This window comes from Triticum aestivum, chromosome 1B, assembly GCF_018294505.1.
Source record: "Triticum aestivum cultivar Chinese Spring chromosome 1B, IWGSC CS RefSeq v2.1, whole genome shotgun sequence".
NCBI lineage: Eukaryota > Viridiplantae > Streptophyta > Magnoliopsida > Poales > Poaceae > Triticum > Triticum aestivum.
In genome coordinates this window covers 426,218,305-426,280,778 of record NC_057795.1, presented here as the reverse complement: position 1 = coordinate 426,280,778, position 62,474 = coordinate 426,218,305, and the positions used below count along the sequence as shown (strand labels likewise).

The following is a 62,474-nucleotide window of genomic DNA, read 5'->3' as shown; positions in this document are numbered from 1 at the left end:
CGCGGCCTGCCCTAGCCGCCCCTCTCTCTCTCCACTAAGGCCCAATGTGGCCCAGTAGTTCCCCCGGGGGGTCCGGTAACCCTCCGGCACCTCGGTTTTATCCAAAACTTTCCAAAACACTTCCAGTGTCCGAATATAGCCATCCAATATATCAATCTTTATGTCTCGACCATTTAGAGACTCCTCGTCATGTCCATGATCTCATCCGGGACTCCGAACAAACTTCGGTCATCAAAAACACATAACTCATAATACATATCGTCATCGAACGTTAAGCGTGCAGACCCTACGGGTTTGAGAACTATGTAGACATGACCGAGACACATCTCCGGTCAATAACCAATAGCGAAACCTGGATGCTCATATTGGCTCCTACATATTCTACGAAGATCTTTATCGGTCGCATAACAACATGCGTTGTTCCCTTTGTCATCGGTATGTTACTTGCCCGAGATTCGATCGTCTGTATCATCATACCTACTTCAATCTCGTTACCGGCAAGTCTCTTTACTCATTCCGTAATACTTCATCCTGCAACTAACTCATTAGTTACAATGCTTGCAAGGCTTATAGTGATGAGTATTACCGAGAGGGCCCAAAGATACCTCTCCGAAACACAGAGTGACAAATCCTAATCTCGATCTATGCCAACCCAACAAACACCTTCAGAGACACCTGTAGAGCACCTTTTATAATCACCCATTTACGTTGTGATGTTTGGTAGCACACAAAGTGTTCCTTCGGTATTCGGGAGTTGCATAATCTCCTAGTCCGAAGAACATGTATAAATCATGATGAAAGCAATAGCAATGAAACTATAACGATCATAATGCTAAGCTAAGGGATGGTTCATGTCCATCACATCATTCTCCTAATGATGTGATCCCGTTCATCAAATGACAACACATGTTTATGGTTAGGAAACATGACCATCTTTGATTATCGAGCTAGTCAAGTAGAGGCATACTAGGGACAATATGTTTTATCTATGTATTCACACATGTATTAAGTTTCCAGTTAATACAATTCTAGCATGAATCATAAACATTTATCATGAAATAAGGAAATAAATAATAACTCTATTATTGCTTCTAGGACATATTTCCTTCACCACTCACAACACGATTCGAGACTAGAGGGTGGGACCTACTTGTACTGCTAATTCTAGAGTCCTGATCTATATGTAGACAAGCTTCCAAGTTGAAACTAACTTGTTTCCAAATAGAGTCCAGAAGCGATTAACAACCACAATATAATCCACTTTAATTGAACACTATTTTGTTACGTCCCAGGACACACACATGTGAGTTAGATTAATTATGTAGATCATAGTCAAGGTTGTATTTGACCATCGATCTAGTTCCCTTCCAATTAATATTGTTCCCGGGCACTATTTTCAGTATATAATAAACATGTATAATGTGTTCCAATATTAATTGACCAGCTTCCTCAAGCAAACGCCTAAGTGTATAATCTAGCAAGAATTAATTTCAACCCTTATTTTAACAATGTCGACTAGCTTATAGACATTAATTCCATGAATAAGCAATTCCATCTATCAAAGATGACAATTCCATGCTTACACAAAGCATGTTTCCACTATGAGATTCATGAATAATTAACAAGCAATATTTGGAAATAGTTGAAGGACACAAATTCCTACACCTCCCACTCGTTCATCCAGATCACCCTGCCAATCAACATCAGTAAAATCCTGCAGTTGTAGATTGTCTCTGTTAAAATATAGACATAAATCCAAAGTAGCCTTAACACATCTCAAAACATGCTTCATTTGATTCCAATGTGCAACACTAGGGTTCTTTTGATATCTGCTTAAAATTCCTACTGCATAGCATATATCTGGACATGTAAACAATAGTGCATACATCACGGACCCCAAAGTAGAAGCGTAAGGAACAGTTTCCATTTTCTTCTTTTCCCCAGGAGTTGTAGGACACGTTTCCTCGCTGAGTTTAGTCCCTACTACTAAAGGTACAAGTACAGGTTTGCATGTTTCCATAGAGAATTGTTTATGTACAGTTTTCTAATATGACTTTTGAGATAAACCCAAAATTCTTTTTTTCCGATCTCTAAGTATTTCCACTCCTAGAACATAAGAAGCATTACGCATGTCTTTAATATCAAAGGTAGAAGATAACCAAGACTTAACTGTTGTTAGCATTTCCTTATTGTTAGAAGCAATAAGTATATCATCAACATATAGTGATAAGAGTGTGAAATTTCCTCCCACTATCTTAAAATAAATGCAATGGTCTCCTTCCATCATAGAAAAACCATATGATGCGATAGCATCATCAGATAATATATTCCATCGGAGTGAGGCTTGCCTTAAACCATAATTTGACCTTTTCAGCCTACATACCTTTCCCTGATTTCCTTCTTCAATAAAACCACCAGGTTGAGACATATAAATATCTTCCTCCAAATTTACATTCAAGAATGAAATTTTGACATCCATTTGGTGGAGTTTTAGATCAAAGTTAGCAGTTAAAGAACTAATAATTCAAAGAGAAGTAAACTTTGCAACAGGAGAAAATGTTTCCGCAAAGTCCATTCCCTCCCTTTGTGTGTAACCTTTGGCAACAAGTCTGGCTTTGTACTTTTCCACGCAACCAAATGCATTTAACATCCTTTTAAATATCCACTTTGATCCTATAGGCTTTCTATCATTTGGTAGGTCCACTAATACCAAACCTTATTATGTTCCACGGATTTCAATTCCTCTTGCATGTCAGCCATCCAAAGATTGGATTCTGTACTAGACATAGCTTCCCTAAAAGATTTAGGTTCGTTCTCTGAGTGATGTTTTGGAATAATCTTCCCCCAATAATACATAATAATCATCAAGATATGCAGGGGTATTTATATTCCTCCCACTTCTCCTAGGTTCACTAGTAGCAGGAGTTCCAGCAAAGGGATCATTAACAGTATGATTTCCTTATTAGAAGCATCAGTTTCAGCATTATCCATGTTAACATCTTGATCAGGAATTAATAATTCCACCCTATGACGTTTTGCCCTACGAGGTGTGTCCTGATCTAGAAAAACAACGCCCCCTACTTTCTAGTAATTTCCTTTTCTCAATATCATAAAACCTATAGTCATTAGACCCAGTAGAATAACCATAAAATTTCCAGGTTGGCTCTTAGGTTGCAGTTTAATTCTATGTTGAGAAGGCACTCTTATCTGTACATTGCAGACCCAAACAACTAAATGTCTTATAGTGGGTTTCCTCCCCTTACATAATTCATGGGGAATTACAGGAACCGATTTTGATGGAGAGTGATTCAATAAATAAACAGTTGTGTGCAATGCTTCCCCCCACCCCCAAAAAAACTCAATGGTAAATCAGAATAAGCCATCATTGATCTAACCATGTCTAAAAAAGCTCTATTCCTCCTCTCGGCAATGCCGTTTTGTTCATCCACCGTATGATATGTTTAAGAGAAGCTTCTAGTGAAAACTATGGCCCCCGGGTCTATCTTTATCGTATATTAAAATCCAAAATACCTTGCTGCAATTTATGTACCATTATTTTATTTTGTGTTTTTGTTTATCTATCCATCACTACGAGATTTGATCCTTTAATTAACCGCCAAGGGATTGACAACCCCTTGTTTGCATTGGGCGCAAGTATTTGTTATTTTGTGTGTAGGTGTTGTTCACGAGGTCTTGTATGGTCCTCCTACTGGATTGAGAGCCTTGGTTCTTAACTGAGGGGAATAATTATATCTACTATACTGCATCATCCTCTCCTCTTCGGAGAAATCCCAACGTAGCTCATAAGTAGCAACCGACATATTAATCCAATGCCAAGTGTGAGTTGATGTGTGTTTTGTGCAATAAAATATATCTAAAATATCACTTTACCGAAAGATAAACTAATTCATTTTAACTTCAAATCTTACAAACTTTATATCCAAATCGACTAGAAAACTGCAAAGAATCCAACTAGAGCATTCTCATGCATGTTTAAACACTATAAACCTAATGTCTTGTAGTAAATCCATTTTAACTTAAATTATGCATGTGAAGTTCTTTAAAAAACAACTGTTTTATGTTTTCCGACTTCACATAAATTGGAGGGTAGTTGTAGCTTTATTTCCATGACATTAAAATGGCATGCATCATTTGCTTGCGCATTGCGCTATTACCTATGTTTGTTCTGTTTCTTGCCGGATTTGCTCCTGGGTTTCGAAAACGACGCTTCTTACGTGCACGCTTGTGATCCATCTCACAACAATGTTCCAAGGATACGTTGCAATACCAGGCTGTTGCAACCGAAGGCAAGCAACCCCCCTTAATCATGCCTTACCCATGCTTTATCTCCCTTTCTTGCACTAGGGTCTTACGGCGCTTTAGTGTTGATCGATACCTCAAAAGAAACTTTATACAGATTTATGCTCTTGACAACCTCCCAGACCGAGGCTATGATCCAAGCAGCTATGGGACAAGCGCTCACTTCCTGCGCGTGTGAGGAACGTTTTCTTCTGAAAAGAGCAAAGTTCACAGTACAACCCTAAACTAGCCAAACGGTTTAAAACTCAACCCTAAACTGCAACAACGGTAAACATACACCCCCAAACTAACCACACGGTCCAAAATTAACCCTCATCTCTATTTTGACACCGACAAGTGGTTTTGACCACATTACCGCTGACTAGGCAGTGCCAACTCGGCAGCCCCAGCCAGCTAATTTTGTGTTTTTTCCAGAAAACCAAAATAAAAAAACAAAACAAAAAACAAGAGGAAAGGAGAAAACCCTGAAAAAGAAATGGAAACGTTATTCCATAGCCGGGACAACTGCCGTCCACCACGACTGCCTTGTACTCCCTCGATTACTTTTTACTCCATGTATAAGATGTGTGTCAGGTCAAACTTTCAAAAAATTAAGATTCATGGGCAGTTCATACCAGAGAAGAATTGCCGCCACTAGTTTTTTTAGCTATGAGCACCTCTGAGACACTGAGCCGGCATATTATTTTGAAATTGACGAAGTCATCACAAGTGTCTCATAATCGAATACAGGCGGGACTGTCTCCTTCCACTGGACGCACATCACCGAAAACATCAGGACTTAAACCCTAATGGACAGGGATACCCTTATCTTGCTAACCATACAACCACATGCTAGATCACGGGTAAGTATTCACTAGTCATACTTTTCCGCATTCCCGCAAGAAAATACTCTCTTTTTTTAGAAAAATAGTTATACTTTTCCGTAGTTTTATATTGGGCCACTCTAATCCAGCCGATAGAACTCCTGCGCCTGCTCCACGCCGGACGCACTTTCCTTGTGGACGGACGTGGCGACCGTTTCCTTCCGAAAACAAGAACCGGCGGCCGCCGCCCGGGCTCGAACTCAACAGCCATGGCCTCCCAACTAGGGACGCCGACGGCGAGATATGCCCCACCTGCTCCCAGCACCATCACTTCTATAGGCGACGACCTTCTCCGCGAGATCTTCCTCCATCTCCCCTCCCTCCCGAGCCTCGTCCGCGCCGCCCTCGCCTGCCGCACCTTCCTCCAAGCTGTCCGTTCGTCCCCCGTCTTCCGCCGCGGATTCCGGTCGCTCCATCCATCCCCATTCCTTGGCCTCTTTATCGAGTCCTACAGCTGTTCCCTCCCTTCTTTCGTCCCCCTCCGCCGCCGGTCCGACCCAGACCTTGCCGCCGCAATACGCGGCGCTGATCTCTTCCTCACCCGACTCCCAGAAGACAACGACGACCCCTCTCCCGGGTGGGAGATCCAGGGCTGCCAAGACGGCTACGTCGTCCTGCTCAACCGGAGCACCGAGCAGATTGCCGCCTACAACCCCCTCACACTGGCTCTGGATTTCCTCCCTCCACTGCCCCAAGAGATGTCCCGCTCCCGCTCCCTCGAGATCCACATCGTCTTCTCCCAAGAGGGCCAGGGGTCGTTCCGTGCGGTCTGTGTCCGCCACGGCAGGTCCCTGCGGCGGGCGCGGGCGCGCATCGCCGTCTTCTCATCGGACGACAGGGGCAAGGGGTGGCTGGTTATGCCGGCGGTGGATACCGCGACCCCACAGCCTGGGGATGGTGGAGTTGACAAGCCCATGTTTCACACTGGTACCCTGGTGAATGGATTCATCTATTGGAAGCGCAAGACCCAAGCCTGCATGCTTGTGCTCAACACTGCGACATTGCAGTTCTCTCAAATGGATTTGCCGCAGCCCCTAAAAGAGAAGCACTTCACAAACTTCAGGCTTGGTCAGACCAAGGACGGCGAGCTCTGTATCGTTTGCGCGGATGATTCCCGTGCAAAGGAGTGGACGCTTGCTGTTTGGTTCTGGAGAGCCAACGGTGATGGTGTCAAGAGATGGATGGAGAAGAGGTTTCCGTTGCACAAGTTTGTTGAGTTCACCGAGTGTTCATTAGAAGATCATATCGTGGTCAACAGTGTGGCAGTTGTCGACGGCTTTGTGTACCTGTCTAGTTACTGTCACGCAAGTACTGAATCTCCTGAGTGGTTTCTATCCTTCTGCCTTGAAACAGCGGAGCTCATCAAACTCTTCCGGGGTACATTTGACAGTCCTCTCCATCCCTACATCATGGCCTGGCCACCTTCTTTGGTATGCAACAAGGTGAGCCTGAACTTGAATCTTCCTACATCTGGTCCCTGGATTATAGTAGTATACAATTAAGTTACTTAAGAGCATTTGAGTGCCTATTGTTGTGAAAATCTGATATCCTCTCTTCACATTTCGCTGTTTTGGTCAGTTTTTGTTGATGTTTTTGCTACCGAGGGATGAATTGATTCTCAGTCTAGATATAGTAACATGTCTGGTTTGCGTATCTCATTGTACATGAGTTCAATTGCAGACTATATATATGTTAGTACGAGGAGGCAATATTTAAACTTTTTAGCACAAGAATTTCGGTAGGATATATGATAGCACACAGATAGAGTGCCACATTGACAATATTTGAGGCTTGAAGTTTCTTTTCAGTAAAGTGCAGAAAATGCTGTCTAGACAATATTTTGTAATGTTAACCACTATAAGATGGTAATGGTGCAACTGTGTGAAATATCATGCTACATTCGTTGCCTTTGTGCATGCTAAATAAATCCATCATGTATTATTGGAATCTATAACCTCGCACAATTTGTATTATATATACATACATGTCAATCTTTACTTACAGTGAAACCCTTTTTTCTGTCTCAGATGGATTCAGAGACCAAAGTAACTGGGGCCAATGTTGTAGAAGATGGTTTGTAAGCACAGAGAAATTTCCCTCTGTTCTCGTCAGTGTTGCAGTCATGCAAAGAATCTTTGGTTAGTGATGATGGGGCAAAAGTCGCGGAGATAGAGGCCTTTTTACTTTTGAGGGTGAGAAGAAGTCTGAGCAAAATGGCTGCTCTACATACAGAATTGACAACTGCGAGGAGTCGCATCTTGAGGATAGGTGTTCTTCGATAGCTACAGGGAATAGACAGAAACAGAGAGCTGATGATCAATGTACAAGGAGAGGCCGTGGAGAGCCTGTGACCACTTATTTGCCAGTTGAACTTGCCTCTTTGGAATGGTCACCGCGTATTTCTTCTGTTGAGATGAGCGGCGTATTTCTTCTGTTGAGATGAGCTTTTATTCAGCGTGGCTAGCTCCCAAGAGACCGAGTGAGCTTTTATCTTGATCTTCATTGATGTTTCTGTATTGCTGTCTATGATTGAGTTTGGTGTTGCACTTGATCCATCTTACAGCACTTTATGTCCATCCTAATATTTTAGTTTAAACAGTTCTTCTCAATTGCTGATTGTGTATTCTTCTGCACTTAGCCTATCATACTGTGGATCTCTATTGTTTCCAAAAGAAAATCACAACCTACATACTCCCAACGTCTGGAAATACATCCATTTCTCCGACAAGTATTTCCGGACCGAGGGAGTAGATCACAACAGAAGGTGGATACTGGCTTCTCCTAGTCCTAGGTCGATGGAACATATATACCTTAGGGGGGAAATTAAAAAGACTGTTCACAAATTGTTGCTTATCCACAGGCAGTATTTACACCTAATAATACATTAAGTTCACAAAAGTATTATGTTCTTCAAAAAAATGTCCACAAAACATTCTGTTTTTGAAAGAAAAAGTTCAAAAAACCATTCTATGAGAAGACTGCACATAGCATCCATGCTGAAAGCAACACATATGGGACATAGGGAAACAATAGGAGTAGTATTAAACCAAGTGAATTAGTCACAACACTCACCACACTGACCAGTGACCATCAATATGCCTATAGCTTCAAGCTCTCCAGGTACCTCCTGCCTTCCAGCTTCGCCGCAAAGTATCCCTTGGTGAAGTCAAGGCCATCGACCGTCTTGTAGCGTGCGTCGCCCAGCTCCTGAAACGGGCCGATCGTGCAGGGAAGGTGCACGCTGTGGAACGCTGCAATGGTGATCCTTTCCTTGTCAGGGTTAACCACCGCCCGGTGCTCGATGCTCCTGTACTTGCCGTTGGTGAGGATCTGTTTGAAACCAATGGCAATTTCTCAGTGTTTTATTTCAACAAGCTTAAATAGACAGGCAGCTGATGACTTGAAGCGATCATACTATTTGCAGGTCAAACAGAGCAGATACTAATTTGAACTAAAACCATGACAAGAATTACGGAACGGAGGGTGTACTAGCTAGGAACACACCTCAAGGACGTCGCCGATGTTGACGACGAGAGCTCCGGGCAGCGCATGCACGGAGAACCATTCCCCATCCTTCCTGATCTGCAGCCCTTGCACGTCGTTGGCGTGGAGGAGCAGCGTCATGCCAACGCCGTCGGTGTGCGGCGAGAGGCCCAGCACCTTGCCGGCCTGACGGCAGGGAGGGTAGTAGTTGATCCTCACGCACTGGGGCAGGCCCTTGAAGGTGCCAAGGAGCGCCTCCTGGTCAACTCCCAGGTCCTTGGCCATGAACCTGAACAGTTGCTCGGCCACACTTGCTAGCTCCGTCGTGTACTTGTCAAGCGTGTCCCTGGGGATCAGGATGAGCACAGCAGCAGGGATCAAAAAATGTTTGAAACATTCTGGTTCATGTCACCTGAAGCTGGAGGGAGGGATCTAGTTGACGAAAGAGAAAACCATTTCACTTTCACCTGAAGGTGGAGGGCTTGGTAGGCCAGAGGTCCAAGCTCCGCTCCTGGGCGGGCCTGGTGGCGAGGAACAGCAGGTCGACCCAGTCCAGCTTCTGCTCCTTTGGAGAAGACGAAGTGGTGGCCGAAGCCCTGCATGCCGTTGGGCGGTATCGCCACGGCCGACTTCTCCTCCAGGGGAAGGCCGAAGAACTCGGCGACGTCGGCCTTCGTCTGCCCCAGCAGGCCCCCGTCCACGGCATGGTTCACGAGCTGCAGGGGAAGAAAACATCAAACGCCTCCAACGATTTCTCCGCCGCCTGATGACATGACATGAATCGTGGAATGGAATGATGTTGTTACAGACCTGGAAGAAGCCCCAGTGCTCGCAGGCGGATCCGAGCTTAGCCGACTCCTCCACCGAGAACTCGGGGTCGAGCAGCCTGGACATGTCGATCGTCGGCAGAGCATGGCCCCCCGCATCGGCGGCGGGGGGATCGGCCTCGATCTCCGGCCTGATGTACCTCTCGGGGACCTCGCCGGAGTCGTGGACGGTCGCTGCGAGGGCCTGCACGCTCTCTTCATGGCCCGTGAACTCCACCTTCATCTTGTCGAAGGACTGCCATCCTTCCGTTGGTCCAACCAGCTTTGCTGGTGATCAATAGCTATGAGCGGCTGATAGCTGAGATGTGGAGTATGTATCTAGGCAGGCGAAGGCGATTCAGGCAAGCCATTCTTCATCACGAAAGTCAACGTTCCCCTCCAATTGCATACTCAAGAAATTGTGTTTTTTGTTTTCGAAGAGCGCAACTTGATATAACATACTTATGCAACACGAAAGCTCATTATTATGTAACAGAAAGTCAAGCCCCGGAAAACAGATTTTACCAGCCGCCATTAGCATATATTATTAGCATATACAGAGCTGTCCATGTCTACAACATACAGATGCAATATACTGCCGAAGGAATCGTTGAGAGTGAAGTCTGTTTTAAACCTTCAATTCATATGGCTCGTCAGAATCAAACCTCAACCTTCAAATCCCTGAAATTGACACCCTCTACTCACTAATCCTGGTCTATCTCAACCCTAAGTCTTTCTGGACTAGTTTGTCACACTAGGAAAATGACGATCCCGGCCGGGATCATTCATTACTCACTGACTTCACGGGTCCGCATGTCATGTCCATCTTCTTCCCGTAATTTCTCTCTCTCGCCAAGAACTGTGGTGTTCGTTCAGAACGGTTGAGGTTTAGGCAGAGGAGCGATGGGAAGGGCAAGAGAATGGGCGCATGGGAGCTTGTCTTGTCGCCGTTCGCGCAGTCCATGGGGCACGGTGAGAGGCATGCTTGCGTTCGGCTTGACGTGCACTGGCGTAGAGCAGTGGCCTAGAGCGAGAAGTGGAGGGGAAAATAGGGGGAGAGCGAGTGATTGGAGCTCATCCAATGACGCGGTAAGGCGAATGAGAGTCCGGGAATCCACAGGGGCGGTAGGAGCAAGCCCGGAGGCGAGGTGAACTGCAGGGGAGTGCGTGCATACTAACTGTTCGACAGAATGTTACTGGCTACTGGAGGAGCAAATGGCCAAGCTGGGGAGGAGGGAGGCAAGCGTGCGCTATAACTCTTAGAAAATAAGGAAAAGTGAAGAGGAAAGCTGATTTTTTTTGGAGGACCTGAACCGCCGGGACGAACTGCTACGTGCGTCCGCGGAGATGCTCGGTAATGGCAGCCAAAGCACGGCATACAAAGTGATGTCTCTCGTGTGCGAGTCTTCACACGCAATCATGCACTGCGGACGCATCCACTGTCCATCCAGCTGATGGTGGGTCAACGATGCAATGCAAGAGCTTGCTGCCACATGTTGTTATGTATTCGTGCCTAAAACAGCTCAATTGATCGATTCTGCTACTCAAGGCATGCACTTGCAACCGCCAACCAGTACATAGTCGTCGAAAGGATGCTCGACGGGCCTGGTGAGGCGCAACTCGAAAACTACGGGCTGGCGTAGCCGGACATGTCGTTCGTACTCCTCGCCGGTGGCGATCTCGGCGGGTACCACACGTCCGAGGCCATCGTCCTCTATGTCCAAACAGCGCGTGAGGACCATGAGTTTTTATGGGCGCACCAAGGCTACGAGCTCGAGGACCTGCACACAGCCATGGCTCGTTGTCATGGTTGGTCAGTGGATGAAGATAATGGACATAGATGTGAGAATAGCCTCTGATCCTGGTCGGAATCAATTTTTCCTGGTGCACCAAACAGGTTAGTGGTCGATCTTGACCGGGATTGATGAGTATAGGGTGCAGATTTCGGGGATTGAAAGGTTAGGGTTCAATTCCGCCGATGAGTTTAAGGTTTTTTTTCAGACTTCACCCAATGGTTGATCTAGTGCTGTCAACGATGAGTAGGTTCCCTAAAAAATAGAAAAACGATGAGCAGCTAGTTTTTTTTTCCTGAAAAAATCAACGGGCAGTTTGTTGCCTCAAGCTTCACTGATTTCCTATACGATTCTTGGCAATAAAGGTCAACAATCATCATATGACATACTCCCTCCGTTCCTAAATATAAGTCTTTTTAAAGATTTTATTATGAACCACATACGGATGTATAGTATGTAGTCCATAGTGCAATCGCTACAAAGACTTATATTTAGGAACGGAGGGAGTATATGGTAAGCAATCCAAACAATTCAAAAAAAAATCAAAAATCACAGAAAACTTGCACCTTCATGATTCACTGATTTCATTGTATGTTTGGTGTACGTTCCTTGGCATATAAGTTTGACTGATCGAAGTGAAACCCTGTGCCATATGTTAAAACCAACAAAGCGTAAGCATGAAAAACGCATGTCTGTCTACAGATAACGGCCGCGAAAACGCACCAGTGCACACATAAGACAGACAGAACAAAAAAAACACAGGTGCCACATCAAGATCAAAGCATTCACTGGAACCAAGAAGCACCAGTCGATCATTCCAACATGGGGCTGGTACTCGAGAGAAGGTAAAGTACAACCGTTGATGAGTAAGTTTAAGCCAGACCCCGTCGTTCTTCTCCTTGGCACTGTATCCATACAGATTAAACGGAGGGTTTGGGGGTGATTAATGGCTAATCCTACGACACAATAATACTGTCCAGTGCAATAAAGAGAGAAAAGACACTAACTTAAGCTAGTTTTATAGTACATCACACACACCAGCTCCAAAAGCCTTCACTCAAATCCTATCCCCTTTTGCTTCCATACTCGGCAAGCTACCGATATGTACAAACACGCCATGGTTGTCTCGCCAAAACAGCGATTGCCTTGAATTAGCCATGGGCTTTTCCTGTTTCCACAAGGTTCCCGAAACGGATTGACAAGCACAGGATCAGAAATGACACCAATAAATGAAGCTCCGGAAACAACGAAAAGAGAAGAGAGTTACCTCTTGAGGCAGAAGTAGCACTCCTGAAATTAGTCCTAGGGACTTTTTCGCCAGTAATTTTGGAGGCTATAAGAGAACTCTGCAGGCCCTCGAGCAACTGAATTACAGAAAACAGCAAGACTAAGTTAGCAGATGTATCAAGCTCCATAAAACAAGTGTATGTAGAGGTTCCGCAGCAAGCTCAGACATGAAACAAGCACACAATGGGGAAAAACAATCAAATCGCTCAGATTTATTCTAAAGGGAGCAACACTAGTATAGAAACTCATCGCAGTAATGAGACCTCTGACAAAAGCCTAGAATGACTACAACAATACAGAAAGGCTCAAAAGTACTCCCTCCGTAAAGAAATATAAGAGCGTTTAGATCACTGCCTTAGTGATCTAAACGCTCTTATATTTCTTTACTAAGCTATAGCTATATTATGCACCGCCAAGGAGGTATTACCAATATTCAGCGACGGAAAATAGTACAACTACAGTATAAATTTAGTGCCAACTTAAGGACAGTTCCAGTAGTTACCCGTGAAGTTGGTTGAATCCGGCGGTTTGACCTTCGGGGTTCAGCAGAATCTGAGCTAGTCTTGGCTGAAACGTCAGGAGTTTTCAGCACCCTCCTGTTCACATTACTATCAGCAGAAGGAACGAATTTCCTTTTAGCTCGATTAGCAGCGGTTGAATTCTTCTTGATAGCAGGAATGGTTGGTGTGGCTTGTAAACGTGATTCCGGAATAGAAGCATCTTCAGTTCTAAGATCAGTGGCATGAGCCAAATTATTCTGTTCAACAGTAGGGTTAACAGGGTTGGAAGAGCTTGTCGTACTTGCCACAAAAGCAAAAGTACTTTCAAGAGCACTAGAGCTTGGGATAGGAGTGGATAAAGGATCCTCGCCAGGAACACTGTTAGTTGATGTTGTCTGAGGCTTGGCAGATTTAAGTCCTCTGGATCGCATGTCACTTGCCCTCTTGGCTCTCTGGTCAAGTTTTAGGGTGCTTTCCCGTGGTCTTGGCACCTGTGGCACTGGATGTTTTGCATATCTTGTGGATGCACTACCCTCAGAAATCCTATCGGCTTGATCGCCAACATAATGTTTGCTTACATCCATAAACTTCTTCTTCTTTCCAGGTTTTGGAACACCAAAGACCTTTGTTCCTTCCTTTTGCAGTCCAGGTCGCCTGGTGGTTTTAATCTCAGTTGCACCTTTTCCAATGTTAAAAAGCACGTCCCTATCAGATAAAGCCAGTGACCTTGGCTCATCTGGTTTTACTACAGTGTTAGTGCTCTTCTTGTCTTTGGTAGGGAGACGTGCTTCTCCAACAGTAGGCACAGGATCACTCACTATAGTGTTGGTGCTCTTCTTGTCTTTGGTAGGGGGACGTGCTTCTCCAGCAGTAGGCACAGGACCGCTCACTACAGTGTTGGTGCTCTTCTTGTCTTTGGTAGGGGGACGTGCTTCTCCAGCAGTAGGCACAGGGTCATTCACTACAGTGTTAGTGCTCTTCTTGTCTTTAGAAGGGGGGCGTGCTTCTCCAGCAGTAGGCACAGGATCGCTCACTGCTGTCCGCTGGCGTTTCTCATATGGAGAATCACCCTGTACCCAAAAGTATTGTTATTCAAATATAATTGTGCATAAGTAAGCGCATTCCATACAAATAAAAATGTACTCCATCCAATGCAGAACGAGGTGTGGCGTATTTGACTGTCCAAATATAAGTTCTAACCTTAAATTATGTATTTCTTTAGTAGTTAAAAGATGAGATCATAAGAACTTTTGGAGACAAATCCAGTAGTATCAAATTTGAGTAAAAATGTCAGTATTAAAAAAATTGGATTAATTCTTGGACAAAGCTTAAATTTTCCAAGCAAGTGTAGAATATAGAAGGAACCTTATTTGATTTATCTTTCCTCTCTCGTGCACGGGACCACTCTGTCCATTTCCCATCCTGCCAAACAAGTGATGGACGAAGATTCCAAGCATCAAGGACTAAGGAATCACCAGCTGAAAATACATGATCAAGACAATAAGGGTGGTTAAAGAATCATCTATTGAAGAACTTTTCCCACTAATAAATGAAAATCCACAGGTCAAACTGGAAACCTAAAGCCAAAGATCAATGGTAGGTTAGCAACAATCAAATTATGATGACATCAATTTCAGTTCAGATATGTTGTGGCAGCTCCACTTAGTTGATTGCAAGCATTCATTATGTACAAACTATGGTAGTAGTAAATTATTACTAACTTGAAACATGCACTTGGCAGCAAAACTCAGAATAAGAACAATGCCATAAAGGATGAGAGATGGACAGTCATGCTAATGTTACCTGAAAATTGCACAACGAACTTTGTGTCACCAAATTCACCATTTTGAGAAATGATTCCCTCCCGCCAACTGTGGAAAGAAACAGGCTCCAGATCAATAAGTGATATAAAAAAGAGAATACTAGTATCTCCGTCAACCTACTATCAGAACACTGCTGGCACCAGAATGAACCTATAAAAGAAAATAAGACAGTCTAGAATTGCTCTAAAATCCACTTTTAGATGTATATACTTATGAAATACTGCTTCTGCGCACAGCCTTCAAGTCCAAAATACTGAATAGGGCTACCCACCACAGCATTGAGCAGAAACACCATCAGTGGATATGCAAATCTACAGCCTATATGCTGCTATCTTCCGGCTTCCGGCATTTACCCATGAAAGAGCAGCATGTAAGAACACTGAATGGCATACCTGTTTTTTATCCATGCATCCACGTGATCACCAATAGCCCAAGAATAATTTCCTGCTGTGTCCCTACGCCTCTTTCTAGTACCTTTCAAATTAGATATAGTAGCAGGATGGGCAAGACGTATGTGAGGTGCCTTCTCCCCATCCTGCTTCAGTGACACCCATTCTTTTGAAAGACCAGTCCCTAAAAAAGATAAGCCAATCCCACAGCCTGATTAGCATAACAACCAACACTTACTTTGGTGTAGCTTGAGGATAATCAAAGAGTGGGAAGAATGGATGCATAATGGAAAATGGAGGTGCAGATATGAATAGAACAATCGGTACTAACCTTCACCGTGGGCTTCATAGCTGATGCATGCACTATCTTCATTTATATCAAGGACCTTCGCAGAAAACCAAGCTGCTCTAGAACCACCCTCAGCAGCGAAAACCTGACACAAAAATAAAATAAGACAATATAAGGTTTTAAAAGCAAAGCTGACAAACAAATATATATTTAATACCAAACATGAAAAAAAGAACTAGAGAACATCGCACTCGTTAGCCGCTTAATCCCATGAAAAATATTAATAGATTAGTCACAAGTACTCACTCTGTTCCAAATTAAGTTATAACTTTGTCCTAGGATTAACATCTTAAGTTTGACCAAGTCTACAGAAAGATATACCACCATCTACAACACCAAATTTTGAGTACTATAGATATTAGCACATTTTTCTATAGACTTGGTCAAATAGAAAAAAAATACTTGGATGAAGCTAGACCTTCAAATAATTTGGAATAGAGGGGGTACTTATTATTATTATTATTAACAAATGTCATTAGGAAAAAAGGGTCAAAGGTGTATATTGAAATTCATAAATAGATGGAGTCATGGAGAATAGATGCATCGCAAGGAATAATGGAAGGTACTCGCTTCGTTCCAAAATATAAGGTGCATAAATTTTCATACAAGTCAATCATTTCTACATTTGACCAAAATTTTAAAATAAAATATCAACATCTACAATGACAAATAAATCAAATATGAAAATAGTTTTCATGATGGAACTAATTATGCAAATAATTTTCTGTAAAAACTTGGTCAAACATGCATAAGTTTGAGAAAACTAATACACCTTATATTTTGGAATGGAGGGAGTATTTTTTAGCTTCAAAAATGTCCACAGAGCAGACTATCATCTTAGTCATGTCAGAAGGGGGAAATATATCCAGACAAAAAGAAGCAACTGACCTCAACAAGAGATCCTTTTCCAATGCCATTCCAAATTATGCTTGGTGCTGTATCATTTGTGTTGCCATTGAGTGGGGCAGCAGTGGGATTATCTTCAATCCCATTCCCTACATGAGCCAAACAAACAAAAATCAGCTGGAGGTGAACATCGATCACGAGATACCAAAAGGTAATTGTAGCTTTACCTGAGGGCGTCTTATCTGGCTGCGAATTTTTGACACTGGAAGATGGCTCCAAGTTCTGTATTGCTTGATCATATTTAGCTTTGCTATCATGCTTCTTGCCAGATTTATTAGTAGGTATCTCCAATTCTTCTGTTACCGCATTCTCACTGGTGTTACCAGCCTTCGTATTCTTCACTCTATCAGACTTCCAGTAGCCATCGGGACCAGCCTCCAACAGCTCACTTAGAGTAAAAGGCAGAGGCTCACCCATCCCTATGATTGTTCCTGCTTTGAACACAGCCTCTGCAGCAAGCTCTGCAGCTTTAAGTATAGCATCTAAGTTTTCTGCACGTTTTGCAGCTGCAGATGCCTCTTCAACCCTTTTTCTAGCAACCTCCCGTGCCACCGAAATGGTGGAACCTGGGGCATTAGTGCTGTCCTTTATTTTCCATGATGATTTGGGCGTCAAACTTGACACACTTGCCATATTATTTACATCAACTTCGCCAGTGTCACGCCTCTGCAAGGAATTAGCAGATTTCGTAGAGCCAAGGGCTTCTTCTGCCATCATTTTTGCCTGCAATGCAGCCAGCGACGCCATTTTAGCAGCTTCTGCAGCAGCCTTCGCAACAGAAACTGCTGCAGAAGCAGCAGCAGCTGCTGAAGTAAGCTTTTGTTCTACTTCTGCAGGTAATTTGCTCCTTGAGTTTGTGGATAAGTGGTTCCACACACCTTCACTGTGCCTAAGTGCCTCCTCGGAGTACATGCTTGCACCTTTGGCTTGGTCCATAGATTGGTCCACTGCACCACTGATCTGTTCTGAAAAGATTATTCTTTGCTCAGCACCCTTACCACCCAGGTAGTTAGGCACAGATGTGATCAAACTTGCGTTAGGAACAAGCCGGCTACCCAGAACACTACTTGGAGAACGAGTAGATAAGGTGAAGCCTGGTGTCTGCTCACTGGCAGGAATAACAGATGCAATGTCTGTTCTGAGCTGGGATGATGCAATGTCCGTTTTGAGCTGGGAGGAAGCAATGTCAGGTTGCTGTTCTTGACTTGCTGAAGCTTTCTTTCTTTTTCTTGGCTTTGGTGATGCAGCTCCAGCTCTATTACGCTTAGAAGCCGGTGTCTTCTGTTTCTCCTCCTGTACAACTGCTAATGGAGAAGCAACAGTAGAAGACTGACTGGGAAGAAATAGACCAGGCGTAATAGCTTGTGAAATGGATATAGTTTTACTAGATCCTTTTGCAGATTCACTTGAAGGCACAGTTGGTTGCATTGATGAATCAAATATTAAATTTTGTGGTGGAGCCAGCCAAGGTGCAGCACGTGGACCAGGGCTCTGAGGAAACCAGGATGCAACAGCAGAAGTAGGCTGCCTTGTCTGTGAATTATATGTGAATACTGGTGATACAGCCTGACTAAAATCCAGATGGGAACCTCGTTGCAGGTTCAATGTAGAACTACCAAGAGGTGACATGCTGAAAGTTGGTGAGTGCAGAGTTACAGCAGTATGTGCTGGCAACACAGTTTTGCCACCTTTTTTGCTAGCTGGTGAAGTTTTACCTGCTGTACCCTTACTGGCTTTTTCAGCCACATGGCTGCCTGCAGATTCATGTGCTCAGGAATTAAAAATATATGTATGTATAATATATAGTGTAATCATCGTATCGCATAGTTACCTATACGTGAGCTTGTAGGAGTTTCCAAGCCAGCTACAGGTGACTTCTGATTCTGAAATATCTTAACAGCAACTCGCCAGACTGCCTCCCAGGCAGGCTTGCCGCCACCTACTGTATGTTAATGCGAAAATTTATGAGACAAGGCAAACAAGGAAAAATCCGCAAAAAAGAAGGAAAAACAGAGGACTTCCATCTATGAAACAACACACACCAGGTTCTCCAAAAGCTGACACCATGTAGGCCTCTGCTGGTGGTATTCCTTGACTGCAGAAAGAAAATTAAGTTCCATAATCCATACATTTCCAATTACACAAGTAAACAACACATATGTAAGAGAGTTCTAACTTACATAAGAGCACCATAAACAAATATCTGTGCACGCAGCTGCACATGTTGTAAATCTGTGAAAGGTTGGGGCGCTAGAGCTGCACAAGAAATTGATGTATTCAAGACAGGTAATAGAGATATCTGAACTGTCTGAATATAGGAGATTTGCCTACCACTGCTCTCAGGAGTTGGATGCTGTTGTGGCTGCTCTAGCGGTGCACTTTTAGTTTCAGTACTATGACCAATATGCGAGCTGCTAGAGAGCACCCCAACACTTTCAACCACTTTGTTCCCTGATTGTTGTTCTTTGCCGGTCTCCAGAACAGACGTTTTCTTACTCACTTCACTGGTGTGCTTCAACACATTTCCAGGAGTCCCAGATTTGGGGATTTCTGAGTTTACCTAAAAATTAGGAAATAGTAAACAAATTACGATAATAAATCATGCCAATATCACAGCTAAGGTGTGATGTTTAAGCTTCAAACAGTTTGTCCTAGCACATGTAAGTCCAATTTGTGGTATGTAAGCATCAAGCTCATGCACAAAGAGCAAGAGAGAGAGAGAGAGAGAGAGAGAGAGAGAGACCTCGGTACTTATAGCAGCTTTAGATCTAGGGAAAGGGCTCCAAGCAGGACGATGAACTTTCTCAGACACTTTTGGTGGATCTCCGACCTCAAATGAGAAACTTCGATCATCTGCTGTTGTATTTGCCTCCTCAGAAGTAAGAGTATGTTTTATATTTCTGGCAGAGCAATCTTCTGAACTAGGGGAAGCGCCAGCTGAGGCTGTAGGGTCTTTTTTATCCTCGGATTGTTCAGTTAGGTTGCTATGAAGCACAGCGATACCCTCCTGCCCACCTTCTTGGAGACAGGGTTCTGTGCAACTAATCACTGTAGGGGAACCGCATGTAGCATCATTATAGCTTCCTTCGTTATCTGTAGCAAATAGAATGTCACTTTGCATCCATTTGAATTTTTCAGCTGCTTATGTTAGAACGTGCATACTATTCATAACAGAATGAAGACAGCCGAGTGCACTTAATCACCTATAGTGGAGCTTAAATTTGTAAAACGTATCGAAGTCCAAGTGCAAGGATTAAATTTAAAGAATGCTCCAAAGTTCCATGCATGTCTTTCAGAAATACATTATGGATCTGGAACGTAACGGAGCAAGAATTAAATGTGCAAACTTGAGGGGGGGAAACGATTTGCACTTCAACTTTAAGGGAAAAGTATAAAGGATGCTTAGAAATATTTGCTTTGTAGAAAGAATGTTTATTCTAAAAGAAGCACTGACACACTGCTCTTCTTGAGGAAAACTGCATCGCTAGTATTATGCTAGCACAAACAACTAACCTTTTATATGCACATTTAAATCATCATTTGCATTTAGAGGAGTTTCTATGATGATTTGTGTACCCTTGCCAGATGAGACATCCAAGGAGGAAGCAGTAGCTAAATTTCCTTGATGCCCAGATTGTACAGAAGATCCACCAATCTGACATTTCTGTGGATGAGAAATTTCTTGGTCTTCAGATTGTAACGAAGGTCTGTCAACCTGGCAATTCTCTGTATGAGCATCTGGATGATCACCTGAATGAATCCCAACCTTGTCAGTTTCAAAAGAAAACCTGCTTAAGTGGAATACATATTGCTAATAGATACATGGCTGGTAGAAGGAAAGAAAAATATGAGTCACCTGATTTATCCTGACTTTGATTCGTGGTCAAACTACCCAAAGAAGTAGGCAGCCCTTCGCACTGCGGATTTTTTGCGACAGGATCGGTACCACTGCTACAAATAGAATTGATGTCAGAGTTCACCGACATTGCTGACTTCTTCACTAATGACTCAGAAACAGATGCTACAACTTCTGAAGAAGAATTAGCAACTCTATCAACTGAATCCACATGATTTATTGAGGAAATCGTCGAATCATTTCCTTCAAGCACACCAACAGGAGAACCATCGGATGGAACACCTCCTGAACAGTCAAGTTTATCCATTGATTTATTGGATGTATCAGCAACCGTAGTAGAAATTATATCGCTGCTTAAATTGTTTAGAGGTGCTATCTCTTTTTCTTGAGGCCCAGAATTAGTTCCAGGCTCGTCTTCTAAAACAGGCGTATCATCTTCCTTGACTGGCCACTCGTGATTTACTGAGGAAACGTTTGGACCATTTTCATCAAATAAACCAGCTGAAGAATTGTCAGGTGCAACATGCCCTGATGATTCAAACTCATCTTTTGATGTACCAGTAAGACCTCTATCGTTTCCATCATGACCAGCTTCTACCAAGCATTCAAGGTCCCCTGAAACCGCTGAGATTTCCTCCCTACCTGATTGTTCTTCTGAAACAACACTTTGTAGATTATCAACAGAATCTTGATGCTGCTCTAGCACTCCAAGCTTTGAGTCGACGTCATTGTTGATGTTTGTATCATCCATAACAACATTTTTTAGATTATCAACAGATTCTTGATGCTGCTCCGGCACTCCATGTTTTGAGACATCAACTGTATCTTCCACTCCATCACTTTCCGTTTCTTCTGGAGCTCCAGTGACATGGGCAGGCTGCTTTCCATCTGGAGACTGAATCAACTCACTACTTTCGGTTGACAAGGGAGTGATCGGATGAGGATTAGAATTATTCAGATCTGACTGGTTTTGACAAGATTTAGCAGAACTGGGTTCTTCGCCAACGCCAAACTTCTCAATGACAATTTTTTTGTGCGCGTCCACTGAAATTTTATGGCCTTCTGCCCCACGCTCTACTTGCGAAAGGGATGGCTGAAGTGAATCACTGGCACTCTTGCAAGTGTCATCATTCATTTGCAGCATCTTAACCGGATTTGTGATGGCCTCCAATAATCCATCAGAGCTTTCTGTCAATTTCTGCAATTCATGCATTCCTCCTTCAAGTTTATTTGAATGCATATGATTGCCTTGCTCAAAGTGATATGAGCCAGTGGAGTATATGTTCTGAATTCGAGCTAACTCCGAGAAGGCTTCGTTGCTCAACTTATCGGAATCAACTCCAGCTGAGTGTATGTTGAGATTGTCCAAAGAATCACCATCATGAACCACCTTAAAATAGTTGTCAACAGCTGGACAGGCTTCTGGTGTGTTTTGAGAAGCGGAAGACAGCTTCTCACTCACAATGCACTTCTCAGAAACAGAATCCAACATATAGTTTGACTTCCTGCCTGACAAAGTTGAAGACACGGCATGTTCAGCTTTCTCAACCATTGAGAAAGGTGCAATATCTTCAAATTGAGGTTGACTTGTCAAAGGATCTTCTGGCATTCTAGAATGAGTGCCCTGGGACTGGTCATTCTCAGTCGGCACCACAATGCTGTCTGACGGAGAGTCACTAGGGTTAGGTTGCATGTTGGATGGACCAATTTGACTGTCCATGCCACTTAACTGCTGATGCACATTATCATTCATGTTACCAGTCATCTCATTTTCTCCCACTGACTTCAACAACATTTCCACACACTCAGTGGATGTTGCTTCTGACCAGACATAGTTACTCCTAGATATGGAGCAAGGTTCAGCTGCGCTAGAACTAAAACCAACAACACTACTTCCAGTGGACAGCACCTCAATCCAACTATTATCGTGCCCTCCTACACTGAAAAATCCTTCAGAGTCTGTTAAATTGCCAAATCTGAGATGGCCCTGTAGTTGGTCGTCAGTATCAAGTTTCGGCAGTGCAAATGGCCGCAAACTTGATGGGGATTTACTGTTGTCTTCACCAGCTAGTTGAAAATTTCGGCTCTGGAAATCAGTATCATCATAATCCATGGGTGTTTATCTGCAAGATAAACAAACTTAAGATTTATATAGAAATGGAAGTTCCAACATGTCAATGACGAAAGTAAAGTGTGAGCAAGCTAGGCATTTGGTAGATGGTTTACACATGTCTCCAGTTCATACATAAGCATAACTACATAAATCATCAGTCTTCAGATGGGTGATCAAACATTACAGGCCTAATAACCTGCTTAATAGGAGCGAAAGGCCAGAATCTTAGCCAATTATAGGAGGTCACAACCCCTTGCCTCCCCATGAGTCTCGCATACAACTGCAGTGGACAGCTAATCGTGTTTTTCATCCCACTCCCTCTATCGACATAAGTAAATGTGCATAAAAGAAATGAACTTATGGGCATCAGCCCGTTCCTAAGCTCCACATAATAAAGCATGCGAAATGGACCAAATACTAATTCTGCATGACATATGCCGTACCAGCAAATCATCCTCTGCTGGCTAAAAGCCTAAAATCGAATCGCTAGTGCAGGAACTCAAAGCCGCAGTTGGCCACAGCTGGACATAGTAAACCCGACACTCACGGACTGCCACTTGGTGCTGCTCCAAAACCCTAATTTCCAAGACCTGGAAACGAACTTGAAATCAGCCCGCCAAAAGCATCCAAAACAGGAAGCGTCCCAGTTCAAGCGCCACCCAAAACCCTAGCTCGCCGGGGCAGGCGCTACCCCGGAGCAATTCCCGACGCGAGCACACTGCACCCATCAGCCACACGCGGTAAATGGAAGGGGGGGAGGGGGAGATACCGAGGTGATGTCGCTGGAGCTTCTAGCACCCGCCATACGTGAGTGGGGTGGTCGGAACCCTAGATCCTGCGGGGCGGCGGCTGCTGCTCATACCCCGGCGGCCGGCGCCGGAAGAACCGTACCTCCTGCTTCGGCGGCGTCACCTCACCGGGGGGAAGGCGGCTGCGGGGGCGGTCGGCGGCGGGGGGAGGGCGGCGGAGGAGGCGATGAGGCGGGGGTGGAGTGGGGTTTGTAGCTTTGTGGTTTGGCTGCGCGGAGCACCACGCCAGTCGCGAACCAGGCACAAGCCAGTCAGTCGGCCACCGCAGACTGAGGGGAGGAGGGAAGAGGGGTGCGGGCTGGGGTTGGATCGGGTTAGGGGTCTTGTTGCGGCGTTTGGGTTTGGTTTGTGACGAGACTTTCGCCTGTCGCGACGTCTGGTTCGGTTGGATAGTGGGGAGTGCGAGAGTAGGAGCGGGGGCGCCACCATGGACTTGGCCCGTGCACCACCTGTGACTCTGTTGGTGGTAGACTAAGTGGTAGAGGTGTCGATGCGTAGTGGGTCATGTGTGAAAGCCTTCTCTTGTGGTGGGTAGGTTTTCATCACATCTAAATTTTGTGATTTTTACGATGGAAGTGTAAAATGTTGAAATAAAATAGAATAATCTATTCACACGGTGATCGTAGTCTGAATTACACCAATGTGATGGATCGATGGGTCCATGGCATATAATCAGTATCATAAGAGCATCTACAACTGCGGACACCAAATCTGGCCCCTCGATCGCCCGCAGACACAGTCGGGCACGTCCGTGGGCAGTGATCGATCACATATCATACTTTCTCCAATGCATCCGAATACCTCATATTCCATCCATCCCTTAATTCAATAAAGAACATGCAAACGAAATCCTACGTACTACCAAATCACACTATCCTAACTACGCTTCATCGTCGGATATGTCCACGATCTCCGTGTCGGACGCCGGGTAGATTGACACATAGGAGGGCTCCGGCTCCTCATCATCATCCATATAGGCAAGATCTCTTCGACGTCCGCTTCCTGCTCCGCCTGGAGGATACGGCGGTTGGCCTCCGCATCCGCCTCCGACTAAAATGAATCGAGGATTGTCTCCTGCTCCGCCTGTAGATCTGTGTCGACCCGCGCCTCGTCCTCCTCATGCTCCTTGTCCTGCTCCGCATCCTCCTCGTCTTCCTCCTGCTCCGCGTCCTTCTCCTCCTCCTCCTCCGAGTCCTCATCCGGATCCACCGCGTCGGGAGGTAGCTCTGCGGCGATCCGGGCTTCGCGCCTTGCCCGGATCTGCTCAAGGCACTGCAGTCGGTGCTCTGGCATTAGATAAGGGTAGCTCCTGGCCTGTCGGCGTATTGGCATGGCTACTTGATTGTGGTGGCGGCCGGTGAGCAGCCGGTGAGTGAAACATGGAGGTGGAAGGGGATTGGAAAGTGGCGGCGGCGGACGGGATGGAATGAAATATGGATGGGTAGGATTTCGGTGCCGGTGTCACCTTAAATAGCCGAGCTAGGGGCCTTGCACGGCGCACCAGAGCGCCGCCACGTGACACCATCAGTCTGTTGGAGGACGAGTTTCGGACCGCTGGGTTTCAGAGTGTTTTCATTGGGGACTCGTACGTCAGTCCGACGTGCGGATGCGCCCGGGCCTCCCCATATCCGTCTCAAATTTGGGCTGGATATGAGGGCTGCCAGTCGGCCCGGACGTTTGAGGTCGGTTTGAGGTGTCCGTCTGGATCGCCTTTTTTGACCGATCAGTGTCAGGGCCGTCCGCCCGGTCGTTTGAGGCGCTCGGCTGTAGATGCTCTAAGATCATGCAAATTTGTGATTTCATTGATAGACATTATTGTTATTTGCAATAGTAGTTTAGCTGGGTCTATAGAAAATGAGTTTGGGAAAGGATGTGTCGTGCATGTTCCCACATGTTATTCACTGCGACAACTCATTTACACGTTTTTCTTTGTCATCGTTTTTATCGCCAACTAAATGTGCGGTGCACCCTTGTCTTTGCCACATCCCAACACTCGTCAACCTATTGCACCATACTCCCCCTATCCCCTAAATGCATGTGAGCAATATGAGTTGTGTCATAAGTTCATAACCAACGAATCATATGGGGAGGGCTCATCATGTTCCCTTTTATAAAAGTGTGTCAATTTATCATTACTTGTTTTCGTCTGACTCTATTATAATTTATATGATCAAATTTTAAAGTCTACTCTAATCATCAGTGATAAATTTGTTGTGACAACAACTCATGGTTTACATTATTTATAAGTTGAATGTGCATACTTGTATGCTCCCATCACCACCTAGCTGATCTTCTTGTAATGTGACATAGCCATCGGGACTAATCACCGTGTGAGTACAATTTGATCTATTTCAAAGCTGAGTCTGGGAGAGGGTGCATTGATATTCACCGTGACAGCTCAGTTACGAGATAGTATTATTTGTCGTTGTTCTAGCTACCTACACCATTGCCTTTGCCGCACCCCGGCGTCCGCCAGCTTGTTGCACGATAGTGCCCCCCCCCCCCCCCCTCCCCCTTCTAAATGTGCATGAGCAGTGTGAACCATGACGTAGTCACCCAGCCATATCATTTTGAAGTGTTCCCTTCCATAAAAAAGTTGTGCAAATTGGACCCTTAGCATGCGTCGTCGGCTATCTCTTACAAGATCAAATTTAAACACTATTTGTCAGATGTGAAATGTCTTTTGACAAATGCTCAGGATTTTACATCGCTTATAATTCAAAAAATGCATTGCCCCGTTATGGCTGTGACAATTCACATCCAAAACGGATCTTGGCATTTGATGTCACATGACTATATTTTTTATTTTTGTTGAGGCTAAAGACTGCGGTGTTTTAGGGAATGCGCAACTTGAATGTTCACGCCAGAAATTCACTCTTTAATAGTATCTATAAAAATGTTATTTTATGCTTGTTTTTGTAGAGAGGCCATATTTTATGCTAGTACTCTCTTCAATCCATAACAATTGTGTTGATTTAGTACATCCATATTAATTGTCATTGATTTAGTACAATTAATGTACGAATAAGAGGTGAAAACTGGAAAACAGCGATGCTACACACACGATGATATTGGACGATCACCGAACGATGCTACACATCGAACCGTCCATGCGTTAGAGCAAACGTAGCTAGCACCGTTCATTCTCGCATCGTGCGGAGTTCGGCCGGGCAGTGTCGTCCGTGCAGTAGTTTCGGCTGGAAAATAGCGGGCCTCCTGGTAGGTTGCCCGGTGCATGGACCGGGTCCTGGTGTGTGCTGAGCGGGAGCGGGCTTTGTAAAGTGCGAAGGCGCGGGGTCAGCGTGCCTGCCATCCCCCGAGTGATTTTCAAAAAAATAAAATTGCCATCCTGCGAGTGACGCCTCCGTTCAAAATGAATTGTGTCGGTCTCGGTAATGACCCACCCGCGCGTGCCGCGTGGTATGGCGGGGGGAGCGGAAGAGACGAACGGCACCCGCTTTGCCTCGTTATCCACACATCCACAGAATCAACCCATCTCGATTGGGACCTGAGAAGAAAAGGAGTCCACGGATTTCGGAACCTAAACCGAGAACAACTCATTTTAAAAAAATCGAAAACAGCTCAATTTTTGCAGGAGTTTCGAAGAAATTTCCAAAGGGCTTGTGCAACGTTCCACACCCCTGGAATCTGGGACGACATTTTTCTATACCTTTTTTTTGACAATGCTATACCTTTTTTTTGACATCAAACACTTTTCTATACCATTAAGGCTATTCATAGTGGGACTATCATATACTAGTATCATGCATATGATACTAGTCTAGATACCACATGTGCATAGTATCATAGAGTAATATCATAGATGATCTTATTTTATTATCATGCATGTCCCGAATACTACCTATGTTACTCTAACCCTCTCTCTTCTTTAATTATCCACGCGTATTTGCTAGTCCTGAGTGCATGATACCAACTAAGGTACCACCACTATAGCCAGCTTAAGGGCATCTCCAACGACGACCCGCAAATTTCCTCCTGCATTCGTGTCCGCGGACTGCCACGGACGGGGAGACCAGTCCGCGGACATGGATGCGGAGGCCGCCATCCAATGTTATCATGTATATGTTCGCGAGTAAATTCAAATTCAAATGTACCCCGATCCACACAGCACGTCGATCACATACCCGATCAGAACCAAATAGTGGCAAATATGCTTAGCTTTTTGCATGCCCGAATCTAAAAGAACATCAGTCTGTGCATTCCTGCCCTACCGGACCGACAATCCCAGCCGTCAGCTCCCCGATCAAGGTGGTGTCGTCGCCGCCGCGTAGGCAGCCTATGCCTCTGCTTCCGCGTAAGCCTCCGTTGCGTCCTCATTCTCCACCGTCGCCAACTGATCTTTCCGACGCCGCAACATCTGGTACCGGACAGTTTGCACGATGATTATTGCATCAGCATCCAAAGAGTCCACATTCAAGGTCAGCATCTTGGCGTCCTTCGCATTGGCGGCGATCTTCAACTTCTCTTCCTCAAGCACGTCCCTCCTCTCTTCGATCATGGTCCTCCTCTCTTCGAGCTTGAGCTTCTTCTCCACCGTCGCCAACTGATCTTTCCGACGCCGCAACATTTGGTACCGGACAGTTTGCACGATGATTATTGCATCGGCATCCAAAGAGTCCACATTCAAGGTCAGCATCTTGGCGTCCTCCGCATTGGCGGCGATCTTCAACTTCTCTTCCTCAAGCACGTCCCTCCTCTCTTCGATCATGGTCCTCCTCTCTTCGAGCTTGAGCTTCTTGTCCATCGCCTCAATCAATAGTTTGAACCTCTCCGCCTTCACGCATGCCTCCTCCTTGATGTCCGAGCACTTCACGCATGCCTCCTCCTTCTTTGCCAAAATGTCCTCGAACCTCTCCGTGAGCTTGGCCACCACACCTTCTCGCTTCGCCCTCTCCTCCTCCAACTTCTTGCCCCGTGAATTTCTTATAACCTTCTTCGACGGTTCTTGGGTTGGGTCGATAGGGTCATCGGTTTCTTCCCCGATGGCTTGGGCGGCAGTCTTGGCTATGAAAAGGTTCCACTTCGGTTGCCCATTTAACTTCAACCAACAATGCATGACAGTGAAGGACTTCTTCTCCAACTTCTTGTACACCATGCAAGCACGAGTATGCTACAAAAGTGAAACATTGTCGACAATGCATAGCCGTCTAGTGAGCAACAAAACAATACATGTCCGGCTAGTGATCAACAAAATTAAGCACATCTGGCTAGTGATCAACTTACTTGCTTGGTGATTTGTGCACCGCTAGGCCACCATGCAATGAGATGCTTCAAGTGCCTGCAATACTTGGACACGGTCTCTTGGATGGTGTACCATCAATGGTTGAGGGACTTCCATTCACGGTTCCCTGCTCACCTGTCACGTGGCTCAAAAGCTCTGTGAGCGCTGAACAACCGCGCCACATGTGGGTGAGGCGGTAGCTTGCTGTCGAAGGCTTGTTGTGTGCGGACCAGCTGGGTGTGGTTGTTGAGGGGTGAGGTCGTTCTCGGGTGCTGGCCGACGGGGGTCGTTGCCGTAGGTTCTATTCCCGGGTCTTGTAGTCTTGATACTTCTGATCAGGAGGAGGGAAACCCGTGGTCCATGCGTAGTCGATCTTGTGAATCAACTATTCATGGTACCGACAGGAGCCATGATGGACATGGTCCATTCTTCGATTGTTTGGAGGTCGTCGGCCCGGCCCACAACTGGCAGGCTGATATAGCTAGCACCCCCTAGTCTAGAAAACCGTCAATATCCCCTGAACTAGTCTTCAAGACGATGACATTGATCAACTGCTCGGAGTTGCGGCTTCATCTCGAGTCTTCGGTTTTGTAGGCGAGTTCAACAAACTTGATGCTTCTATGCCGATTATTGTCTGAGGACACCTCTGGATCCAAAGTCCTTGCCAATCCTTTTTTGGCTTCTTCTTCTACTGTAAACATGATTCAATCCAAGAAGTGACATTCTTTGGATATCTGAGGAGTTTTAGCAGCACCCTCTTCAAAATGTTCGCATCAGTTCCGAAGACCAATCCAGACCTTGGTAGATTAACAACAAAGTTTGTAGTGTTGGAATAGTGGGTTGATTGGGTCGTGTCCTATTAACTTTGTCCGAAAACTGAACTGCCACCATGTAATGTAGTACTGAAAGGTTCCATCAGTGGTCATTATGTTGTGTTTATCATGGCTCGAGGCCGTTACCATTGGCACATCCTGAAGAAAATATGCCCTAGAGGCAATAATAAAGTTGTTATTTTATATTTCCTTATTCATGATAAAGGTTTATTATTCATGCTACAATTGTATTGATCAGAAACCTTAATACATGTGTGAATACATAAACAAACACCGTGTCCCTAGTGAGCCTCTACTAGACTAGCTCATTGATCAAAGATGGTTAAGGTTTCCTAACCATGGACATGGGTTGTCATTTGATAACGGGATCACATCATTAGGAGAATGATGTGATGGACAAGACCCATCCGTTAGCTTAGCATAATGATCGTTCAGTTTAATTGCTATTGCTTTCTTCATGTCAAATACATATTCCTTCGACTATGAGATTATGCAACTCCCGTATACCGGAGGAATGCCTTGTGTATTATCAAACATCACAGCATAACTTGGTGATTATAAAGATGATATACAGGTATCTCCGGAGGTGTCTGTTGAGTTGGCATGGATCAAGATTAGGATTTGTCATTCTGAGTGTCGGAGAGGTATCTCTGGGCCCTCTTGGTAATACACATCATAAGCTTGCAAGCAAATGACTAAGGAGATAGTCATGAGATGAGGTATTACGGAACGAGTAAAGAGACTTGCCGGTAATGAGATTGAACTAGGTATGAAGATACCGATGATCGAATCTCGGGTAAGTAACATATCGATGGACAAAGCGAATTACGTATGTTGTCATAACGGTTCGACCGATAAAGATCTTTATAGAATATGTAGGAGCCAATATGAGCATACAGGTTCAGCTATTGTTTATTGACCGAAGAGGTGTCTTGGTCATGTCTACATAGTTCTCGAACCCGTAGGGTCCGCACGCTTAAAGTTCGACGATGATATTGTATTATATGAGTTATGTGATTTGGTGACTGAATGTTGTTCGGAGTCCCGGATGAGATCACGGACATGACTAGGAGTCTTGAAATGGTTGAGAGGTAAATATTTATATATAGGACGATGGTATTCGGACATCGGAAGTGTTCCGGAGGGTACCGGGTACATATCGGATCATCGGAAGGGGTTCTGGGCACCCCCGACAAAAGATATGGGCCTTATAGGCCAAGAGGGGAAACGCGCCAGCCGCCCCCCATTTGGTCCGACCAAAGGTGTAGAAGGAAAGGGGAAGGAGGAATGGCAAGTGTGGAATAGGATTCCTACTTCCTTCTCTCTCCCCCCTCTTTCCTTCCCCCGCTCGCATATATGGTAGGGGGGCGCATGGCTTGGGAGGAGCCCAAGTAGGATTCGGTCCTAATTGAGGCGCCTCCTGGCCTATCCCCTCCCCCTCCCACCGATATATATATATGTGTGGGGGCGCCCCTAGCACACACGAGACAGTTGCCTAGTCGTGTGCGGCGCCCCCCTCCACAGTTTACACCCCGGGCATATTCTTACGGTGCTTAGGCGAAGCCCTGCGAGGATCACTTCACCATCACCGTCACCACGCCGTCATGCTGACGGAACTCATCTACTACCTCGACGTCTTGCTAGATCAAGAAGACGAGGGACGTCACTGAGCTGAACGTGTGCAGAACTCGGAGGTGCCGTACGTTCGGTACTCGATCGGTGGAGCACGTAGAAAGTTCGACTACATCAACTGCGTTGTGAAATGCTTCCGCTTACGTTCTACGATGGTATGTACACACACTACCCCCCCCCCCTCATTGCTATGCATCTCCATGGATAGATCATTGCGTGTGCGTAGATTTTTTTTTGTTTTCCATGCAACGTTTCCCAAAAGTGGCATCATGAGCCAGGTCTATGCGTAGATTGTTGGAAATATGCCCTAGAGGCAATAATAAAAGGTTATTATTATATTTCCTTGTTCATGATAATTGTCTATTATTCATACTATAATTGTATTAACCGGAAACCATAATACATGTGTGAATACATAGACCACAACATGTCCCTAGTGAGCCTCTAGTTGACTAGCTCGTTGATCAATAGATGGTTGTGGTTTCCTGACCATGGACATTGGATGTCGTTGATAACGGGATCACATCATTAGGAGAATGATGTGATGGACAAGACCCAATCCTAAGCATAGCACAAGATCGTGTAGTTCATTTTCTAAGAGCTTTTTAATGTCAAGTACCATTTCCTTAGACCATGATATTGTGCAACTCCTGGATACCGTAGGAATGCTTTGGGTGTACCAAACGTCACAACGTAATTGGGTGGCTATAAAGGTGCACTACAGGTATCTCCGAAAGTGTCTGTTGGGTTGGCACGAATCGAGACTGAGATTTGTCACTCCGTATGACGGAGAGGTATCTCTGGGCCCACTCGGTAATGCATCATCATAATGAGCTCAATGTGACTAAGGAGTTAGTCACGGGATCATGCATTACGGAACGAGTAAAGGGACTTGCCGGTAACGAGATTGAACAAGGTATAGGGATACCGACGATCTAATCTCGGGCAAGTAACATACCGATAGACAAAAGGAATTGTATACGGGATTGATTGAATCCCCGACATCATGGTTCATCCGATGAGATCATCATGGAACATGTGGGAGACAATATGGGTATCCAGATCCCGCTATTGGTTATTGGCCAAGAGGTGTCGTTGTCATGTCTACATGGTTCCCGAACCTGTAGGGTCTACACACTTAAGGTTCGGCGACGCTATAGTTGTTAGTATGTGGTTACCGAAGGTTGTTCAGAGTCTCGGATGAGATCCCGTACATGACGAGGAACTCCGGAATGGTCCGGAGGTGAAGATCAATATATTGGATGAAGGGTATTGGAGTCCGTAATTGTTCCGGGGGTACCGGGTGACGACCAGCGTGTCCGAAAGGGGTTTCGGAGGCCCCGACAAGCATTGGGGGGCCTTATGGGCCAAGGGCAGGGGGCACATCAGCCCACTAAGGGGATGTGCGCCCCTCCCACCCCATCTCACGTAACCTGGAGAGGTGGGGGCGCCTCCCCTAGGGCAGCCGCCCCTCCCGGCTTTGGGAGCAAGTTTCCTAGGGGTGGGGGTGCCCAAACCCATCTAGGGTTTCCCCTGTGGCCGCTGCCCCTCCCCTAGGGAAACCCTAGGGCACCTCCTCCTCCCCCTTCCCCCTATATATAGTCAGAGAGAGAGAGGGCAGCCGCACACCCTTCCCTGGCGCAGTCCCTCCCTCCTCCAACACCTCCTCCTCCTCCGTAGTGCTTGGCGAAGCCCTGCAGGAGAACCACAAGCTCCACCACCACGCCGTCGTGCTACTGGAGCTCTCCCTCAACTTCTCCTCTCCCCTTGCTGGATCAAGAAGGAGGAGACGTCCCCGGGCTGTACGTGTGTTGAACGCGGAGGCGCCGTCCGTTCGGCGCTAGATCAGATCTTCCGCGATTTGAATCGCCGCGAGTATGACTCCATCAACCGTGTTCTTGTAACGCTTCCGCTTAGCGATCTTCAAGGGTATGAAGATGCAGTCCATCTCTCTCTCTCTCTCTCTCTCTCTCTCTCTCGTTTCTAGTATCTCCTAGATTGATCTTGGTGATACGTAGGAAAATTTTGAATTATTGCTACATTCCCCAACAGTGGCATCATGAGCCAGGTCTATGCGAAGATTCTATGCACAAGTAGAACACAAGTAGTTGTGGGCGATGATTTGTTCAATTTGCTTACCGGTACTAGTCCTATCTTGATTCGGCGGCATTGTGGGATGAAGCGGCCCGGACCGACCTTACACGTACGCTTACGTGAGACAGGTTCCACCGACTGACATGCACTTGTTGCATAAGGTGGCTAGCGGGTGTCTATCTCTCCCACTTTAGTTGGATCGTATTCGATGAAAAGGGTCCTTATGAAGGGTAAATAGCAATTGGCATATCATTGTTGTGGCTTTTGCGTAGGTAAGGAATGTTCTTGCTAGAAACCCATAGCAGCCACGTAAAACATGCAACAACAATTAGGGGACGTCTAACTTGTTTTTGCAGGGTATGCTATGTGATGTGATATGGCCAAAAGGATGTGATGAATGATATATGTGATGTATGAGATTGATCATGTTCTTGTAATAAGAATCACGACTTGCATGTCGATGAGTATGACAACCGGCAGGAGCCATAGGAGTTGTCTTAATTTATTGTATGACCTGCGTGTCAATGAAAAATGCCATGCAATTACTTTACTTTATTGCTAACCGTTAGCCATAGTAGTAGAAGTAATAGTTGGCGAGACAACTTCATTAAGACACGATGATGGAGATCATGGTGTCATGCCGGTGACGAAGGTGATCATGCCGCGCCTCAAAGATGGAGATCAAAGGCGTGATACGTCTCCAACATATCTATAATTTTTGATTGTTCCATGCTATTATATTATCTGTCTTGGATGTTTAATGGGCTTTATTATGCACTTTTATATCATATTTGGGACTAACCTATTAATCGAAGGCCCAGTGCAAATTGCTGTTTTTTGCCTATTTTAGTGTTTCACAGAAAAGGAATATCAAACGGAGTCCAAACGGAATGAAACCTTCAGGAGAGTTGTTTTTGGAACAAACACAATCCACGAGACTTGGAGTGGACATCAAGGAAGCAACGAGGCGGCCACGAGGCAGGGAGGCGTGCCCAGGGGGGTAGGCATGACCCCCACCCTCGTGGGCCCCTCGTGGCTCCCCTGACCGACTTCTTTCACCTATATATACTCATATATCCTGAAAACATCCGAGAGCATGATGAAACCCTATTTCCACCGCCGCAACCTTCTGTACCCCTGAGATCCCATCTTGGGGCCTTTTCCGGTGCTTCGCCGGAGGGGGAATCGACCACGGAGGGCTTCTACATCAACACCATAGCCTCTCCGATGAAGTGTGAGTAGTTTACCACACACATTTGGGTCCATAGTTATTAGCTTGATGGCTTCTTCTCTCTCTTTGGATCTCAATACAAAGTTCTCCTCGATCTTCTTGGAGATCTATTCGATGTAATTCTTTTCGCGGTCTGTTTGTCGAGATCCGATGAATTGTGGGTTTATGATCAAGATTATCTATGAACAATATTTGAATCTCCTCTGAATTCTTTTATGTATGATTTTTTTATCTTTGCAAGTCTCTTCGAATTATCAGTTTGGTTTGGCCTACTAGATTGATCTTTCTTTCAATGGGAGAAGTGCTTAGCTTTGGGTTCAATCTTGCGGTGTCCTTTCCCAGTGACAGCAGGGGCAGCAAGGCACGTATTGTATTGTTGCCATCGAGGATAAAAAGATGGGGTTTATATCATATTGCTTGAGTTTATCCCTCTACATCATGTCATCTTGCCTAATGCGTTACTCTGTTCTTATGAACATAATACTCTAGATGCATGCTGGATAGCGGTCAATGTGTGGAGTAATAGTAGTAGATGTAGAATCGTTTCGATCTAATTGTCGCAGACGTGATGCCTATATACATGATCATACCTAGATATTCTCATAACTATGCACTTTTCTATCAATTGCTCGACAGTAATTTGTTCATCCATCGTAATACTTATGCTATCTTGAGAGAAGCCACTAGTGAAACCTATGGCCCCGGGGTCTATTTTCCATCATATAAGTTTCCGATCTATTTTATTTTGCAATCTTTGCTTTCCAATCTATATCATAAAAATACCAAAAATATTTATCGTATTATCTCTATCAGATCTCACTTTTGCAAGTGGCCGTGGAGGGATTGACAACCCCTTTATCGCGTTGGTTGCAAGGTTCTTATTTGTTTGTGCAGGTACGAGGGATTTGAGTGTAGCCTCCTACTGGATTGATACCTTGGTTCTCAAAAACTGAGGGAAATACTTACGCTACTGATACGTCTCCGTCGTATCTACTTTTCCAAACACTTTTGCCCTTGTTTTGGACTCTAACTTGCATGATTTGGATGGAACTAACCCGGACTAACATTGTTTTCAGCAGAACTGCCATGGTGTTATTTTTGTGCAGAAATATAAGTTCTCAGAATGACCTGAAAATCCACGGAGCAACTTTTCAGAATTAATAAAAAATACTGGCGAAAGAATTAGCGTCAGGGGGCCCACACCCTATCCACAAGGGTGGGGGCGCGCCCCCTGCCTTATGGGCCCCCTCGACGTCCACCGACCTCAACTCCAACTCCATATATTTGCTTTCGCAGAGAAAAAATCAGAGAAAAAGTTTCATCGCGTTTTACGATACAGAGCCGCCGCCAAGCCCTAATCTCTCTTGGGAGGGCTGATCTGGAGTCCGTTCGGGGCCCCGGAGAGGGGGATTCGTCGTCGTCGTCATCATCAACCATCCTCCATCACCAATTTCATGACGCTCACCGCCGCGCATGAGTAATTCCATCATAGGCTTGCTGGACGGTGATGGGTTGGATGAGATTTACCATGTAATCAAGTTAGTTTTGTTAGGGTTTGATCCCTAGTATCCACTATGTTCTGAGATTGATGTTGCTATGACTTTGCTATGCTTAATGCTTGTCACTAGGGCCCGAGTGCCATGATTTCAGATCTGAACCTATTATGTTTTCATGAATATATGTGAGTTCTTGATCCTATCTTGCAAGTCTATAGTCACCTATTATGTGTTATGATCCGACAACCCGGAAGTGACAATAATCGAGATACTTCTCGGTGATGACCGTAGTTTGAGGAGTTCATGTATTCATTATGTGTTAATTCTTTGGTCCAGTACTTTATTAAAATGAGGCCTTAGTATCCCTTAGTTTCCACTAGGACCCCGCTGCCACAGGAGGGTAGGACAAAAGATGTCATGCAAGTTCTTTTCCATAAGCACGTATGACTATATTCGGAATACATGCCTACATTACATTGATGAATTGGAGCTAGTTCTATGTCACCCTATGTTATAACTATTACATGAGGAATCACATCCGACATAATTATCCATCATTGATCCAATGCCTACGAGCTTTTCATATATTGTGCTTTGCTTATTTCCTTTACCGTTGCTACTGTTACAATTACTACAAAATTGCTATCGTTACTTCTGCTACCGTTACCGTTACTTCCATACTACTTTGCTACTAAATACTTTGTTGTGGATACTAAGTTATCCAGGTGTGGTTGAATTGACAACTCAACTGCTAATACTTGAGAATATTCTTTGTCTCCCCTTGTGTCGAATCAATAAATTTTGGTTGAATACTCTACCCTCGAAAACTGTTGCGATCCCCTATACTTATGGGTTATCAAGACTATTATCTGGCGCCATTGCCGGGGAACATAGCTCTATTCTTTGAGTCACTTGGGATTTATATCTGCTGGTCACTATGAGGAACTTGAAAGACGAAAGAACTAAGTTTTTTTCCCTCAGCTACGAGGGGAGGTAAGGAACTGCCATCTAGCTCTGCACTAGATTCTCCTTCTGTTTTGAGTAAGCTTGCAACACCTAAACCTGCTACTGCTATGAATTCTGATATGTCGCATGTTATTGATGATGCCACTTCTACTATGCATGATACTTATGATGAAACTACTTCTGTGCTTGATACTACTTTGCCATTAGGTGAATTTCTTGATGAACAACTTGCTAGGGTTAGAGAGGATGAAATTATTGAAGATAGTGATGATGAAGGTTCTCCCCCTAAGTATGAATTGCCTGTTGTTCCAGAGGGTTATGTTATGGATGAAGAAACTACTAGAGCTATTCTTGCTTGCAATGATAGATATGATATTAAGAAGTTATTAGCTAAATGGAAATAGAAATCTCTAAATGCTAGAATGAAATATGACCCTGCTTTTGCTACTTCACCTATCTTTGTTACTCATAAGGATTATGAATTCTTTGTCGATCCTGAGATAATTACTTTGGTTGAATCTGATCCTTTTTATGGCAATGAATCTGAAACTGTTGTGGCACATCTTACTAAGTTAAATGATATAGCCACCATGTTCACTAATGATGAGAAGTCTCGCTACTATTATATCCTTAAGATATTTCCATTCTCATTAAAGGGTGATGCTAAAACTTGGTTTAATTCTCTTGATCCTGGTTGTGTGCGTAGTCCCCAGGATATTAGTTATTACTTCTCTGCTAAATATTTCCCTGCTCATAAGAAACAAGCTGCCTTGCAGGAAATATATAATTTTATGCAAATCAAAGAAGAGAGTCTCACACAAGCTTGGGGGAGGCTTCTCCGATTACTTAATGCTTTGCCTGATCATCCTCTTAAGAAAAATGAAATACTTGATATCTTTTATAATGGACTAACCGATGCCTCCAAGGACTACTTGGATAGTTGTGCTGGTTGTGTTTTCAGGGAAAGAACAGTCGACCAAGCTGAATTGCTATTGAATAATATGTTGACTAATGGAAATAATTAGACTCTTCCCGAGCCAATTCCTGATCCAATTGAGCCAACTCCTGAGCCAATTCCTGAACCTATTCCTAAACCAACTCCGAAGAAGAGGGGTGTTCTATTCCTCAGTCCTGGAGATATGCAAGAGGCAAAGAAATCTATGAAAGAAAAAGGTATTAAAGCTGAAGATGTTAAGAATTTACCTCCTGTTGAAGAAATACATGGTCTTAATATACCACCTATTGAAGAAACACATTGTCTTGATAACCCTACATAGGTAGTAAAGGTAAATTCTCTCTATAGATATGATAAAGTTGAAATCCCCTCTACTAAATTTCCTAGCCAATGTTTGGATGAATTTGATGACTTTATGGCTAGACAAGAAAATTTCAATGCTTATGTTGGTAGAGAATTAAAGAGTAATGCTTACATGATAGGACGCTTGAGTGATTATATGGCTAGAGTTAAAGGTGAACTTAAACTCATTAGCAAATGCGCTTCTATGGTTACCACTCAAGCTGAACAAGTACTTAAGGATCAAAATGATTTGCTCGATGAATTAAATAATAAACATGATTTTGTTGTTAGAGTGGCTACTAGAACTGGTAGAATGACTCGGGAACCTTTGTATCCTGAAGGCCACCCTAAGAGAATTGAGCAAGATTCTCAGAGAAATAATTTAGATGCACCTAGTCCTTCTAAAAAGAAGAAAAAATAAAAATGATAGGACTTTGCATGCATCTAGTGAACCTGTTGTTGATACACCTGAGAATCTCAATGATATTTCTATTTCTGATGCTGAAACACAATCTGGTGATGAACATGAACCTAGTGATAATGTTAATGATAATGTTCATGTTGATGCTCAGCCTAGCAATAACAATGATGTAGAGATTAAACCTGTTGTTGATCTTGATAACCCACAATCAAAGAATCAATGTTATGATAAGAGAGACTTTGTTGCTAGGAAGCACGATAAAGAAAGAGAGCCATGGGCTCAGAAACCCATGCCTTTACCTCCCAAGCAGTCTGAGAAAAAGGATGACGAGAATTTTGAGTGCTTTGTTGAAATGATTAGACCTATCTTCTTACATATGCGCTTAACTGATATGCTTAAAGTGAATCCTTATGCTAAGTATATGAAGGATATTATTACAAATAAAAGAAAGATACCGGAAGCTGAAATTTCCACCATGCTTACTAATTTTACTTTTAAGGGTGGAATACCAAAGAAACTTGGAGATCCAGGGGTACCAACTATACCGTGCTCTATTAAAAGAAACTATGTTAAAACTGCTTTATGTGATCTTGGAGCCGGTGTTAGTGTTATGCCTCTCTCTTTATATCGTAGACTTGAATTGAATAAGTTGACACCTACTGAAATATCTTTGCAAATGGCTGATAAATCAACTGCTATACCTGTCGGTATTTGTGAGGATGTGCCTGTTGTGGTTGCAAACGTCACTATCTTAATAGACTTTGTTATTCTTGATATTCCCGAGGACGATAGTATGTCGATTATCCTTGGTAGACCCTTTTTGAATACTGCAGGGGCTGTTATTGATTGCAACAAAGGCAATGTCACTTTTCATGTTAATGGTAATGAGCATACGGTACACTTTCCGAGGAAACAACCTCAATTTCATAGCATCAATTCTATTGGAAAAATTCCAACTATCATTACTGGAGGTTTTGAATTTCCTCTTCCTACTATCAAGAAGGAATATGATATTCTTATTATTGGGGATGTTCATATCCCCGTTTAGGTAACCTAGTGTTATTCGAAATTTCTCTGGTTTCATGTTATTCGGAATGAGTTTGTTAACAAGACTTGATCAACCTTGTTAGTGGATTCCTTTTGATGATCATGAGATGGATGAAACTAGAAGGCACAACCTTTTGTACCCTCGTTTTACTTTCTGTTATTTAGAATAAATAAAGCAAAAATAGTATTTTCTGTCTGTTTTCCGAATTAAAAAATATCCAAAAATAAAAGTTCTCCAAATGCCCTGCCAATTTAGTATGATTTTTTCTGGAATATTTGAGAATATTTGGCACTGAGAACACAACAGGGGGAGCAAGCACCTGGCCACGAGGGTCCAGGGCATGCCCCCTGCCTCATGGGCCCATGGTGGGCCCCCTCCACTTATTCCTGCACCTACACACTTCTTCTTCCTCCCCAAAAAAATCACCATCCAGCTCAAGCACGAGTTCTAGCTCATTTTGCTGCGATTTTCGATCTCCTTGCTCAAGGCTCCATTCACAAAACTGCTTTGGAAGATTGTTCTTTGGTATGTGACTCCTCCAATGGTCCAATTAGTTTTTGTTCTAGTGCTTTATTAATTGCAAATTTTTGCTGCCTAGGTGACCCTGTTCTTGAGCTTGCATGTTAAATTTATGAGGTCCCAAGTAATTCTAGTGCATGATATAGGCTCTAGGCACTTGTGAGAGTAGTTTCTATCAATCTTATTGAGTTTGATTCACTTTTATTTTGAGTTACTAAAAATTTCAGAAATTTTTCAGAGGAAGAATTATGTCTAGGAAAATGTACCAAGGTGGTTCTTCAAGAAAGCAACGACCCAGGCTCGCGATGCGCGAGCAGGATGATGAACCACCAAGGGAAGCTAACGTGCGGCCTTGGGAATGGCCGTCAGAGGAATTTATGGTCAAAGCAGGCATCAAGGATGAATTTGATGCATATGTGCGTAATGCTAACCTTGAGGACTTCATGCAAGATAAGTGTCCTCAGTACTACTATTTGACTGATTCATTCGTGAGAAGGTTTAAATTTTCATCTTCGCGTAATTCTCAAAATGTCATGTTTGGTATTTATGATCAATCATATACCATGGACCTAGAATATTTTACTACTGCTTGCAAACTCCCACAGTGGGGTAGTGTCAATGAACCCCGTAAATCTAAATATAAAGATTTTCTTGCTAGTATCACTATGGGAGAATCTAGAGAAATAGCACAAGCTACCATAGGGACCATTCATTTTCCTGCTATACATTATTTTGCTCTCTTCATTGATATATGCATTAATGGTAAAGATGAAGCATGTCACATGCGTGTTCCTGATCTTTGTGTTCTCAGGAGTGTTGTATTAGGTGATAAAGAATACAACTTGGGGGCAATTGTTGCACGTAGGTTGCATAATAATGGTTTAGTTGGAGATTTATTTGGAGGGATTTATGCGACCCGTGTGGCTAATTATCTTGGTATACCTCCACGTGAGGGTGATAGGGAGTTGCCTCCTACTTATTTAGATTATAATGCTATGGTCAGTCATCATTTTCTTGAGATGAATGAACAATTCCTCCAGTATCGACTAATCTTTGACAGACGTCGCGCTGTCCATGTTACTCTCCTTGCTCATGCCCTTTTTGATTATCAGGCAAAAAGAAGATATGTTATAACCAGGGAGGAGGCAGCCGAGTACGAGAGGGGGGCGGAGGCAGCTCGCTGCCGTGCTGCAGCCCAGGAGGCAATGGCCGCTGCATATTAGTACGAGCCCAGTTACAACTTCGGATATCAGTCAGGCTATCCATGGCCATAGACCAACTTAGGCCAAAAGCCTAAGCTTGGGGGAGTACGTATTTCTCACCGGCATTACATTCATGTTCACACACTCATTCTAGTTGTCGGTGCTCATACTTTTTCATTGTATTATCCATGCTAGTTTAAATTCTTTTTCTAGCTTTCTTCTTGTGTTTGATAAACCTTAAGAAAAACAAAAAATTAGTTAGTTTAATTTCCATGCTTATAGTAGTAATTAAAAGAAAACCCAAAAAGATTTCTCGTTCTTCTTTTGCTTGTTGGGAGCTCTCCAGTGTAAATAGTTTTATTTCTTTTCTTTCCTTTGAGGGTCGAGAGGAGAAGACCATAATGAAAATGTTTAGTGGCTCTCATATGCATAATTGTCGATTTAACCAAGAGCCCATATTACCTTGTCTTCTCCCTTGAGTTGAATGCTTGCAGATTCTAGCTTAGTCCAATGCACGTGCACTATTATTATTATACACACCATTCGGTCGTGCAAGTGAAAGGTAATAATGACGATATATGATGGACTAATTGCGATGAGAGAAGCTGGTATGAAGTCGACCTCTCTTGTTTTTGTAAATATGATTAGTTCATTGTTCCTGATTCAGCCTATTATGAATAAACATGTTTGCAATGACAATTAGAGATTATAGTTGCTTATGCCATGCTTAATTAGCTAGGAGCTTATAATGGTTTACCTTGCGTGCCAACATGCTATTAAAATGGTTGTGATGTGGTATGATAGGGTGGTATCCTCCTTTGAATGATTCAAGTGACTTGACTTGGCACATGTTCACGCATGTAGTTGAAACAGAATCAACATAGCCTTCACGATATTTATGTTCATGGTGGATTATATCCTACTCATGCTTGCACTCAATGTTAATTAATTTTAATGCATGTTTATGACTGTTGTCGCTCTCTCAGTTGGCCGCTTCCCAATCTCTTGCTAGCCTTCACCTGTACTAAGCGGGAATACCGCTTGTGCATCCAAACTCCATGCCCAAAGTTATTCATATGAGTCCACCATACCTTCCTATATGTGGTATTTACCTGCCATTTCAAGTAAATTTGTATGTGCCAAACTCCAAACCTTCAAATGAAATTCTGTTTTGCTTGCTCGCGCAGCTCATGTATCAACTAGGGCTGTCTGTATCTTCCATGCTAGGTGGGCTATTCTCAAGAGGAGTGGACTCCGCTCCTCATTCACGAGAAAATGGCTGGTAACCGGGATGCCCAGTCCCATGATTAAAAGATCAAATCAAATCAAAATAATTAAACAAAACTCCCCCAGGATTGTTGCTAGTTGGAGGCACCCGTTGTTTCGGGCAAGCCATGGATTAATGCTTGTCGGTGGTGGGGGAGTATAAACTTTACCATTCTATTTGGGAACCGCCTATAATGTGTGTAGCATGGAAGATATCGAGATCTCATAGTTGTTACGTTGATAGTGAAAGTATACCGCTCAAAATGTTATTCATCTCTATTTTAAAATCAAGCTCTGGCACCTCTACAAATCCTTGCTTCCCTCTACGAAGGGCCTATCTATTTACTTTTATGTTGAATCATCACCCTCTTATTAAAAAGCACCCGCTGGAGAGCACCGCTGTCATTTGCATGCATTACTATTAGTTTATATCGGGTATGACTTGACTGGATCTCTTTTACCATGAATTACAATGTTTAGTCAGTCCTTAATCTTTAAAGGTGCTCTGCATTTATGTTTTGCGGTCTCAGAAAGGGCTAGCGAGATACCATCTTGTTATATCATATTATGATTGTTTGGAGAAAGTGTTGTCATCCGAGTTTTATTATTATTGCTCGCTGGTTGATTATGCCATTGATATGAGTAAACATGAGACCTAAGTGTTATTGTGAATATGGTTAGTTTGTAATCTTTGCTGAAAACTTGAATGTTGGCTTTACATATTTGCAACAACAAGAGCAAACAAAGTTTGTAAAAGTTTTTCTTTATCACTTTCAGTTTGTCAACTGAATTGCTTGAGGACAAGCAAAGGTTTAAGCTTGGGGGAGTTGATACGTCTCCGTCGTATCTACTTTTCCAAACACTTTTGCCCTTGTTTTGGACTCTAACTTGCATGATTTGAATGGAACTAACCCTGACTGATGTTGTTTTCAGCAGAACTGCCATGGTGTTATTTTTGTGCAGAAATAGAAGTTCTCAGAATGACCTGAAAATCCATGGAGCAACTTTTCAAAATTAATAAAAAATACTGGCGAAAGAATTAGCGTCAGGGGGCCCACACCCTGTCCACGAGGGTGGGGGACGCACCCCCTCCCCCTGGGCGCACCCCCTGCATTGTGGGCCCCCTGGACGTCCACCGACCTCAACTCCAACTCTATATATTTGCTTTCGCGGAGAAAAAAATCAGAGAGAAAGTTTCATTGCGTTTTACGATACGGAGCCACCGCCAAGCCCTAATCTCACTCGGGAGGGCTGATCTGGAGTCTGTTCGGGGCTCTGGAGAGGGGGATTTGTCGCCGTCATCATCATGAACCACCCATCACCAATTTCATGATGCACACCGCCGTGCATGAGTAATTCCACCATAGGCTTGCTGGACGGTGATGGGTTGGATGAGATTTACCATGTAATCAAGTTAGTTTTGTTAGGGTTTGATCCCTAGTATCCACTATGTTCTGAGATTGATGTTGCTATGACTTTGCTATGCTTAATGCTTGTCACTAGGGCCTGAGTGCCATGATTTCAGATCTGAACCTATTATGTTTTCATGAATATATGTGAGTTCTTGATCCTATCTTGCAAGTCTATAGTCACCTATTATGTGTTATGATCCGACAACCCCGAAATGACAATAATCGGGATACTTCTCAGTGATGACCGTAGTTTGAGGAGCTCATGTATTCACTATGTGTTAATGCTTTGGTCTGGTACTCTATTAAAAGGAGGCATTAATATCCCTTAGTTTCCACTAGGATCCCACTGCCACGGGAGGGTAGGACAAAAGATGGCATGCACGTTCTTTTCCATAAGCACGTATGACTATATTCGGAATACATGCCTACATTACATTGATGAATTGGAGCTAGCTATGTGTCACCCTATGTTATAACTATTACATGAGGAACCGCATCCGACATAATTATCCTTCAGTGATCCAATGCCTACGAGCTTTTCATATATTGTGCTTTGCTTATTTCCTTTACCGTTGCTACTGTTACAATTACTACAAAACTGCTATCGTTACTTTTGCTACTGTTACCGTTACTTCCATACTACTTTGTTACTAAATACTTTGCTGCAGATACTAAGCTATCCAGGTGTGGTTGAATTGACAACTCAACTGCTAATACTTGAGAATATTCTTTGGCTCCCCTTGTGTCGAATCAATAAACTTGGGTTGAATACGCTACCCTTGAAAACTGTTGCGATCCCCTATACTTGTGGGTTATCAACTACTTTGTTGCATCACCCTTTCCTCTTCAAGGGAAAACTAATGCATGCTCAAGAGGTAGCAAGAAGGATTTCTGGCGCCGTTGCCGGAGAGAGTCTACGTGCAAGTCAAGACATACCAAGTACTCATCACAAACTCTTATCCCTCGCATTACATTACTTGCCATTTGCCTCTCGTTTTCCTCTCCCCCAGTTCACCTTTGCCTTTGCTTCGTGTATGTATCTTTGTTTGTGTTTCCATGTGTGTCGGTGTCAAAACCGGCGGATCTTGGGTAGGGGGTCCCGAACTGTGCGTCTAGGCGGATGGTAACAAGAGACAAGGGACACGATGTTTTTACCCAGGTTCGGGCCCTCTCGATGGAGGTAAAACCCTACTCCTGCTTGATTAATATTGATGATATGGGTAGTACAAGAGTAGATCTACCACGAGATCAGAGAGGCTAAACCCTAGAAGCTAGCCTATGGTATGATTGTTGTTCGTCCTACGGACTAAAACTCTCCAGTTTATATAGACACCGGAGAGGGCTAGGGTTACATAGAGTCGGTTACAATGGGAGGAGATCTTCATATCATATCGCCAAGCTTGCCTTCCACGCCAAGGAAAGTCCTATTCGGACACGGGACAAAGTCTTCAATCTTGTATCTTCATAGTCCGGGAGTCCGGCCAAAGGTCATAGTCCGGCCATCCGGACACCCCCTAATCCAGGACTCCCTCAGTAGCCCCTGAACCAGGCTTCAATGACGACGTGTCCGGCGCGCAAATTGTCTTTGGCATTGCAAGGCGGGTTCCTCCTCCGAATACTTCATAGAAGATGTTGAACACAAGGATAGTGTCCGGCTCTGCAAAATAAGTTCCACATACCACCATAGAGAGAATAATATCTGAACAAATCTAATCCGCTGACGTATTCCGCAGCGTGACATCACGCCACGGCCAAGCCTTTATTCGAATCGTTTTACTGCTCCACCTCAGCGTGTTCAGCGAGGCGGTTTCCTTGGCACGTCTTGTCAAAGCAGAGATCGTGTCCCCTTATTCCGGAATTCTCATCAATACAAGCGTGGGTAACCCAACCGTGCCTTTGGTATGACTCCCTAATTGAAAGCGAGTCCCAAACGGTTACGGGGAGGGCTCTTGGTATTCAACCTCTTTATAAGGAGACCAAGGCTCGGCTCCTTTCTTTTCAATTCAATGGAATCCGCCCCTCGCCTCGAGTTCCAACACCCAAAGCTCCAGTTTTAGGCGCTTCGGACCTTCAATGATGTTCGGCTCTGACCTTCAAGGCCGGTGGATGCCTTCCTCCGTTACGGAAGAAGACGTGCGAAAGCTGAGAGATGCCAGGTACCTAACCGCGAAATCTCGCATAGGCTGCCTGCTCAAGGGCAGGCCATTCCCACTCCCCAGCCCGGTGAGAGCGTGGTGTTCACATATCACTTCCTTCGGGGGCTAGGCTTCCCGATTGATCCCTTCGTGAGGGGGCTTATGTTTTACTACGGGCTAGAATTTCACGACTTAGCTCCGGAGTCCATCCTCCAAATCTCATCGTTCATTGTCGTGTGTGAGGCCTTCCTCCATATTACTCCTCACTTCGGATTGTGGCTTAGAACCTTCAATGTGGAACCGAAGATGATCGAGGGGCAGCACGCTGAGTGCGGAGGAGCTATCATAAGCAAGATGGCCGGCGCTCCATGGCCCGAGGGATCTTTCCAAGAGGAGTTCGGCTTATGGCAATGGGACTGGTTTTACATCACAGCCCCCAGGGGCACCACATGGGTGGCGCCACCTGCCTTTCGCTCGGGCCCCCCACCACAGCTAGCGTCATGGGTCAATGAAGGGCTTATCTGGGGGACGTCCAAAGACGTGCCCTTGCTGCAGGACCGCATTCGAGATCTCCTAGAAAGAGATATCAACTTGACCGTAGTGGCGCAAGTTATGCTGATTCGCCGCATGCTGCCCTGCAAACGTCGCCCTCTACGCCTGTGGGAATTTAATCCGGAGGGACCACGAGTCCTCCAACACTTTATGGGCACGACGCCCGTGGAGATGTACAAATTGTTCTTCGGATCACAAGCAAGGTGTCCGGATTTGTCCGAGGACGCAGGTCTGAGCTGCAATCGCCCGGATGCCCAAGTAAGTAACCCCGTATTTGGACACGCCATCTGTATTTTCATCATAAAATTGCCCTTAACAAAGCTATCCTTTGAACAGGAGTGGATAGCGAAGGCAAAGCTTATCAGGTGTCCAGCCCCCCTACCTGAGACCGCGCCGGATCCCGTATTAACCAGGATGCTAGAGATTGTGCTTTCGGCAGAAGGCGAAGAGGGGAACCAAGGAGCTACCGCCTTCGCGAAGGAGGCTGTCAGGAAGGGAGGAATCGAGAATTCCCCCAACCAGGGAAAGAAAAGGACTGCCTCTGGAGACCCGGAGGGGATGGCCTCAAAACGGGGGAAGAAATCTTCGCCAGAGGATCCGGCGCCGGAGAATGCCCCGGCCGCATTGCGCTCCCAAGGGGATCAGCTCTCCCCCGAGCCGTAAGTAAAGAGAGGGGTTCCAAAATGAGTTACATCCCTTTTATTTCTGAGGAAGGTAACCGAAATATTACCTTGCAGTTCGGATCTCAACCCTTCTCAGCAGAGCTCATCTTTAGGGGATCTTCGTCCGGAGATGATGGAGAGCGAAACGCCTCCCCTAGCTGCACCGTCTCACGAGGCAGGCGACCCCGAGGTGTCATCTCAGAGGGGTTTTCCAAGTCCGGACCCTGAAAAAGGTCGTCAAGCTAGTCCGACACCCTCTGGTGCGCGGTCGGAGGGGCTGAAGGATCTTCTCGGGCGAGCGTCCATCTCAGAAGAACACCGTATGTTGATGAACACGGTGATTGGAAGGATTTCATCCGCGGAAAGCGGATTGTACGAGGCCGCCAGGAGTTTACTGACAGGCTTTGAGGTACGTGAAAAGGTGTACCTTTTGGTAGAGCCGCATATATAAAATGTGCCCTGTATAAATAGTAGCCCCTGAGACTCTGTGTGTCATCACAAGTGATGGCGCGCAGAGGATCATAACCCCAGGTATAATATGTCACCTTTTTTTATGAAGGTGGCAAGGCGTTCGGTGGCTAGCCGGACTGATGAATCTGCCGAGCTAAAGCGGCAACTTGACGTAGCGGATGTCGATATCGCGCTTGTAAATAAGCGGCTAGACGAGGCACAAGGTATGTTCCAAAGACATCTGATAAGAGGAGTTCAATGCTCGTTTCTTATAAGATATGTGCTTAATGTAGATGGCGCTGCTGCCGTGGAGAACCTTCGGGCGGAACTTGCCTGAGCCAAGGAGCAAGCAAGGAAAATTGATGCGGCTGCCGTTAAGGCGGCTGAAGAGCTAAAAGCCGAACAGGCTACTCATTGCCAGAGCAAGAAAGTAATAGCCGAGATGGCTATAAAATTGAAAGATGCTGCCGACCGCTGTAAATTTCTTGAACAAGAAGATAGGGCGGCTCAGAAGGACCTTGAAAAGATCACTGCCGAGGCCAAGGATACTCGCTCTGCAATGAGAGCTATGAAGGAGGAGCTACGTCAGGCCGGAGATATCACGGCTGGAAAGCCTTATATGCTGCGGATGAAGTTTGGGGATCCTAAGTATGCTCCGTTAGACCGGCAGTGCAGTGTGGAAAACACTTACCTGGATTTGGCAGCGAGTGCGGCGGACGCGACCGAACACTTCCGGGGTCGAGGTGACCATGAATTGGAAGAACTTTTTTGGTCGCAGTTCCACAATCTAGAACGCCCACTTTTGGTATCCGACCGTTTGGCCACCTGGGTGGAGCAGAACAGGTTATCCGGACTCGCCATGAGGTATGTTGCGAGTCGTCTGTGGCCGAAAGAGCCAGAGCCGAAGAGTTATTTTAGCTTGGTGCAGCAGTTTCTTGGTTCGGTGCCACATGTTGATGCAATGAAGAGGTTGTTGGGAAACGTAGTAATTTCAAAAATTTCCTACGCACACGCAAGATCATGGTGATGCATAGAACGAGAGGGGAGAGTGTAATCTACATACCCTTGTAGACCGAAAGCGGAAGTGTTAGCACAACGCGGTTGATGTAGTCGTACGTCTTCACGGCCCGACCGATCAAGCATCGAAACTATGGCACCTCCGAGTTCTAGCACACGTTCAGCTCGATGACGTCCCTCGAACTCCGATCCAGCCGAGTGTCGAGGAAGAGTTCCGTCAACACGACGGCGTGGTGACGATCTTGATGTTCTATCGTCGCAGGGCTTCGCCTAAGCACCGCTACAATATTATCGAGGAGGACTATGGTGGAGGGGGGCACCGCACACGGCTAATAGATCTCAAGGATCAATCGTTGTTGTGTCTTTGGGGTGCCCCCCTGCCCCCATATATACAGGAGCAAGGGGGGAGGTGGCCGGCCTATGGAGGAGGCGCACCAAGGGGGGAGTCCTACTCCCACCGGGAGTAGGACTCCTCCTTTCCTTGTTGGAGAAGGAATGAGGAGGAGTAGGACTCCTCCTTTCCTTGTTGGAGAAGGAAAGAGGAGGAGAGGGAGAAGGAAAAGTGGGCTGCCCCCCTTGTCCAATTCGGACCAGAGGGGGGGCGCAGGCCTCCTTCCTTTTGGCCTCTCTCCTCTATTCCCGTATGGCCCAATAAGGCCCATATACTCCCCGGCGAATTCCCGTAACTCTCCGGTACTCCGAAAAATACCCGAATCACTCGGAACCTTTCCGAAGTCCGAATATAGTCATCCAATATATCGATCTTTACGTCTCGACCATTTCGAGACTCCTCGTCATGTCCCCGATCTCATCCGGGACTCCGAACTCCTTCGGTACATCAAAACTCATAAACTCATAATATAACTGTCATCGAAACCTTAAGCGTGCGGACCCTACGGGTTCGAGAACTATGTAGACATGACCTAGAACTATTCTCGGTCAATAACCAATAGCGGAACCTGGATGCTCATATTGGCTCCTACATATTCTACGAAGATCTTTATCGGTCAAACCACATAACAACATACGTTATTCCCTTTGTCATCGGTATGTTACTTGCCCGAGATTCGATCGTCGGTAACCAATACCTAGTTCAATCTCGTTACTGGCAAGTCTCTTTACTCATTACGTAATGCATCATTCCGTAACTAACTCATTAGCTACATTGCTTGCAAGGCTTATAGTGATGTGCATTACCGAGAGGGCCCAGAGATACCTCTCCGACAATCGGAGTGACAAAACCTAATCTCGAAATACGCCAACCCAACATGTACCTTTGGAGACACCTGTAGTGCTCCTTTATAATCACCCAGTTACGTTGTGACGTTTGGTAGCACCCAAAGTGTTCCTCCGGTAAACGGGAGTTGCATAATCTCATAGTTACAGGAACATGTATACGTCATGAAGAAAGCAATAGCAACATACTAAACGATCAAGTGCTAAGCTAACGGAATGGGTCAAGTCAATCACATCATTCTCCTAATGATGTGATCCCATTAATCAAATGACAACACATGTCTATGGTTAGGAAACATAACCATCTTTGATTAATAAGCTAGTCAAGTAGAGGCATACTAGTGACTATATATTTGTCTATGTATTCACACGTGTATTACGTTTCCGGTTAATACAATTCTAGCATGAATAATAAACAAGTATCATGATATAAGGAAATAAATAATAACTTTATTATTGCCTCTAGGGCATATTTCCTTCAGTCTCCCACTTGCACTAGAGTCAATAATCTAGTTCACATCATTATGTGATTCAACACCAATATTCACATCTGTATGTGATTAATACCCATAGTTCACATCATCATGTGATCAACACCCAAAGGGTTTACTAGAGTCAATAATCTAGTTCACATCGCTATGTGATTAACACCCAAAAGAGTACTAAGGTATGATCATGTTTTGCTCGTGAGAGAAGTTTAGTCAACGAGTCTGTCACATTCAGAGCCGTATGTATTTTGCAAATATTCTATGTCTTCAATGCTATGCATGGAGCTACTCTAGCTAATTGCTCCCACTTTCAATATGTATCCAGATTAAGACTTAGAGTCATCTGGATCAGTGTAAAAGCTTGCATCGATGTAACTCTTTACGATGAACTCTTTTATCACCTCCATAATCGAGAAACATATCCTTATTCTACTAAGGATAATTTTGACCAATGTACAGTGATCTACTCCTAGATCACTATTGTACTCCCTTGCCAAACCAGGGCAGAGTATACAATAGGTCTGGTCCATAGTATGGCATACTTTTATAGAACCTATGACTGATGCATAGGGAATGACTTTCATTCTCTTTCTATTTTCTGCCGTGGTCGGGTCTTGAGTCTTACTCAATTTCACACCTTTGCAACACAGGCAAGAACTCTTTCTTTGACTGTTCCATTTTGAACTATTTCAAAATCTTGACAAGGTATGTACTTATTGAAAAACTTATCAAGCGTCTTGATCTATCTCAATAGATCTTGATGCTCAATATGTAAGCAGCTTCACCGAGGTCTTTCATTGAAAAACCTTTTATTCAAGTATCCTTTTATGCTATCCAGAAATTCTATATCATTTCCAATCAACAATATGTCTTGCACATATAATATCAGAAATGCTACAGAGCTCCCACTCACTTTCTTGTAAATACAGGCCTTTCCAAAAGTCTGTATAAAACCATATGCTTTGATCAACTCATCAAAGCGTATATTCCAACTCCGAGATGCTTGCACCAGTCCATTGATGGATCATTGGAGCTTGCACATGTTGTTAGTACCTTTAGGATTAACAAAACCTTCTGGTTGCATCATATACAACTCTTCTTTAATAAATCCATTAAAGAATGTAGTTTTTGACATCCATTTGCCAGATTTCATAACATGTGACAATTGCTAACATGATTCGGACAGACTTAAGCATCGGTACAGTTGAGAAAATCTCATTGTAGTCAACACCTTGAACTTGTCGAAAACCGTTTTGTGACAAGTCGAGCTTTGTAGATAGTAACACTACTATCAGTGTCCGTCTTCCTCTTGAAGATCCATTTATTTAACATGGCTTGCTGATCATCGAGCAAGTCAATCAAAGTCCATACTTTGTTTTCATACATGGATCATATCTCAGATTTTATGGCCTCAAGCCATTTCGTGGAATCTGGGCTCATCATCGCTTCCTCATAGTTCGTAGGTTCATCATGGTCTAGTACCATGACTTCCAGAACATGATTACCGTACCACTCTGGTGCGGATCTTACTCTGGAAGACCTACGAGGTTTGGTAGCAACTTGATCTGAAGTTTCATGATCATCATCATTAACTTCCTCACTAATTGGTGTAGGAATCACTGGAACTGATTTCTGTGATGAACTACTTTCCAATATGGGAGAAGGTACAATTACCTCATCAAGTTCTACTTTCCTCCCACTCACTTCTTTCGAGAGAAACTTCTTCTCTAGAAAGGATCCATCTTAGCAACGAATAACTTGCCTTCGGATTATAGTTACCTTTGGGTATTCTATGAAGACGCACTTCTCCGATTTGGGTTCGAGCTTATCAGGTTGAAAACCTTTTTCATATAAGCATCGCAACTCCAAGTTTTAAGAAACGACAGCTTAGGTTTACTGCTAAACCATAGTTCATACGGTGTCGTCTCAATGGATTTAGATGTTGCCCTATTAAATGTGAATGCAGCTGTCTCTAATGCATAACCCCAAAACGATAGTGGTAAACCGATAAGAGACATCATAGATCGCACCATATCTAGTAAAGTACGATTACGACGTTCGGACACACCATTACATTGTGGTGTTCCAGATGGCGTGAGTTGCGAAACTATTTCACATTGTTTCAAATGAAGACCAAACTCATAACTCAAATATTCGTCTCCACGATCAGATCGTAGAAACTTTATTTTTCTTGTTACGATGATTTTTCCACTTCACTCTGAAATTCTTTGAACTTTTCAACTATTTCAGACTTATGTTTCATCAAGTAGATATACCCATATCTGCTCAAATCATATGTGAAGGTTAGAAAATAATGATACTTGCCACGAGCCTTAACACTCATCGGATTGCATACATCGGCATGTATTATTTCCAATAAGTCAGTAGCTCGTTCCATTGTTCCGGAGAACGGTGTTTTAGTCATCTTGCCCAAAAGGCACGGTTCGCAAGCATCAAATGATTCATAACCAAGTGATTCCGAAAATCCATCTTTATGGAGTTTCTTGATGCGCTTTACACCAATATGACCCAAATGGCAGTGCCACAAATAAGTTGCACTATTATTATTAACTTTGCATCTTTTGGCATCAATATTATGAATATGTGTATCACTACGATCGAGATCCAACAAACTATTTTCATTGGGTGTATGACCATCGAAGATTTTATTCATGTAAACAGAAAAACAATTATTCTTTGACTTTAAATGAATAACCGTATCACAATAAACATGATCAAATCATATTCATGTTCAACGCAAATGCCAAATAACATTTATTTAGGTTTAACACTAATCCCGAAAGTATAGGGAGTGTGCGATGATGATCATATCAATCTTGGAACTACTTCCAACATACATCGTCACTTCACTCTCAACTAGTCTCTGTTATTCTGTAACTCCTGTTTCGAGTTACTAATTTTTAGCAATCGAACAAGTATCAAATACTCAGGGGCTACTATAAACACTAGTAAGGTACACATCAATAAGCTGTATATCAAATATAACCTTGTTCACTTTGTCATCCTTCTTATTCACCAAATATTCAGGGTATTTCCGTTTCCAGTGACCATTTCCTTTGCAGTGTAAGCACTCAGTTTCAGGCTTTGGTTCAGCTTTGGGCTTCTTCATGGGAGTGACAACTTGCTTGTCATTCTAGTTGAAGTTCCTCTTCTTCCCTTTGCCCTTTTCTTGAAACTAGTGGTCTTGTCAACCATCAACACTTGATGCTTTTCTTGATTTCTACCTTCATCGATTTCAGCATCACGAAGAGCTCGGGAATCGTTTTCGTCATCCGTTGCATACTATAGTTCATCACAAAGTTCTACTAACTTGGTGATGGTGACTAGAGAACTCTGTCAATCACTATCTTATCTGGAAGATTAACTCCCACTTGATTCAAGCGATTGTAGTACCCAGACAATCTGAGCACATGCTCACTAGTTGAGCGATTCTCCTCCATCTTTTAGCCATAGAACTTGTTGGAGACTTCATATCTCTCAACTCGGGTATTTGCTTGAAATATTAACTTTAACTCCTGGAACATCTCATATGGTCCATGACGTTCAAAACGTCTTTGAAGTCCCGATTCTAAGCCGTTAAGCATGGTGCACTAAACTATCAAGTAGTCATCATATTGAGCTAGCCAAACGTTCATAACGTCTGCATCTGCTCCTGCAATAGGTCTGTCACCTAGCGGTGCATTAAGGACATAATTCTTTTGTGCAGCAATGAGGATAAACCTCAGATCACGGATCCAATCCGCATCATTGCTACTAACATCTTTCAACACAATTTTCTCTAGGAACATATCAAAATAAACAGATGAAAGCAACAACGCGAGCTATTGATCTACAACATAATTTGCAAAATACTACCAGGACTAAGTTCATGATAATTTAAAGTTCAATTAATCATATTACTTAAGAACTCCCACTTAGACAGACATCTCTCCAGTCATCTAAGTGATCACGTGATCCAAATCAACTAAACCATGTCCGATCATCACGTGAGATGGAGTAGTTTCAATGGTGAACATCACTATGTTGATCATATCTACTATATGATTCACGCTCGACCTTTCGGTCTCTGTGTTCTGAGGCCATATCTGTTATATGCTAGGCTCGTCAAGTTTAACCTGAGTATTCCGCGTGTACAACTGTTTTGCACATGTTGCATTTGAACGTAGAGCCTATCACACCCGATCATCATGTGGTGTCTCAGCACAAAGAACTTTCGCAACGGTGCATACTCAGGGAGAACACTTCTTGATAATTTAGCGAGAGATCATCTTAAAATTCTACCGTCAAACTAAGCAAAATAAGATGTATAAAGGATAAACATCACATGCAATCAATATAAGTGATATGATATGGCCATCATCATCTTGTGCTTGTGATCTCCATCTCCTAAGTATTGTCATGATCTCTATCATTACCGGCACTACACCATGATCTTCGTCATCTTGATCTATATCAATGTGTCGTCACATGGTCGTCTCGCCAACTATTGCTCTTGCAACTATTGCTATTGTATAGCGATAAAGTAAAGCATTATTTGGCACTTGCATCTTATGCAACAAAGAGACAACCATAGGGGTTCTGCCAGTTGCCGATAACTTCAACAAAACATGATCATCTCATACAACAACTTATATCTCATCACGTCTTGACCATATCACATCACAACATGCCCTGCAAAAACAAGTTAGACGTCCTCTACTTTGTTGTTGCAAATTTTACGTGGCTGCTACGGGCTGAGCAAGAACCGTTCTTACCTACGCATCAAAACCACAATGATAGTTCGTCAAGTTAGTGCTGTTTTAACCTTCTCAAGGACCGGCCGTAGCCACACTCGGTTCAACTAAAGTTGGAGAAACAGACACCCGCTAGTCACCTGTGTGCGAAGCACGGCGGTAAAACCAGTCTCGCGTAAGTGTACGCGTAATGTCGGTTTGGGCCGCTTCATCCAACAATACCGCTGAACCAAAGTATGACATGCTGGTAAGCAGTATGACTTGTATCGCCCACAACTCACTTGTGTTCTACTCGTGCAAATAACATCAACGCATAAAACCTAGGCTCGGATGCCACTGTTGGGGAACGTAGTAATTTCAAAAATTTCCTACGCACACGCAAGATCATGGTGATGCATAGCAACGAGAGGGGAGAGTGTAATCTACATACCCTTGTAGACCGAAAGCGGAAGCGTTAGCACAACGCGGTTGATATAGTCGTACGTCTTCACGGCTCGACCGATCAAGCACCGAAACTACAGCACATCCGAGTTCTAGCACACGTTCAGCTCGATGACGTCCCTCGAACTCCGATCCAGCCGAGTGTCGAGGTAGAGTTCCGTCAGCACGACGGCGTGGTGACGATCTTGATGTTCTATCGTCGCAGGGCTTCGCCTAAGCACCGCTACAATATTATCGAGGAGGACTACGATGGAGGGGGCACCGCACACGCCTAATAGATCTCAAGGATCAATCATTGTTGTGTCTTTGGGGTGCCCCCCTGCCCCCATATATATAGGAGCAAGGGGGGAGGTGGCCGGCCTATGGAGGAGGCGCACCAAGGGGGGAGTCCTACTCCCACCGGGAGTAGGACTCCTCCTTTCCTTATTGGAGAAGGAAAGAGGAGGAGTAGGACTCCTCCTTTCCTTGCTGGAGAAGGAAAGAGGAGGAGAGGGAGAAGGAAAAGTGGGCTGCCCCCCTTGTCCAATTCGGACCAGGGGGGGGGGGCGCAGGCCTCCTTCCTTTTGGCCTCTCTCCTCTATTCCCGTATGGCCCAATAAGGCCCATATACTCCCCGGCGAATTCCCGTAACTCTCCGGTACTCCGAAAAATACCCGAATCACTCGGAACCTTTCCGAAGTCCGAATATAGTCGTCCAATATATCGATCTTTACGTCTCGACCATTTCGAGACTCCTCGTCATGTCCCCGATCTCATCCGGGACTCCGAACTCCTTAGGTACATCAAAACTCATAAACTCATAATATAACTGTCATCGAAATCTTAAGCGTGCGGACCCTACGGGTTCGAGAACTATGTAGACATGACCTAGAACTATTCTCGGTCAATAACCAATAGCGGAACCTGGATGCTCATATTGGCTCCTACATATTCTACGAAGATCTTTATCGGTCAAACCACATAACAACATATGTTATTCCCTTTGTCATCGGTATGTTACTTGCCCGAGATTCGATCGTCGGTATCCAATACCTAGTTCAATCTCGTTACTGGCAAGTCTCTTTACTCGTTACATAATGCATCATTCTGTAACTAACTCATTAGCTACATTGCTTGCAAGGCTTATAGTGATGTGCATTACCGAGAGGGCCCAGAGATACCTCTCCGACAATCGGAGTGACAAAACCTAATCTCGAAATACGCCAACCCAACATGTACCTTTGGAGACACCTGTAGTACTCCTCTATAATCACCCAGTTACATTGTGACGTTTGGTAGCACCCAAAGTGTTCCTCCGGTAAACGGGAGTTGCATAATCTCATAGTTACAGGAACATGTATAAGTCATGAAGAAAGCAATAGCAACATACTAAACGATCAAGTGCTAAGCTAACGGAATGGGTCAAGTCAATCACATCATTCTCCTAATGATGTGATCCCATTAATCAAATGACAACACATGTCTATGGTTAGGAAACATAACCATCTTTGATTAATGAGCTAGTCAAGTAGAGGCATACTAGTGACTATATATTTGTCTATGTATTCACACGTGTATTATGTTTCCGGTTAATACAATTCTAGCATGAATAATAAACATTTATCATGATATAAGGAAATAAATAATAACTTTATTATTGCCTCTAGGGCATATTTCCTTCAGTGGTCGGCGTGCATAGAGGGTGCACAGATGGCTCTTGCCCGTGTCAAAACATACTGGGCGGATATGACGGCCAGTGTTGTTGCATCCCGGGATTCGGACGAAAGCCGAGTACCTGCCAAGCACTACTTTGAGGAAGTTCTTCAGGGCGCTTGTTTAATAGAGGCGCAGTGCTCGAAGGATGTTGTGTTCGAATAGCATGTGCTATTGTAAAACGAATATTTTGATAGAATATAAAAGCTTTTTATACTTGTGCTTGCAAGAATTATAATGCCTCCTGTGCGGCCGTTAATGTATATGTGTATATAACCTGAAATATGGCAGTCGTTGGCTTCAGCCCCCACGCATATAATGCGGGGGTGTTCGCAAAAAGGCGCATTTTCACACTTAATCCAACGTCTTGGTCCTATAAAGGAGGTGGTAGCGCAGCGAACTAGGCAACCGGACTATAATGCTTTATAACTTTCACTTAGCCATAGGAGTTTGACAGTGGGGCTACTTAATAGCCCCTAGGGGCACCGCACTCGCCTGAATTCAGGGCGCGTGTGTGCCTGACCGGGAAGCGGCCCTTCGTTAATGCGGAGGAATCCTAAAGATTCCGAAAGTCATGGAGTGGTTGACCAGTCTGTCGCTATATCATGACAGTCAGTTTTCGGCTTTCTCTACTGAGGTGCTCGCCTGGCCGAACCGGGGCATAATCGCAGTAGTTCTCTTCGTGCCGCCTTAGCCGATAGAGCGGAACGTAAGGCAGCAAAACACAGGAGCCGGGCAAACCCAACATTTGACCAAAGACATGATTCAGAGCTGATGCATATAAGGCCAAACTCGCGACGCCGAACACTCCCTAAGGTATTCGGTCTTTATGAAGACGGGCCAAACAAAAGCCCTTGGTAAAAAAGCCCCTGGTGTCTAGGTACGCGCAAAATTCTGGCGTGGCCACATGCCAAGACGCCAGCCTCCTCCTCGGTTATAACGAAAACCGGGGGATGTTATCAACAAGAGACAGTAAAAAAGGTTTACGCAGGGTCTTAATCTGAAAAGAATCCTTAAAACGGGTCCCTACTGCACGTCTGCGCCTGTGTCTCCGTTGTGCCGTATCCTGGACGGGCGTAGCACGGTGTTCGTTTGTGAAAGAGAGGAACTTAGTGAAAAATAATCGTGCGAGAAATCTATATTAAAATAAACAAAATATAATACAGAGACATGAGTTAAATTGAGCCGTATTGTCTCCTGGTGTAAACACACGGAGCCCCTTGTACAGGGTTATGCGGCTATTAAGCCTTTGTATGTTTACGCTGGACTCATTGAGCCGTGTCCGGGGTAGTAAAGCTGGATTAGTGTGCGGCTGTCAAGGCAGCCGCACCATTATCCGTACTTTGGGGATCAATTGATATTTCCCTTTAATGAGATGATGTCTCGTGGACCGGGCATTTTGAGTGTAAGGGATGCATAATGCGGTATTGCGTTAAAGTGTGCGAAAGCTTCGCGTCCCAGTAGCACTTGATAGCGACTTATGAATGGGGCGACGTGGAAGGTTAGCTTTTCGCTTCGGAAGTTGTCGGGTGAGCCGAACATGACTTCTAACGAAAGGGAACCCATACTCTGGGTATCTGGGCCCGGTGTGACTCCTTGAAAGGAAGTGTTGCCATGGCAAATTATTGCTGGGTTTACCCCCAGTTTGCGGATTGTGTCATGATATAACAGGTTAGGTCACTGCCGCCGTCCATTAGGACTTGTGTAAATTGGAGTCCGTCAATAACCGGATCCAAGACCAAGGTAGTCCAGCCTGCATTCCGGATACCTCTGGACTAATCCTGATGATCGAAGGTGATTGGTTGTAACAACCAATGGCGGTGCTCCTCTGGGGCAGGCCGTATGGCGCGTATCTTCGTAAGCGCCATTTTGTTTTTCCCTTTTGTCACCTGAAGTGAATTTACTGTTTTGACTTCTTGTGGGAACTTCTTTTGTTCTCCGGTGTTCTGCTTGTGGGGTGCATCGTCATCCTCGCTTAGTGTGTTGAGCCCCTTGTGTTCGGCGTTGAGTTTGCCGGACTGCTTGAAGACCCAACAATCTCTGTGGGTGTGGTTTGCAGGTCTCCCGGGAGTACTGTGGATTTGACATATTTTGTCCAAGATTTTGTTGAGGTTAGATAGCTCGTCCCTGTCATCTTTGGGGGCGGCTTTTTCTGATTTTGCCGAGAGCTTTTGAATCCGGCATTGACTGCCGTGCTCATCGGGCTGTTATCCTTTATTCGGCGTTGTTCTTTGTTACGGCGCGGTTTCCCATTTCCATCTCTGAGTTCGGATGTACTCGGGTCGCTGGTGCTGCTTCTTGCCAACCAGCTATCTTCTCCAGCGCAAAAACGGGTCACGAGGCTTGTTAATGAGGCCATTGTTCTTGGCTTTTCTTGGCCGAGGTGTCTGGCGAGCCATTCATCTCGGACGCTATGTTTGAAAGCTGCTAGGGCTTCGGCGTCCGGACAGTCGACTATCTAATTCTTTTTAGTAAGAAATCTATTCCAGAGTTTCCGGGCTGACTCTCCGGGTTGTTGAGTTATATGACTCAGATCGCCTGCATCCGGAGGTCGGACATAGGTCCCTTGAAAATTTGCTCGGAAAGCATCCTCGAGCTCTTCCCAACTTCCTATGGTGTTTTCGGGAAGGCTTTTAAGCCAATGCCGGGCTGGCCCTTTGAGCTTAAGGGGTAAGTATTTTATGGTGTGAAGGTCATCTCCTCTGGCCATGTGTATGTGGAGGATATAATCCTCGATCCAGACTCCAGGGTCTATTGTTCCGTCGTATGCTTCTATGTTTACGGGCTTGAATCCCGCTGGAAATTCATGATCCAGTACCTCGTCGGTGAAACATAGGGGATGTGCGGCGCCCCTGTACGTAGGTGGGCCGTGATGTTTGGATATTTTTTTGCATTGTAGTGCTCACTGGAGCTTGCTTTCTTGGCCCGTAGATGGATCTGGTTGGACCGGTTTTTTTATTCGAATCTTTGGGCGGATCGCGTGCCGTATTGAGTGCGGCGCCCTTTGTCGCTTGAGGTCGATCGTGGGGTCGTCTATCCGACCTGGTGGCTTCCTTGTTTTTTGACTGTGGGGGCTCTAAGGCCTCTTCATCAAATTCAGGTAGTAATTTCCGCTTTGGATAGCTCTTTGTGTGATGACTGTTGCCGTACTTGTGTGCGGTATTGAGTACTTTGCCCCATCTGATTCTGAGTGCATCTTCCACTGTTTTGAGCTTTCGCTTCTGCTTTTTTAGGCTACACGCAGTGGCGATGAGCCTTTGGTGCTCCAGCGACTTGTCCGGCGTGAGGTCGTCCGGACTATTATCTTTGCCGGGGACGGGTTGTTCGGTTTGTCCGCCCTGTTTGGACGGTTGCTCGATGGCACGTTCGTCTTCCGTTGGTTCGCCCTGCTCTATGGCTGGGTCTCTGTCGAGGTGGGGCTTGGCACGGTGCTTACGCCGCCGCTTTGATTGTTTTTCGAGGGAGCGATCCCTGGTTGCGCCCTTTTGATCCTCGTCGTTGCTTCTTTTAGGTGTGTCCACCATGTATACATCGTGTGATGAGGTGATTGTCTGGTGCTCTATAGGCGCTGGTTCTCGATTGTCTCCTTCATCAGCGTCCATACCGTCGATGTCTTCGGAGTCGTAGTCGAGCATGTCGGTTAGATCGTCGACAATGGCTATGAAGTGGGTGGTGGGCGGGGTTAGAATTTCTTTGTCGTCCGCGTCCCAACCTCGCTGACCATAGTCCGACCAGGGCTCTCCTGACAAAGAGAGAGACTTTAGTGAATTCAGGATGTCGCCAAAGGGCGTGTGCTGAAAGACGTCCGCGGCGGTGAACTCCATGATCGGAGCCCCATCGGGTTCGATCGGAAGGGGCGCGGAGGATTCGGAGTCTGGAACAGAGTCCGGCACCTTGGAGTCATAGGCCTCGCAAATGACTAGGCTGGTATTCGGCTCTATCGCCATAGAGATTGCGGCTCCTGGGGCGGCGTCCAACCGTTCGTCCCCGACTGGCGCAGTCGGCTCCGAGCTAATGGTCGGAGCGGACACCTGAGCGGCGCTCTGGGCGCTGTTCGGCGGCAGAGCTAGATCATGCCCATCGTGACAATGCGGCACGCTCGGCCATGGCTCGAATCCGTTGAAGATCAAGTCCACGCGGATGTCGGCCGTGTAGTTTAGGCTTCCAAACCTGACCTGATGGCCAGGGGCGTAGCTTTCGATCTGCTCCAGATGGCCAAGCGAATTGGCTCGCAGTGCGAAGCCGCCGAATACGAAGATCTGTCCGGGGAGAAAAGTCTCACCCTGGACTGCATCGTGGTTGATGATTGAAGGAGCCATCGGGCCTAAAGGTGACGACACAGAGGAACTCTCAGTGAAAGCACCAATGTCGGTGTCAAAACCGGTGGATCTCCGGTAGGGGGTCCCGAACTGTGCGTCTAAGCGGATGGTAACAGGAGACAAGGGACACGATGTTTTTACCCAGGTTCGGGCCCTCTCGATGGAGGTAAAACCCTACTCCTGCTTGATTAATATTGATGATATGGGTAGTACAAGAGTAGATCTACCATGAGATCAGAGAGGCTAAACCCTAGAAGCTAGCCTATGGTATGATTGTTGTTCGTCCTACGGACTAAAACTCTCTGGTTTATATAGACACCAGAGAGGGCTAGGGTTACATAGAGTCGGTTACAATGGGAGGAGATCTTCATATCATATCGCCAAGCTTGCCTTCCACGCCAAGGAAAGTCCTATCCAGACACAGGACGAAGTCTTCAATCTTGTATCTTCATAGTCCGGGAGTCCGGCCAAAGGTCATAGTCCGGCCATCCGGACACCCCCTAATCCAGGACTCCCTCAATGTGCCTTCTATTTTCTTGCATCTTTGCTTGCTAAAAATCTATCGATATGGATCCGCTTAAAGTGTTCTACTTGGATACTCTTCGATCCTTATGCGCTTGTGCTGAAACCCCAACTAGCCTAGTTGATGGGAAATCTTTAGATGAGCATGCTCATTTTGTGCGTCACCATTTATTTGAAAAAGGGAGACTCTTATGGGATCAAATAAACAGATTGCTGTGTTATGCTTGGAATCTTTGTGAAATTATGATTT

At 44.7% G+C, this 62,474-nt stretch overlaps 2 protein-coding genes and 1 pseudogene across 6 annotated transcripts; 1 reads left to right on the top strand and 2 right to left on the bottom strand.

The window, feature by feature from the left end:
- Positions 1–5,246: 5,246 nt before the first annotated feature.
- LOC123128787 (uncharacterized) lies at positions 5,247–8,417 on the top strand. 2 transcript variants are annotated; one of them, XR_006463439.1, is made up of 3 exons: positions 5,247–6,625; positions 7,211–7,662; positions 8,289–8,417. XR_006463439.1 is itself a non-coding variant. In XM_044548889.1 (2 exons), the coding sequence occupies exons 1-2, from the start codon at positions 5,393–5,395 to the stop codon at positions 7,262–7,264; spliced, it is 1,287 nt and encodes a 428-aa protein (XP_044404824.1). In that variant the 5' UTR covers positions 5,247–5,392; the 3' UTR covers positions 7,265–7,792. The 2 variants fall into 2 exon arrangements, 1 of the variants encoding a protein (XP_044404824.1); XM_044548889.1 differs by lacking the exon at positions 8,289–8,417 and having other exon boundaries at positions 7,211–7,792.
- LOC123128800 (2-oxoglutarate-dependent dioxygenase 11-like) lies at positions 8,218–9,716 on the bottom strand (annotated as a pseudogene). Its single transcript, XR_006463441.1, has 4 exons — positions 9,477–9,716; positions 9,134–9,382; positions 8,688–9,012; positions 8,218–8,513 (listed from the first exon to the last, which is right to left on the bottom strand). The product of XR_006463441.1 is annotated as a 2-oxoglutarate-dependent dioxygenase 11-like (transcript).
- Positions 9,717–12,035: 2,319 nt separating this feature from the next.
- On the bottom strand, positions 12,036–23,617 carry LOC123128770 (uncharacterized). Of its 3 annotated transcripts, none has more exons than XM_044548871.1 (17): positions 23,258–23,617; positions 20,376–22,498; positions 20,033–20,269; positions 19,263–19,612; positions 18,851–19,079; positions 18,700–18,775; positions 18,562–18,614; positions 18,351–18,461; positions 16,687–18,273; positions 16,502–16,608; positions 15,596–15,698; positions 15,268–15,448; positions 14,856–14,923; positions 14,418–14,530; positions 13,055–14,122; positions 12,533–12,629; positions 12,036–12,433 (listed from the first exon to the last, which is right to left on the bottom strand). In XM_044548871.1, exons 2-17 carry the CDS (start codon positions 22,486–22,488, stop codon positions 12,417–12,419), a joined length of 6,510 nt encoding a protein of 2,169 aa, XP_044404806.1. In that variant the 5' UTR covers positions 22,489–22,498; positions 23,258–23,617; the 3' UTR covers positions 12,036–12,416. The 3 variants fall into 3 exon arrangements, with proteins under 3 accessions (XP_044404806.1, XP_044404810.1, XP_044404812.1); XM_044548875.1 differs by having other exon boundaries at positions 18,351–18,458; XM_044548877.1 differs by having other exon boundaries at positions 20,096–20,269.
- Between the last annotated feature and the right edge of the window lie 38,857 nt (positions 23,618–62,474).

Bases quoted from the DNA above. Each gene is read 5' to 3' on its own strand.
- LOC123128787 (XM_044548889.1), top strand. From the start codon at position 5,393: ATGGCCTCCCAACTAGGGACGCCGACGGCGAGATATGCCCCACCTGCT. The intron at 6,626-7,210 runs GTGAGCCTGAAC...TTTCTGTCTCAG, and splicing joins CTTCTTTGGTATGCAACAAG to ATGGATTCAGAGACCAAAGT.
- LOC123128770 (XM_044548871.1), bottom strand. From the start codon at position 22,488: ATGGATTATGATGATACTGATTTCCAGAGCCGAAATTTTCAACTAGCT. The intron at 18,615-18,699 runs GTAAGTTAGAAC...TTCTTTCTGCAG, and splicing joins TTTGTTTATGGTGCTCTTAT to TCAAGGAATACCACCAGCAG. The intron at 14,924-15,267 runs GTATGCCATTCA...TTCTTTCCACAG, and splicing joins GATGCATGGATAAAAAACAG to TTGGCGGGAGGGAATCATTT.